We start from the raw sequence: 59,227 nt of genomic DNA on the forward strand, positions 1-59,227 counted from the left end.
TATAAATGAAATCCACTGCAACTAATGACCTTCAGAGGTCACCTTATGTGTAAATGGAGTCCACTTGTGTCTGCTGCTAGGTGAAGCCCTCATAGGGTCTACTAGGGAACTTTGGTGAATAAACACCTTTATAGAGACCTAGAAACACACCAGATAGATCAGCAATGAAGTTGTACAAATGTTTAATGCAGGGTCAGCATATAAAACAGTTTTCAAAGTTGTGTTCAATAATTCATCTAAAATGGACAGAGTATAGTGCAACAAGGGAAACTCCAGAGGAGCTGCAGAAATTCACAGCTCAGGTGGAACAATCTGCTAGTAATGATATTAGTTATGCATTCCACAAATTTGACCTTTATTAAAGAATGGCAAAAAACCCTTATTAGTAAAAGACCAAAGGGAATAATAATGCAAGAAACCCTGAGCACGATATCCAAACTGAAAAACAAGCCATGATGTGCAGATTTTTTTTTTTTCAGAGACAGGTCAAAGATGAACGGAAGACAGATATGGGTAAACAACATGCAATAAAACAAATCTGGTAAATTTAGAGGCACGGAGGACAACATGCAGGACGACAGCTTGAAATATATAGTCAGACATAGAGTGGAATGATTCATATCAGTACTTATTCACATGTTAAAATGGCTCTGTCAAAGTCCAATCTTGAAAGAAGCTTGAAGTTGCAACATAAATAACCATCAAAAATGAGTATCAATAATTTTTCAAGACATTGTGAACAATGACTGACAATAAATTGAGATTAGAGGTTCATGACATGTCCTGTAAATAGTTCAATAATGTCAAAATATTTTTTCTTTCTTTCTATTAAGTTTGTGTACTACTTTGATTGTCTTTTCTGTTATTTCAGCAGTAGCAGCACCACACACCTCCAGCTGCACCTAACTGAGCGTTTAGCAGGTCATAAAGAGTGATAAAAACAAGTGGTGTACTTCAGTTCAATTACTGCAGCAAAGCTTAATTTGCTTTCACCCTTTTTAACCCTTTGTCTAAATTTCAATGCGTCATGGGGTTGTAACACTGCTGTTGCTCTGTGACTTGAACTTGTTTAGGTGGATATAATTTTTATCCTAAAGGTTAACGTTTCATCCTCTTAAACAACCTTCATCAATCAAATTGTTGCTGCCCACAGAACGAAAGAAAAAAAAATGAATGAACAAAACACTAGAGTCAGCCAGAGTTGTCAGAAGTTAATGGAGTTACATTGCTGCACACCTGTCCTTACACAGTTTTACTACTGCACACCAAACTACTGTGACGGCAGTTGGTAGTTGCCATCCAGTAGGGAATTAGGAGTGACTTGCCTCAATCAGTCGCCTTGAAGAATAAATCAGGCTTTTACAGGAGACAAAAGCAGGCTCCCCCTCTGTGAGCTGCTCACTGCAATCAGCAGAAGTTGGCATGTTCTCTGACTCACCGTTCGAGGTCAAGTCCAGTGTGACGCATGCAAAGGTACGTTCACACACACATACACTCACAACTTCCAAAATATATCCACATATCACATGGTACATTTAAGTGTATGTCCTGGCAAAAAACTATACTTAAACAACACACAGCATTGAATCTAATTTTAGAAGTATGGAGTGAATTAACCTGACCGTTGCCTTGTTGTGCAATTGTGCTTGAATAAAATTTGGACATCCAGCACAGTCTGGACTTTCTCCCCTGGACTCGAATTGTGTCTGGTAGATTTTTTACTGGGCCAACCAGTGAACAGAAGGAAGAAGTTGTGAACAATGATGCCAATTTTCTGCGCTGTTTTAGAATTATAGTTTGCCTGTAGTTTTAGCAAAGGCAGCAGAGGAAGTGAACGAAGCCATTCAGTCCGTGTTGACCAAATTTACAAATATTGAATTAACATTAATAGCCTCCTCATTCTGATCGGCACTTCTCTCTTCGCAGTGGAGGATGGTTGTTTACAGCACAGGGTTTTTAGTAGCTTTCATAGCATCATACGTCGACATACGTCATGGCCAAACGATAGCAAATGGGTAAAAATTAAAACCTCAACAAGAATTTGTCACAGTGTATATTAAACTGTTTTCTTTCAAAAGTTCTGTACATTGATTGAGAGGTTCCTCCCCAATGGTTTCACACTTTTATGTTGCAGGTATTAAAATGTTTGTTTTCTGCTTTTTGAAGTGTCAAGATTACATACTAATATTGTAGGTCTATTTGACCGACACTGGACATTTACGTTTACCACATTATGCATTTCTGCACTACTGCTGAAAGAAACCAGGGCACAAGAGTTAACATTAGCTACCATGGTAACTAAAAATGAAATGAGCTGATATTGCTGGGCATAATGACATCAGTTACCAAACTTTTAACAGATATGACTGTGATTTTTCAGACATCATTGTGACAGTAGATCAAGGCTGGATTGACTGTGCCTCCAAATAATGAGCAATTTCATTAAGAACCAGTTATTAAGATGAAGTGCTTTTGCAGCCACCTAAGATTGCAAAAGTATACTGGAGGGCTGGTGTGCATGACTGCAAGTCCTTTTTGAAGAATAGCGCTTGTCCTACATTCCCTTGGAGTACTTTGACTAATGTGCTTGTAGTTGCATGGTTCATAATCTTGCACTGTACAAGGGTAAATTCTTTTCAAAATGTTCTTGTAACTCTTCTGAGATAAGGGGGAGGTCTATTCATTCACTAAATGGTTTTCTTTTTTGTTTTTGGCATTAGGTTTATGCTGACCTGATTACTTCAGTCAAGTGAAGTGCTAATATTTCAGGCTTTTGGATTCTCCCCTAGTCATTGCATTTTATTTGCAGCATATCATCACTATCTGTCCTTCATGTCTTGTGAATATATTAGCGTACATTTTTTAATCAAACTAATGTATAGCCACATATGATGAGGTAGTCAATATATCTTTTGTTATTTGGAATTCTCATCAGGCTTAAGTTTAGCAGCAGAGATTTTCTGACACTATGTTTAATAACTTTCCTAAGCTGTCCACTTCTGAGAAGCTTGGTATTTGTCTGAAATTAATTATAATCTTTTGAATAATCTTTTTCTTTATAAAAAGAGAAGTTACATTTTCAGATTTGTTTTAACACTAGAGTAAAGGTCATCAATGGCCGCACAATAAAATTATTTCCTCTTTGGCATTATGTATTGTCAATATCTAAATAATCCAAATTTAAAACTTGTAGATCTTCTCTTACTTAATAAGCTTGCTTTAGAGAACACGGTGGCTCCTCAGTCTTGCATTTGTAAGTACCTGGACTGAACACTGTAAAATATCTCTTTATTACCGTGCCTGAAAAAATCTCTATGAAATAAATAACTACATACATAAAATCTAATCAAATTACACCTATCCATGATTCTTCTTACTCACTGTGTGTATTTTGAATCATTGTTGAGCCTCAGTTATTATTGCATTAAAATCAGTAAATGACTAAAGCCTTTCCATCTGTTTAATTTAGAGAATTCAGCCAGTTCACATTTTATTGCTGCCAGTTTGATTTACATAAGTTTTTTTTTGTTACTCAGCTCCTTGCAGCTAGCCTCTTGTGGCCATAACAAGAAGTGCATCCAATAATTAAATGAAGTAATTGCAGCATTCAGTTGTTGGAGCTGTTGATTACTTATATAAACCAACGAAAGGTGAAATCCACAAACTGTGAAACGCTGCGTCTCCTTTCACTGTACTGAACGTGTCTCTGGTTTACTCTAATTTGATTTTGCTTTGTTTCTGTCCGTGCTACCACACATCTTAAATCACTAACAACACATGCGGATGCCTTCAGATGAAAACATACTCTGCATATGCATGGAGACAGTGCTGTTGAGTGGAAGCAGACTGCGCAGCAGCAGCTGCACTCTCACTTGTCAGTTTACATAACACTGATTATAACCCTGAGATTTAGCCAACCACCAGCAACAGTTTAGTTTGGCCTGGGCATTAAAATTTTACTGACCATCTGCTCAACTCTTCAGTTACTTTCCTTCAAATACTTCTCATTGATGCTGATTCTGCCAAACGAATCTGCATAGTGCTGCCACTCAAGACACAGGGTAGCAGTTATAGAAAAAAAACAATCTGTTCCAAGGTCATAGTTTTAGTCTCTTCCTAATAAGTGTTGTTATTCTATTTTACTTCTATAAATTACGTGCTTAATGTGATTTAAGCTTATGGGTTTTAGGTTGTGTTTTTATTCCAAAACACTTTATACTATTCAATAAATCCAAATAGTTTTCAAAGCCAGTAATGGGCAACAAAATCATAGGAAGCCTAATGCATTTATTCATTTTGAAAACTGAAAGCTGCAGTCAATCAGCTATAGCTTGTCCTCTCCTTAGAGATTTTATGTTTATTATGATTTTCCACTGCAGAAATAATCATGACCAACAAAACAATTTCCCAAGCTTAAATGTGATGCCAGTGTTCTGTCACAAATCCTCTGTTACATCTCTTAAATTTCCACTGAGGCCTACTGAGAATGTGAGTCTCCAAAGACCTCCAAAGCAATCAACAAAAATAATAATGATAATAAAAAAAGTTGAATAATTTCTATCAAAACCTGACATCATGGCTTATTAAAAGTTCACATCCTGTTATTGACATTTGGCAAATGATTCCAGAGAAAGTCAGAGCAGAAATTATCCTTTGCATTTGACAATAACTAATAAGTTAGAATTTTCTTAAAAGTAGTTTATTGTTATTATTATTATTATTATTATTAAGAAGAAGCTCCCCCTTTTATTGAAACCAAACTAACAATAACATTTTTAAAGGTAGCATAAAACTAACAATCAATTAAACAATGTTTGTTTGTCTGTAAAGTAAAATAAATAAAACCATATATTTTCTCATTTATTATACTATATTTTTTGCTGCTATTAAACCTTGTTTTTTTCCACAAACTTATGATCCCACAAAAATCATTTACCTTTCAATGCCTAGCACAATGGATATATGTAATCATGATTTTGATTCAGTTTGACTTATTAGGTTCTTTTACAATGTAAAGGTAATTTTATTTATATAGCACATTTTCAGCAACAAGGCAATACAAAGTGCAATTTGTAAAAACAAATTGCAAACAATACTATAAAAGATTAAGCTGCCCCTGTATATAGCAAAACACTTCAACTGGTACAAAGTTACAAACTTTCACTTTTTCACATTTTGTTACACTGAATTTTTATTCCAAAACAGAACAGAGTTCAGTTCTCTTGTTTTAAAGCAATGATAGTAAAGAAAAATAAATACATTTTTGCAAGAAAAAATACAATATCAAAATGCAATAAACTTTCCTGGAGGAAAAATTGGTATTAGACTATTTGCTAAAACACAGTGTCTTATAAAAGTGCTTATTGAACTTTACCACATTTTTGTCACTTTACAATTATAAACCTCAAGAGTTGATGTGAAAATAGATGAAGCTAAATACAATATTGCAATAAAAATCTGAGAGGTAGCTAAAGACTTGAGAAGGGGTGGAGGTTGGTTTTACTTTCAGCAGAACAACACTAAATACACAGAATGATTTTTAACAAATCATATTCATGTGTCCACCATAACAAATCCTCCCAAAATATGAGGCTTGTGGTTCTGAATACTTATCAGCCTTACAGATGCTTTTTCTTTTCCTGGTCATCTTTTAGCAAATTTCATTTATTCCTGTTACAGTACTGTTGATTTTTGGTTATCATAAATCTATATGCAAAAAAAGCGATTGGCCATGTTTTTCTCTGCTGTAGACAATGTTTAACTTTTCTGTTACTCCTCTTTGCTACATTTACTTAATCTGTTCATTAACCGATGCATGGTAATGTCTCTGGTCAAAGCCAAAATTCAGACAATATTTAACTTGCATGAATCTTTGGCCAGTCAAAATTCAGAGTTAGAATGATATGAAATTCTAACTCAATCTCTTTATTTGATGCACTTTGCTGCTATTTTGGTGTCCTGCCATTCAATATTTCTGCTCAGTGCAGTTTATAATTTAGAGTGGTGATATTAATGGATGGTGAACTCTCTTCCCTCTCTAGATATGAGTAAAATTATAGTGTGGCACCATTAACTATTGCAATTACATAGAATGGCAGTTCTTCTCAAACATCCCACTGATCCCAGAATAAAGACACACTGAGGGTGACAAGAAAGAAGAAAGAGAGAAACTGCTTGATTGTTAGCACAAGGTAAAGAAACACTGAAGAGGTGACATTATCAACATGTGGGCTAAGAGATTCAGTGAGGCTGCTTCTGCCTCTATTTCTGAAGGTGTAGGTGTATTTGTGTGTGTGTGCATGCATGTGTGTGTTTGTGTGTTTCTGCCTATTGAGAAAGAAACTAAATGAAAACTAAGATGGTGTTGCAGTTTTCAAGTGTGAAAAAGAGAAAGTGACTGAAAAAAAAATCTGTCACAGAGAAAAGGAATGAGGAGAGAGGAGAAAAAGTATTTTCACACATCTTCCAAATCATTACAAGGTATCATTCAGTCATCCAGTAAACCTGTGAATTGTGTCGATGTGTTATTCTGGGGTGTAGCCACAAAAACTTTCTCTTGAGAAATTGACATTGTAAAACCACGGCTGTGAACATTTCTTTTATTACCTTCTTCTTAGGATTAATTGTCAAGGAGTTATTATAAGGATGTCTGAAAATATCAAATGTTAAATCTATCTTAGCAGTGGTGTGTTACTTCCTGTACTAATGTCATCATCAAAAACTGGTAAATATCCCCCATAACAAGAAAAGGCTACAGCTGGCAGTTCAACTTTAAAACGCAACACTGAGACAAAGAGGTGTTGACTCCCAGATGTTCAAAGTCTGCTATTTCAAGAACATTTATAATGGAGAAAAAAAAAGGACAAAGCTTAAGTGTTGTCAACGTTTACCATGTAATTTAAAGGAAAAAAGGGAAACAGTGCAGGTTGTTAGCCTTTTCTTTTCTTCTTGCCTTTAAGGTGCTGCAACATATGAAAATTCGTAATTTGCAAACTTGCTTGTATTATACCATCCACCTGAGTACTTGTCTCTGAGTCAGCACTGAGAACCGAGAAAATTCTGTTGAGTGGGTTGAACATCAACATTATCTAGAGTTTGAACATGGTCATTTCAATACAATACACAGCAGCTTATATACTAGATACAACTTGCACAGAGACTAAAGTTTTAGCAGTATTTCTGTATTATTCTGTCTACTTTGAACCCCTCAGTACTTTAATACTGATAATTAACTATGCTTTATCCAAAATAGAAATTTGTTTCTTAAGATTGTTTTAATCTAATGGTATTATTTCGTTTTGCCAGTACAGCATCAGGGGCAACCTCATCTTTACCTCTGAAAATCAGGCAGAGGAAGATAAGATTGTATCTTAGCAAGGGTCCTCAGTTGAAAGAAACTTGGATAACAGTGCTAATATGCGTATCAAATTTAAACATAGGATCAACAATCACATCCAGATTTTTCACGAATGGACGACAAAAGGAAGACATGGGACCAACAACACTGTCATGTCCAAGCAGGGGATTGCATTGACCAAACACTAAAATCACAGTTTTGTCCTTATTTAGATTCAGAAAATTTGCTCTTAACCATGCCTGTACATCCTGAAGACAATCCTGTAACATGCATACAACAGACTGGCTGTCATTTGTAGTTACATGTAGATTGATTTGAATGTTTGCAAAACAATGAGAAGAGACTTTGTGCTTTTCAAAAATACAACCAAGAGGCAGCAGAAACAAGGCAAAAAGAACAGGCGCTAATATCGACCCCTGGGAAACCCATAGTTCAGAGGAGAAACAGAGAATGAATGCTGTCCTAGATTTACAGAAAAACTCCTGTTTGAAAGATAGGACCAGAACCAGTTTAGTACTCTACCTCGAATTCCAACAAGTGACTCCAAACGGGTCAAAATAATTCTGTGTAGTCAGAGAAGACCGTCTTGTTGGTATAATTTAGAACCATTTATACTTTAAAGTTGTTGTGTTTTTTTCCAAGAGACTTGGAAATCCAAGGGTAATTCCACTCATGCAGAAGAATTTTACCTACTCCAGTTGAAAATAACAGTCTAATAAGATAAAATAACTTATTTCCCAAAGGAGGAACTGGTTAATTTTCGTTGTTAATTGTGAAAAAGAAGAATAACTCCAGGCCTTGTTTTCAATACTGCAGCGAAGCTAAAAATTAGTCATAGCTCTGTTGTGTCATATATTCTTTTAATCTTAATAGTAATGACTTCATGAGTGTCTTTCCAAACACAACAATCCACAATTATTACTATGTATTATCCTTCTTGCTCTTTGTATTTAACAATATATTATCAAATACAAAGCTTTATAAATAGCCTCATCTTGGCAGAGGGTCTCTTCTCCATTGACCTTTTTAAGCTAAAAATATGTTTTTTAAAACATTAAACATGTCCTCCTGCTTTATGGATCTAGTCAATCTGTCTATGACGGACAGTTAAAAAGTAATGCATTTTACCATTGTTGTCATTCAGTCTTCATGTAGAAAATGTGTAGTAGCAATTTATAGATGTACACTAGATAGAACATTTCTGTTGCTTCTTTCTTTAAGGAGAGAAACTGTACAAACTGACATTTTGATAGAAAAGGAATAGACAGTTGTCTATTAGTGACATAACATAAAGAAACCATTGGTGAAAATTATTAAGGGCTTTCTCATGAGTTAAGACAATAGGCTTCTGTCTTTGTCTATATTTTCCCCTATATTTCAGTACTGAATTTGGTACACAAGATTTGAAATTGACCAATGCTTTTCTATGTTTGCTTTTCTTGTGAAACATATTTTCTAAACTTAAAGTTTTACTAATTGCACTTAATTTCATCAGGTAAAAAAAGTGTTCAGAAAGACACAGCTAAGGTAAATAAATTGTCAGCTTCAGCATCAATCACATCAAAATTCATAGACATGTTGGAAAAACCAGACCAGTGAATGTATGATACTGGAGCCCTGAGAGTTGAAAAAACACATAGAATATAGAAATAGTCAAATTTAACATATGAAGGTAAAATGAACTTAAGCATAAGATTTAGAAATTCAGATATAAAATTAATTTTCTTCTGTTTTAAGTTATATCAGGCACTGTCACTGCCACCTTTATTGCTGCCTTGGTGCTTTATTGCTGCTCTTCAGAATACATTAACTGGGACTGAGGCGAAAGAATAGGCATCTTTTGTGTTCCGACAAAACGGCCTTTCGGACTGTGGCTTGTAAACACAGCAGTTGTTACGTTGCTTAAAAGCAAAGTTGTGCATTGCATAAAAAAGCTGCACAGTAAAGATACATGAGAGCTTTTTGCCTAAAATCTTTGATAATGCTTTCATCATTTAGCTGTCATTCACCCGGTGATTTCAACATCCAGTCAGACACCCAACTTTTGGTTTTGACATTCTCCTAAGGTGGAAAATATTATTGTTACTCTCCACTCCCTGATGTGACATTTTGGTTGAGGAATTAGTGCGATCATAGCTGAGAGACTGCTGCTCTGCATATTTTGCATCAAGAAAATAAATTTCACTTGCTTTTTTATGTGTGAATTGAAGCGTAAAAATCTGAGCCAACATTTAAAATAGTAATCTGTGTCTGGTACTTGAGTTGAATGAGTAAATTAAAAAAAGATGGGACATATGAACAGAACAAGCATACTATAATAGCAAGTTATTTTTTGTGGACAGGTAAATGAAAAACATATTTTAAGATTTACTTTTTTACCCTTAACTAGTGGGTGATGTGACAGATTTATCAGTCTTTACTTCTACATTGAAATACATTATCATCCTAACACTTTACAAAATCATTTATGCTCACAAAGGAAGTTGATATGAAATATAAAAGGCTCGTTTCAAGTAAACTGAATCCCACAAATGCAAAAGTATATGGATATATTTATTGTTTACTTATCAATGAAACCTCATGCCTACTCAAAAACAATTTTCAATATTCAAAATGAACAAGTGCTGCTTGGTGGTGTTAATGTTTAAAACCACCAACAACTTTTTTATTGTTATGGTTACGTCCAAGCTCATTCATTTCCCCTGCAGTTTTAGTTATAGAGTAAAATTTTCATCTTACAAACATATTTCTTGAGATTTGAGCCAATACTAACAATATGAAACTGCCTAACCAGAATCCAGATTTGAATTTGAAAGAGAATCTTTGACATTGTAGTTATGTTAATTATGTTTTGGCTAAATTAAATTCTACCAAATGTTTTTCAGACCCACTGAACCTCATCTCACCTTCTGCAGCTAGTTGGCCGTTTCTGATTGACGGTAAGCACCAGACCATGATGTTGCAGGAAATGTGATTATTGGAGCCTAAAGAAATAATAACGTGTTGAGATAACTGTAGTGGATGTATTAATGCCACGTGCAGTAGACTGTAACTTCAACTTAGCTTTAGCATCAATCCTATTTTTAGACAAAACACTCCTGCAAAACAGATACCTAAACATTGTTCAGATCAGTTGACGGCGCTATACTACCTATTCAAAGAACCTGTCATTTTAAGTGCAAGCAAAGTGCTGGCAACAAACATAAAAAGGAAAAATGACAGCACATTTAATGTGTACTTAAATTAAACCTGCAATAATAACCGAGCAGGTAGACTATATCTTTCAATATATAAAATCATTTCCAAAGCATATCTTGCCGATTTATCTTCTTTACATTTATCATTTCAAATTCATATGTTTATGGTATTGCGCAGAATTTATGGCTTCTTTATTTTTTACTCTTGTGTCTCTTTGGTCCTTTTTTCTATTTTCAGTCTCTAAAGTGTTCTTGAGCAATATTTCTTCATGCATTTTGAATCTTGTGGATATTGGATGCTGGATACTGCTGCTTTTGCTTATTTTGACTCCAGTCAATTTATTCCAATAGAATAATTTAATAGATTTTAGAAGCATGTTTTCTTGTATTTTGGCCTACTTAACTATGACTTATGATTGATTCAGCCATTACAAGTTCCTATTTAAAGAGATAATTAGCATTACATCTTTGCAAAACAATTACCTTAAAAACAAATATTTTTAAGGTAAAAAAATTTCAATTACAATTTCAGCTCAAATTGTTCTGGAAAACAAATATGATTTCTCTGCAGTATTATAATTTAGTTTTTTTTATTATTATTTAGGAATTACATATGTCCTCTAGGGAAAAAGCTTTTACATTTTTTAAAGGTCAGGGGAGAAAGAGTGTGATTCTCAAATATTAATAAGTAGGTAAGTAATAGTTTACTTATTTTGTCCCATACACCATAAACGTTGTATGCCCATACACCTTTTATGGGCACATATTCAAATGTGAAGAGAGAGACCAACATCAAATATAAAGTGTCCGCTTTCGAAGGTACCAAGCTTGTATTTGTTCTACATAAAATAAATCTGGGTAAACATCAATGCCTTTACCAAACAACTCATTTATGAGAATCACATACAAAGGATAATGAAACAAAAAGTACATTTCATTTTCTATTTTTTGTTAACTACACAGAGAGCATTTTCTATCTTCCTCTGGGACTGAGTGAAATCCTTCAGTTTCTAATCCCAGAAACAAAATATGAGAACTAAGATGTACAAACACTGACCTCTGGTTTTTAGTTAAATTTCATGTCACATAAAGCTCCATAAAACATCCTTTATTAAAAAATGTGCTGGTTTTTCCACACGGTCATATTTTAGTACCATCACAGTCTCTTCCAGAGTGACTGCATCTGAAAATCTAACACACAGTGGATATTTTTACCACCTGAAGCAGGATTCATTTCCGTTGCCTATTTCAAGCAAAAACAAGCAGAATGCCAAGATGCAATAATCCCTTTGTGATCCATATTTACTGAGATTTTAAACACATTGACATGCAATCAATATAGCTGAGAAGGAAACATAATGAAAGGGTAACCCTTAACAGAATATCTTATAAAAATCAAAACCATTCATAAAAATCAAGAACTGGAACAATAACTGTCTAAAGCGTTTCTGTAAAGACCATTATTAGAGACAGAACTACGATCAAGCTGTACTACAGTGAACAGTGAAAAGAATGAGATGGTTTGGCACAGTTTGTGACTGTTAGCAACAACACTAATGACAGCGTGATAGAAAAACGAAGCAGCCTGAGGAACTTTAGAGAATCTTACTGATTGTCCTGATTCAGCAGAATGCAGCAAAGTTAATTGGATGGCTTTTTGCAAAATACACGGACAATGAAAGGAAAACGTAAATGGGGGAACATTATCAGTAGGAAGGTCATCTAACAATGTGGCCAAGTTGAATGTGATTGTGAAAGATAAAAAGGAATTAAAAACAAAATTTAAGGCAGCTTAGGTTTCTTTACAAAGCATCAAGAAATTAAAAACTTAATAACCCATTGATACTGCTCTTAATCTAATTATTAGGAATCTTACAACAACATTAAAAATATAAGTATTTTTGGTTTATAAAAATATATTACTCATCAAAGCTCTTTAAACATCAACCTCTATGTGTCCAATGGCTGAAATGTAAATATCAACATTAAAAGGATGCAGGAACTTTCCAAAGATATCATTCAACAATGTTCGAGTAGTGCGAACATAAACCTTGCATAATGACTGACACAAAAACAAACTTGGTTTGCATTTAGAATTGGCGTTATCATTCATGTCAGATTATCAGAGCATTTATAAAAAGTAAAATCAATGAGCATATACAAAATGTTGAAGACAGCTTTCTTTACTTCTATTTGCATTTTAATGTAAAACCACTGAACTACAACCTGCTAACCTTTCATGGCTACTATCCAACAGCACAATCACTGCCTGTACTCTTCAGTTTAAAGTCACTAAATACATTATATTAACAATATTTTTACTGATACTGGTTACTATAAAACACCTAACTGTGGGAATCATTTAAAGAAACAATATATTCTGGGTCAAATGTTTTAATAAAGTTCTTGATAAAAATCTTAGTGTAAAAGAAGTTTAAAATAGGTACATCAGAAGTCGGAAACATATTGAGTGAACAAGAGTTATCTGTACTGTGACGTTTATTTTCACTACTTTTAGAGGTGACAGCCTCCACTGTCACCTCTAAAAATTGGTGCAGAAAGATTTGACTGCTGTAAAATGTCCCATGTTAATCTGAGCTCCAAATTTGTACTTTTTCCTCACCTTTCTGTAGCACTTTGTGAGCAATAAAGATGCATAGAGCAGCAGACCATTGCCAGCAAGCAGATGTCTTACTGCTGGAATGTTCAACATGTGAAACAATGCCTGTCTGTCACGTAGGTTTTTGGAGTTGTACAGTATTTACTCAACTTTATATAAAATCTGTTAAACTGTCTAACTAAATTTATCAAGAGTTTTGCAGTAAATAAGTTCACATCTGAGTCAAAAGAGTCTGTGAGGTCTGTTCCAACTAGCGGTTGACTCTGGCTGTCCTTTAGGTTCTGGTCAGTAGATCTTGTGACAGCAGGTTGTCACTGTTTGTGGGTGTTTCCTAACAAAGAGACGAGAGGCTTGATTGATTGAACTAAAGGTGTGAAATTTGTGATTGCTATGCACCAAGGATTTTGTGGAAGTCAGCACAGATGGTCTTATCATTTGCTTTGTGGTAAGAAAAGGGAGTTATCTGATGTTAAAGAGGACAGTTTTATAACACCACAGAGCAATGTTTCTCCATCCTGGTACTCAGAGGCCACCACCCTACATGTTTGTGTTTTCCTTCTGCCACACACCTGGATTGAATAAATGGGTGATTAACACACATGGGTGATTAACTTGATCTGATGCAGGAGCTAATGCTATGATTTGAACCAGGTGTTCTAGAGAGACAGATCTAAAATATCACCAATTCAGTCTAATTGAATGTGAATGATCAAATTCTAGTCAATACCTAATTTAATCAGGCAGTGATGTGTTTGTGTATGTCTGTAAACAACTTTTTTTTAGTAAATGATGTTCAGTTAATCAGCTGAAACGTATTTATGAACTGACTCAAGTAATATTTTTAAGAAGCCATTGTGTGACATCCATTTTTTTTAACCGCCTGCCTAAGTGTCAGGCTTAAAAGATATATGCACACATCAAATATGTCAAGTCAACACTGGCCTTAAGGCTCTCCTTGCAGCAGGTATTAAGCAATGTCAGCATATTGGACCAAGCTGTAAATTGCCTGATACAGAAAGAGCTTAACAAGTCCAGATGTATAGTTCCAGGGGACACAATCTCTCACAAACAGACAAGGAAGGAAAAAATCCTTAGACATGATGAATTGCAAGAGACAATACCTCATAATCACTGTTATATTGCAATAAGATCAACATGAGTCAATACTTTTTGTCAAATATTTCTCTCCTCAATACTTCCTATAAATAAATTCATCTATTTTCCACCGCTGTCATATATCTGCTCAGTTAATCACCGTGTTCAACTGCCTCCATTCTCATTTCAATTCTCTGGCCACTCTTCTTTCATTCAAAACTTTCATCCATAAATTTAACCATTCAGTCATCATCTACCCATTCATCCATTTGTTCACTCACAGACATTCAACCACCCATCCAGCCATTTCCTTATCTTTCTGCCACAGCATACATTATACATTTGCTGCTCATCCCTTATCCTGTACTCCTCATTTTTACTATTGCACGGCTTTCATTCTTCTACCTCCTTCAACTGTTGTGTAAATTCATCTTCTTTCAGTTCATTCTATTCTTGCTCCTTCACCAGCTTAAAATCCAGAGGTTCCTTTGTTTGTCACCAACCTGGTTTCATTACAGGTTTTTCCATCTTATGATCATTTTTTTCTTTACCCCATAAAAGTAAAGATATTCCATGTATGTTTTACTTGGAATATACTCTGATTTCTCTTTACTCTGATTTGATCTGTCCTGACCAATTCCTTCTTATTTTAAAACACCTCTTGTCTCCTTCCCATTTTACCCTAACCTCATTCACTACAACCTTACCTTTGCCCCATCTGATCTCTATTTCCCACACTCCCTTCCCTCATTCCAAGTTAATTACAACTTTTTCTCCTACATCTGCTACTTTTATCTTTCTCCTGTTTTGCTCCCCTTTCCTGTCATCAGCTGTCCTCCACCCTTTGCTCCCTTTGGTCTCATGTAATGGGTTCACCTTTAACTTTTGCGCAGAAGGTTTTAGTTATCTTTCTGCATCACTCAATTTCTGCACCTTTCATTAATCCTTTTCCATGACACTTCCGGCCTTTTTCTTATTTTATTTAAGACTGTATCTCTCCCTAATTCCTATTCCCTACCTCGCCTTTCCTGTTGCTTAATCATACATGCCCCCTAGTGTGCACTGAGTTATTTTGTTCAGATTTTAAGTATTTGCTGATTATATAACCCTTTTAAATTGAAAGGTTTATGAATTGCAAATAAAGACGATAGCTTCAAATTGGGGAAATCTGATGTCCTTAAGTAGCTTATATTCAGTAGCCCGATCAAAATAATTTATTGTAAAATAATTTATTGAAACTGCAGTAGAAAATTATAGACATACTTTAGAAAGTGTTCAGTTTTTGTTTGTACACAAAGCTACAGTTGAAACCAGATATTTGCATATTCTGTATTTAAAGAAACATAACCTCTGTATCTCACAGAGATAGTCTTAGTTTCACCAGAACCTTTCGTGTCAGTTCAGATTGCAAAATTATTTATTTTTGCTTAATGCAAAAGAGATAAGGAAGATAATTTTAGTATTACTTTCTTCAAATTCAAATGAATGCCAAGATTGCTATGCCTGGAAAAACCTAGATGATGATGTTATTCTGTAACTTTGAATATTCTTACTTCAAAAGATCTAAGTTAAATAGACACATGTAAAAGTGTTTTTAGTAACACACTGAACCCCATGTTTGCTTGTGTAACATTATTGAAAAATCCAAAGAAATAAAGTAAGATGTCAGGAAGATGTTTGTGAACAATTTGGGTCCAATCTCCACATGTTGGCCATGTTCATTTGTTTAAATAAAAATATACAAGTATAAACAGCATGGGAATTTCCTTACCATCACACTGTTCAGTCCCAGATATTGCCATGTGTTTGGTTAAAAAACAAAAGTGTATATACTAACTCCACAATAAAAGCAACAGACATTGTGGAGACGGTGGCTGAATCTGGCAGGAGAGTTTTCTTACCCACAGAGAACTCAGTCCTGAAGCTGAAAGGCCTCAAAGAGGAAGAATCTTTTACAGGAAAAGCAAAAATAATAAAAAAGTCAATTCTCAGTAAATGCACTCAGGGACCAAGATGTTAATTTTTGGTGACACTTTCTGTAGTCTGATGAAACTAACTTTGACATGTTTGAACATCACTACATTTGGAGGGAAAATGGAGGGAATCTTACAAGTCTGAGGATACAATGCCAGCAGTTAAGTATCAGCATCATGTTGGGCAGCAGAAGGGACCTGTGTGTTTAATAAAATAAATGGTGTCATGGGGAAATAATATAGACTTAAATATATTTGTAAAATCTCAAGACATCAGCCAAGAAGTAAAAGCTTTGGCCCAACTGCATCTCCAAAGAGTCGATGAATTATTATGATTGGTATGATTTTAACAGAACCTTCACATACATTCAACATAGAAGTTGATGTAAAAATAATGTTTGTTTTAGCCACATAAATGATCACACTCTGCAGCAAACTACATGTCGCCAACTACAGCGTAAAGTAGCTCATTGATATATTAATGCAGGAGCCTTGTAGCCTGATGTAAAAACATTTTGCTAGACAATGTCAAACATTGAGAAGTTTTAATTGTTATCAAACATTATCAAACATGCCGTTTTGAAGCAAAAACAAAACCTTAGAAATATACAGAGTCAATCATGAGAAGCAATTCACACAAAAACTGTAGCATAACTGTTTGCTTGTTGAACTGGACCGTTCAAAGTCGCTATCTAGCTAACTTTCTGTTAGCAGCTTCAGAGATCTTTTTGATAAACATTACATTACCAAGACACATTAAAACATACCTTTATCTCGGCTTTTTTCTATTCTTCCTCTTCCTTTTCTCTCCCCCTGGTGGATAAGTCCTTTTTGCGACATTGTTTTGCTAACTCGTCTTCTAGCAGAGCACATTGCACGGCAGCTCATATCTCTGGCGAAGCGTGCGCGACCTACCGCGGCCACCAGGGGGCCAAGAGCAATTTCTTTTTTTTTCTTTTTGTCCATAAAATAATGACTTCTACATACATCATCATATATTATTGTAAAAACAAATCACCTTGTAATGACATTGTGTGTTTTTGTTATCATAATAACACAGAAATTGTTACTAAAAATAAAAAATCGGCTCCATTGAGAGTACCCCTTAGTGGCCCTCGGGCCCTAAGCGGCTGCTTGGTTTGCTTATGCCTTGCCAGGTCCTGATACCAGTTGATTCATCAATTTTGGAGTGGCAATATCAAAGTTATGATCTCAACTGAATAGAAAATTTTGGGGCTGAGCTGGAAAAATGTTTGTGAGCAAGGCTGCTAGGGTTATTCTTAAATTGTAAATAACATTTGCATTATTTGGTTATCGAAGTCTTTTGAGATATTTCACCAGCTTAATGGCTTCAAGAATTGAACTGATTGTAATGATACCAAAAGTGCACTATAAACATTTGATGACATTCATGGATCTCCAGTTTGACATTTTTAAGATGAAACGATCCAATCATACCTCTTGTTTAAATCAAGTCATCCATCCACTCATCCAGCTCCCACTCGTCCTACCAAGCAGCCAGCCACAGAATGTGTGGCCATCTGGTATTTTCTCAGATTTTTCCTCTGCTCTCTTGCGCTACCTTTTCCATTATTCTCTCTTTCACAGTACCTCTTCTTGGCCTTCTTTCTCTTTTTCAAAGCTCATCTATGTTATGAACACATGGCTCCAGTGAGCCGTGAGGTTTCCCCCATTGTTACCCAGAGACAAGCTTGGCAGAAGACGTTGTGTAAGCAGTTCATTAGGTTCTGGACCCCAGACTCACATGATAATCACAATAGCTGCCATGATGAAAAATAACCAGAAAAGTATCCATTTTATATATAAAATTCAAATAACTCTAGTTATAGATGTTGTGCAACCTATTGTGCAACCTAACCTAAAGGCTGGCAAAAAAAAATAAAATAAAAATTATGATTTAAAGCAGTTCAAGAAAAGCCATGAACTTCTGTTTGATACAATCTGTTTGATACTTTTACAAATTTTGCTCTCTCCATTTAAAATGAAATGCTTGTGAAGACATTTAATCTAAAGTAAAATACACACTTCATCTATCTTAATTCCATCATCAAATAATGGCTGGTGATTTTCTAGCAGAATAAACAAGAGTAAATGTGCAAAAAAATTGAAAGAAAAAAATGCATCTAACTTTATTTACAATAAAATGAACCAACGTCATTAGAAAAAAATAAATAAAAGTATTTTAAAAAGAAATTTTGGAGGACTTTGGGAGGATGTGGGTACGTCCCAAGAAAACCATGTAAAGATACTTAAAGGCAATTCATGGGCACCAACTTACTGCTGGTGGAGGAAGCCACAGCAACCAAACCAAAACCTTGTAAACTCCACACTTAACAACTTATTCTGCTATTTGAAAAGTAACTTTCTTAATTAGCAGTAGCAGTGCTACATGTCTGGTCAGCTACAAAAGTGATCCTAATCAAAAAGTCTGATTGGGAAAAACAACTGTAGTAACAAATGTTCTTTTTCAGTATCTGTTATACAAGAAAGCAGCCTTCTGAGTTAAACTCGGGGCAAACTGCCCTAACACAGGATGTTGCTGCCTGAGTGAACACTCAGATCCTGTATAACAGCAGCTGGTATGAGGTGTAAGAAAACCAACTCAAAGTTAGCTAAGGAACAGATGGACCAGCTGGTCTCTTCTGGTGGGTTACCATGGTAATGAGGACTTGACCTTATTTGTGTGAAATATTTTAGATGCTCTCTCCACCATTCCACAAAAAAAAAAAAATCAGCTAAAAAAAACGTCATTATTGTGCGTGTAATACACACAGTGTGTATTACATGCACACACTCATTAACACATGGAAGTGTGATTAAACTCTTACCCATTTACTAATGATTTGAAATCAAGTATAAAAACATTTTGTAGTGGGATTCAAGAAACCATATATATATATAAATATAATATTCTAAGTGGCCACCTAAAGAGGACAGGAAACGTCCTCACAATCTGAAATGTCTACAGCACTTTTGCTCTAGAAAAGATAAGTTGCCCAGAAATCCAAAGTAAAGATCTTGTTTGGTAAAAGATTCAAACCGAAAAAAAGTCTAAATGCTGGAATTGAATGAGTGCATTCAATTCAATTCAATATAATAATATTATATTATTATATAATATTGGTGAGGGAAAATATTTCCTTTAATTTTGTCAAGGACAAAATGTTTTTAGATCACAAAATGTCTTTTTAACTGAACAGTAGATGTGCCTCATGAATCCAGTTACAAACGCTGCAAAATTACATTTTATTAAATTCTATTCTTCAAGTCATGTGTGACTTGAGGCTAATTTGTTTCCCATGGAACACAAGTGTTGTACAACACCTCTGATTTAATTAATTGGCATTCAAACTCAGTAATCTAAAATATGCATGCTCTTCTTTATAAAATGAAACCAGAGAGTGAATATTAATTCAGAATGTTCCATTCATTTCAGAAGTAACAAAACTCAGGGATCATAAAAATCTGTAAGTGAAAATAGTAGCAGTCTCTGTGTTTGGTCTTTCATACACAAAAAATGCATATTTGTGAGTAACATATTGGAGGAAAGTACAAAACTGATGCAAAACTTGAGATGTAACCTTTCACCTATTAGCGTGGGAGGCCCTGCTGTTGGCACACATAGTTGGTAGTTTTTTCACAAGCTCTAACTGACTCCTTACATATGAAGAAAGTTTGTTGCTATGGTATCCAGATGAATCTTAATGATTTGCTTGGAGAAGCTGCTATATGAAGACTTTATAGAAACCACCTTAATGTTTGCAGTGAGCCATTCACCCCCCCATCTACAGGCATGCAACAGTAATAGGTAATTTGAACTGTTAAAAGGTATTAGAGTGTTCCTTTTTAATGCAAGACTGCAAGTGGTCTATGCTTCCTTTTGTATGGCAGCCAACATCCCACCCATTTATCCCTTTATTGAATTAATAAATCAGCAGAGAATGTGGGTGTGGAGGTAGAGCAATCTCTTACTGCACTTTTCGCCTTCCACAACTTTGTGAACTTAATGACAGCTGGTGAAAACAAGAAAAAATTCTCCATGTTATCTGACCAAACAGAACTTTTTGACATAGGCTGTTTTGTATCATTTTATACAGCACTAAAGACTGAGAATGACCACCTAAAATGTTTAACAGAAGTTTGATTTTTTTTAAAAATGTGTGATTTGTTAGAATTTCAATTTGACTTTTTTCCAGCATAGTATTTTACAGACTTAATTACAAATACTAGGCCTCAGGTCTGCCACTGTATTTTTTTTTTCTCTTTAAAACAATAACTTGTATAGTTTGAAGTGCTGTGAAGTTATTTTCAGTAATAGCTAACTTACCTGTAGTAAACAGATGGCATATGACAGTTTCATGAATACTAAAAAAATCAGTTAGACCAATTTTGTTTGAGTCTAACAAATATAAATGATTAGGATTAAAACATTTTCTGTCAGCATAATACAGATTGTGATAGCAGTAATTATATTTTGTGCAAAATTATATTGTTAACTCCACATGATCAGGTGACTGAGTCCCCAGTTAAAGTCCCATGAGACCCGGGGAAGCTCCAAAGCATACCATCCTCAGCGCAGTTTCACAAATGATGATTGGTGAGATTTTTGTCAGCTACAATATTAACCCAACCAGCTTCCAAAGTTTTTGTTTTCAAATGTCACAAACGTCTCCATCTTCTCGCAGCTCCAGTGTGAATTCAATCAACTATTGGACTAGTCTGGACAACGCCTATTAGCCGCTACAGCTAGTGTTTTGCACCTGCAGGCCCCAATTACTATATATTTAATCATGTCCACATAATAACCATACTGCTCTGATAAAGTATGAGCATGAAATGGCAATAAAACTAGTCATAGCTTCCTTATTTCTTATCTGATTTTTATAAAACATAGTTTAAATTACAACTGAGAAAATTGCTCATGTTGTGAAAATGTTAATTTATGTATTTTCCCTAGATATAATTTTATAAATAATTAGTTTTGTCTGTTCTGCAAAAATGCAGAAAAATGCAGAGTTTGATAAATACTTTATAAAATATTTTACTTAATTTGATGACTGCTATGAATATCGCAACATTCTACAAACAATTGAGTTTTAGTATTTTATCGACGTCTCCAGTACAAAACAACAAAGGCAAAATGTTGCTGAAAAACATTTCAGAACCACTCGTTTTGTCCTCACTACTCTCTCTCTGTCTGCTCTAATCCAGCGCCTCATGCAGCACTGGTGTTGCTCTGCTAAGGGTTACCCCCCGTCCTGTAAAATGCAGAATCGTCCTTTATTTAGAAGTTAAATATTGAATTCTGTATTGACTGGAGGTCTGTTTATCATTAAAGCATGAATAAAGGACAAGATTATTAAAGTCGTCTTGCCTTTCTCGCCTCCATACAGCTCATCGTGCCACCCACTATTTGAGAAGTACTGGCCTAGTGCTTTCACTAAGTAGCTAAGCTCTCCTGTGTCTTTGCCTATATTATTATATTGCCTTGTTTGAACATGCACAAACTATTCAAAAATTCTAATTCAATTTAAAAAAAAAACCTTTATTGATTGAAGTACATTTGAGCAGAAAGGAAGGATTTTGTGGAATAGAAACATCCTTTATTGTCCCACAATGGGAACATTTCTGTGCAACATCAACAAAGTGACAGGCAATCAGAGCAAGAAGACTCACACAAAGATAGAATATATTAAATAAAGAAATAGTGTACTCCAGTCCAAAGGAATGTGCAACTGAGTTGGTTAATCTAAAAACGTACAAAATGTGCATGTGTATTTCAGCATTAAAAAGACAGACCGTTTACAGTTGATGACAACAGAGATGTACAGATAACAGCAGAAATGTTATTCAGAATGAGGGAAGTTGTACAGAAAGTGGTACAGATATGATGCCTTTAAACAGCATGTAAACACTTATTGAGTGTTTACATGCAGGGGTGTGTGTGTGCGTGTGGGTGTGTGTGTGTGGGATGGGGGGGGGGGTGAATGGAGGGTTTCAGTCTTTCAAATGTGGTCAACACCATTTGTAAGGTCAACTTTATTCCTGTTTTTATAAAGCTGTTTCTAATAAAATAAAACTCAGGTGGATCACCACATGTAAATACTGGTAGATATTCGCATCCTGTAAATGTTTTATTTGAACTCAGACCAGTGGCTTGTAAAAATGCATTGACTCCACAATTATTCTCTGAAGAAACATTTAAAGAGGATTCCAATACTAAATATCAATTTGTCTCAACATTGTCACTTTACTTTTATTTTCTTAAATCTACTAATATTCTATTTTCGTTGTAAATATTCATTTTGCTAACTCACAGTGTTTAATTTTTGCATGAATTCTCTGCCTGACTTTAGTCTATAAATAGTGAATTTAGCACTTTATAGTAAAAAAAGACACTTATCTCTGGTGAAGCTAAAAGCAACCAGTTATTTTGAAGCAAGTGACATTTAGATAGTCACTCATGTTATGATCTGTCTTTCAGAATCCATTTAGATTTTCCACACAGCTCACACTCAGCATACAGTAAAATCCCGTAACGATTATTTTTTTTTACATGGGATTAAAGAAAAACAAAGAATAATAGCCATAGTACTGTAATGGAAATGTTCTGTAGAAGTACTTATTTCTCAAATTGCCATAAATTCTACTATTGAAATGTGATATGCAGGGTGGTGATTTCACTCGAGGGACTCCACATCAAATGGCATCTCCTAAACATTGTTTCACACCCTGAACAGCCTCTGACAATGGAATTGGAGATCTATATGCAAGACAATACATTACATCCTCCTGGGAGAAAAACAAGATGGTGCAGAATGTAATAAAATACAGCTGGCATGTGCAAAGAAAGACTGTTTACATTGTTTCTGCTGCTTGGTATTCGAGGAGAGACAGGAAGATGAAAGAGGTCCAGAGTATTACAAAAGTACTCATACCCCTGAATATTTAAGCCCAAATATGTAATTCAATAACAACAAACCTGGTCTTATGGAGTGACAAGATTGTGGTATTGTTAAAAAAATACCAAATGAAATTTCCTGTTTGATGTGCCCCCACACCCAAGCGAGCAAGGGACAAAAGGTCCACAAAACAAAAAGCAAAACACCGGTTTATCTCTGTCATGTCCTCACCAACATCTTGCCTCTGTTCCTTGTCTCTCCCTCTTTCTCACATCCTGTCCCTGATTTTGTCACTCTCATCTCTACTTGGTTGACATTGTGGAAATCGGATGAATCAGACCCACATATCATTCAGGCGTTTGAGTGAAGCTTATGTGAAGCTGATGTAGTTAATATGGTGGCAGCTGACAGCGCTGTGAAAATCCTACACAGTTGAGCATCACAGAGACACTCTCACATATTGGCCTAAGTGTGCTCACTCATATTCCTGCAATTGTAAGTGAGGTAAGCTTGTGCCCACTCAAATGTGGATTTCTACAAAACCACCATCCCCCAAATCAATGTTTATCAGACTACACCACCTTTTGCTGTCCCTACATGATGCATCCTTGAGTTACCAACTTTTCCTTCAAATGTTTACAATACTGTAGCCATGAAAATAACATTTTCTTTTGGGACATTTAGGTGTGAGATGTACAGGTCTCAGTAAAACCTCATGGGGGTGATGATGCACTGGTTTGTTAGTTGTCTCATGAGAAGAGAAGAAGAAAAGGACAGAAAACAAATAGTAATTTCTCACCAGTGCTCTTGTTGTTTCTGGGAGGTAAATTATTCAAATGAGGAAAACAGAAATTCTTCCCACACTGTCTTGCTTAAAATTCTTACCAAAGTAATAGCTAATACAATAACTTTGGGAAGGAGCGGAGAGAATAATAGGTGAAATTTCTGCTATTGTTTTCAGTTTCTTTCAATCCTCAGACAGAATTTTTTTTCATCACAACTTGTTTGATTTTTTTTAGATGAAGCAGATAAATGTTTCTGTCACACTGTTTAAAATACTACAGAAAAGCTGCTGCAATCTTCAAAACCAAAATTAACATGTTCCAAAAAGGAACATAATTGTGGAGCAGAAACACATTGTTTGTATGTGTGAGTCACTTTGAGTTTAAGAAGGAAGTAAATGAGTTTTTTTTTTTCCTTTTCACAGTCATGTTCATTTTAGGTACATTTTTGGTTACTTTGGTGTTTGGCTGAAGTACAAAAAACACTTATTATTAACATATTAAGCAAAAACCTTGCTGACACTTGTACAGTTTTCTATTATTCATATTCTTATAATGGAGAAAGCAAGGAAAGCAAAATATAATTAAAGTGAAAATCTTATTCTTGTTTTTTTAATTATGACCAAACATTAGATGCACTTACCCTTTAAAAAGTTCAAAGTCCAACTGTCATTAAAATTTAGTTTTGTCTAACTTAAAGTATATACCACCCAGTGTAAGTTAAATGTAAACTTCATTTCTTAATATTTTGTTGTCTTTTGTATTTCTAAATGCATATACATTTTTATGAATTTCTGTTGTGGGTTCCTGTAGATAGGTGTGTATTTGTTCCTATGTTTGTATATGCCCACATAAAACCAAACCAAGCTATTGTAAGATGTCAGTCTTTGTGTGCTTGCTGTTCAAACTGTGATTTTCTCTTTGCATGTGTAAAAACATATGGTGAGTCAGTGTGTAGGAGTTGAGCGCCAGTGTGTGTGTGGGTGAGGGAGAGCTAGTGGTTAGGCGGTTATGAATAAAAGAGAGGGTTTGGGTTATGCACCAATAGATGGCACTCTACCCTTTTGTGATTGGGTAAACCATGACCTAGACGAGAATCGTTCTAAATGCACATGTTTCCAAATATAAGCTAAATAGCAAACCTGACTTTTCTTTCAATCTCCAACTTTTCTTTTGTTCTGTTTGGAAATGCAATAAAATAAAGACAGAAAGCAGGCCGCCTTTTACTCCTATGAGTGGATGGAAAGGAAATTGAGATTTGAATCTTTTGAGAAGCTAAACGATAGGATTCCTGGAAACACCTTCCTATTTATATGCACATGCAATGACGCTCAAATGTAAAGCTGTGGTTTGTTGCTGCCTGTTCTAAAAATAGGGCATACTGAAAAGGAGTTACATAAATGTGTGACTCACTGGATAAACTATTTCTTTAGTATTTTTTCATACAGCTCCTATCAAATCAACACCCAGGTCTGTGGGTGTGGTAAAGAAGGAAAGTACAGTAACATTACGTTGTCATATAAGGATCTACAACTTTGTACAGTGTAAGTGAAGAAATATAGCTACAATGTAAATAACAAATGAAAGAAAAGGGAAAAGAAATGGATTTCAGCCATTGTATTCCACTCTTGTTCATGTTCATGCTGACACTGATATCCAAAAATAAATACCTGAAGCTTTCGCACATGCAGTACTGGTGACATATCTACTATCCGTTAATTTGCGTTTCTCTCTCATGTAAGTATAATCTTAATAGAACATTTCTAAAAAAGAGAAAGAGGAAAAACTAGATTTACATAATTTGGCTTTATTGAACATAGTAATATATACAATGCTGTGGGAAAAATGAGTGAAGGTTCATTTTCTATCAGGCTTTGTAGACCTGAAACTGCATATATTGTTGTCTGTTGCATCAAAAATGGCCTTGTTTATGACCATAAATTTGTTCAGGAGAAAAGTACTCAAGATAAATAAATGTAAATGGGAAAATGTAAAACCTGCCACTGCTTATTTAAACAAGTAAATTGGTTAATACAACTGATCATCAAGCAGGGTCATAGAATAGGAATGCAAACTTATATAGATATCTAATTATGCTCACAAAAAATTCACAGAAAATAGAGAATTCATTGTCTTTTAAGCCTTGTCCATAATCTTTAGGCAAATAACTGTAAAAAAAATATGAGACATGGATTAACACTGGCAAAGTCAAAGAATTAACAAAGTACATGCCTGATGACTTAAAAACTTGAAGTAAAACATTAGCTTTGTGGTCAAATTCACCACAATATTTTTCCATTACTGAAGTTCACAACCGTCTACGATCATAGACCACAAGGAAGACATGCAAGTGAAGTTCTTGCAGTGGCGTGGTGGAGCTAAGCAGCTAGGCTTGGGTCAAAGGGCAGATGGTTTGGTCTACTAATAAAAGCAAACATGCTCAGTCATGTGGAAACACTCACTCACACATAAAACATATGTCAACTCTTTCTGCTTTTAATTTCTGTTTGGGTTTCTCACTACTGGTGACTCAGCAACTTGGAGGCTTCATTGGGTCTGAGCCAGCAGTCCAGTCCAGTCCAGTAGAAAGCTAAGTTCATAGTCCATGAGGTTTTCTTATTGTACAACCTGATATATGGGGCATAACAGGGCAAAATGCTCTAATTTCCTCACTTCCTGCCCCAAACACAGAGTGGAGGAGGGTGATAAAATAATAATAAATAAACAGAAGAAACAAAATTCATACAGGCTGACAAAATTGTTTCTTTTTGTGATACATTGATGAAAAAGATCCAAGCAACTGGAGACCTTATTTTATGGAAATCTATGCAAAGCATATATTTATTGTTACACTTACTTTGAGTGTAAAGCTACAGAATACATATTACAGGAATATTTCTTTTTTGCATTTTTAAAGTCAGGGTCATTGAAATTATAACCAGTCACAGTCCCCTTACCTATTGCCAAACATGCCATTTAAGAATTATATTGTATAAAATGTAGAAATCCTAAGAACAATGGAATCCTAAGTCAGAAGGGCAACCCTGGTTTAGCACAATTATTATTGACACAATTCATATTAAAAATGTTCATAAGCGTGGTATACAATGGTATGTTAAAGGATATGCACTTTCTGCAGTTTTACAAGAGAAAATTTTTAAAGTTTGCTTGTTTTCTCAGCCAAAGAATGTTTTTGTTACAGCGTATTGTTTCCTTGGTTGAGACCGCCAGCTGTATCAATCTGCCTGGTCAGCTGAAATTATTTCTAAACAACTAGAGACCTGAAAAAGCGCATGCATGTACCATCTTTGATGCTGCTGGACAAAATAGTGCCTAAAGAAAAATCCACCCATTTTGCTGGACTGAAAAGTCATAAATTTGTATATTAACAGAGACTTTATTTGGGTGAGCAAACAGTGGTGAACTTAACAACTGTCTCTTAGTGATATATAATATTCACTTCTAACAAGTTGAATCCCATACAGTATATTACATTAATTTGTTTTAAATTACTATAATCTACTTAAACAAAAGGTCAGTCTGACTAGATGTAAGTCTTCCACCAGTCTAAGGATTGGTTTACTACAAATTCACAGCAATATGGCATCTTTAGCCAACACTTAAGGAAACTATTATTGATAGAATAATGACGCCATAGAACATTTTCCACAAAAAAATCCAAGCAGGTCTATTTCTTGGACATGTAAAAAAATAATCTTGGTCAGAGCATGTTGGTGCATTTTTTATTCACAATCTTTAATATCTGCTAACTTTCTTCAAATAAGCAAATTTTTATTCTTGCCTTGGTCAAAAAATATTACATAAAACAGTCTGCAATCCTTGGCAGCATATGAATTTTTACATTAAAGAATATGTTGTTTGATGTGTTTTAGATTCTAGTCTTCCAATTGTTAGAAAATCTTTAAATTTGTTAAAATATGGCAGTGTAGAATCTTGCATATTTTTTTGTTTGCTTATGCATTGTTGTTCTGATTGATCGTTGTAGAGAATCAAAGTTGTACCATGCTGGTTTACAAATCAGAAAAAAACATCTCATATAAAATACTTACAAGAAAATATTCATACAAGTAGAAAAATACCAATTTAAACTTGTTTTATAAATAAAAATTGCACTGGATTTTTATTCCAACCAAAACTGAATTAAGCTTTTGTGATGCACATTTTCATGACTGCCATGAAATCCTTTCAAAGTATTATGTTGTTTTTTTTAAAAATGTTTTTCATTTGACGGGTGCCCCTGTTAATAAGAGACATGTTTAATGAGAACATATTTATGGATAATAGATGAAAAGTCAAAGTAAACACAACGTATTTATTTTTAGACACCTCATAGCTTTATCATGTCAGCCTCTGTTTTAAAAGCAAGCTGTGGAAAATTGTATTCATATCCATGCAAGGATTATAAATGAATGTTTTGTATAAATGATGATGATACATTTAACGTTTTATTTTTTGCAGTCTTTTCATTGACAATCCCAAGAAATGGTTGTCATGTGGAGAAATAATTGGAAACCAGTGAAAGAATCCATTAAGTTTAATTAAAATACAACAATAAATCCTAGTGAGGAAAGAGTTGTTGCCAGGCTTCTTAGCATATGAGATGGCAGCTATGAAAATGGTAGTTGAACTTTACTAGATAAACTTTTCTTTTCTTTTCTCTTTTCCCAAAGGCAAAGGCCCGTTTTGGCAGCTTTATAACAATTAGAGTGTTAGGGAATGATTTAATGAGACCTAAGAAAGACTGTAAAGCGCTAGACAAGTGCAGCACATGACACAATCACAGAAAGAAGTGTTAATTAAAGACTGAAGATTAGACTTTTCTCCCAGATCTATAAGATAAAATTCAGATTTTGACTGAAATGTGTTTTTTTAGATTCACAATCCCACCTGTGATTTGTTCAATAAATAATAAAGCTATGACAGAGAAGGAGGATTATAATATTAAAGATAGAAAAAAGGGAGCCTATTCAAGTTCAGCTGTAGAAATTAATACATGCCTGTAAACTATATCTGCACGTAACAAATATGAGACATGATATACAGCACCTTACAAAACTATTCATACCCCTTCCACTTTTTTCAAATGTTGTCCTGCACACATTAACAAATCCATATTTTAATCAAAAACAAAACAAAGCAATGCAAAATTGTGATGTTAGGAGAAAATGACAGTTAGTTTCAAATTATTTTACAAATAAATATCAACAAAGTGTATTTTACTTATGCACTGGGTATGTTTTACAATAACAGATTTAAAGAAAGACTTTAAATGTATTTTTACAGTCACTCCCCAAACAATCTCAGCAAACCTAAACTACCTTTTAAAGAATGACAAATCATTTCACTCACTACATGTGCAAAGCTTGTAAAGTAAACCAAAAGTCTTGCAACAGTAATTTCAGTGAAAGGTGGTTCTGTAAAATATTGATTTAAGAGGATTAATATACACACATGCTACTGTTGCCAGATTCTTACTTGTAAAACTACTGAAAACTACTTTTTTGTTTTCGTCCCACCTCACATTTATGCATTACTGTCAATCACATGACAGTTTGTAGATGAAACGTGACATAATGTGAAAATAGTCAAGTGGTGTGAATGCTGTTACAAGGCACTATAAAGAAAAAGAAAATGTGGAAAAAACCCTACTTTTTTGAATGTTCATATGTTGTAGAAACCCTAATGCTTTTGTAGAATGGAAATGTTTTCCACTTGCATGTGCAAGTTGGACTCGATAATGTGCCATGCCAAAAGTGTTACTAAACAGATCATGTAAACTCTTTGAAGATTTTGCTTTGGATTCTCCTTAGTCTTTGAGCTGAGGGATATTAAATCAACAAACAAAAAACATTGTAAAGGGAGAGAATAAGACTTCACAGAACTGGTAGGAAAAACGTTTTTGCCAGATGCAATGGATTCAGTCAGAAGTACATTCTTACAATCAGTTTCCTTCTAATCATAATGGAAGGGATTTTTATATATATGTATATATATAAAAGAAAGTAAATCACTTGTAAAAAAGTGCATGGATATTTTACATAGAAAAAAAGTAAATGAATACATCCAACAGAGAAACTCTTTGTGTTTTGTTTACGCTTCTTCAGTGTAGTTTATTTAATGTTATTTCTTGTCCCATCAACTTTGGCAAAGCATACAAGACAGGTGTGCACATTAAAATTGTTTTAACATAGAACTTTTTTTTCTTAACATGAGACAAATGAAATAAAAAAAGAAAAGCGTAGAGTAGCTGTTGTATGAAATGGATCCAGTACTTATGGCCCCACATGGCTTTGAGCTCCATGGTCAAGTTGGCAATTGGAATTGGTACATCTGTTCTCAAAAGACTTATGTTCCAAGGGAGTACTTAAAAGGAAATAGAATGCACTGAGGCTGCATAAAAGAGTGCTTGGCAAGCGTCTGTTACCTGTTTTAATGTGTGAAGAAAAAGAACGTTGGTATGTGGGTGTGCATGTGTGTGTGTGTTGATTGTTCAGGTATTTCTATCCTCCAGGAAGACATAATCTTAGACAGTGTCCCTGCAAGACAAAAAGAAGAGGAAGCAAGGTTGAATCAGTGGAAAAAATGTCAATCTGTGTGTATTCAGAGGGTAGATAAATTTCACATTTCATCACATTTAAACATATTGCTTTATGCATAAATACTCCTACACACGCACACCTACTCCATTTTATATCCATCCACATCTGCCTGTACACAGGAACAAATGCACATGGGTATGATGTAACAGCTTTTTCTGGCTCGCTCTTGCGGGCGAAGGCTTGCTCACATTTTAAGTCTGAATTTGAAATCTGATCTTTTTCGGTTTCTAACTTCTTCAGTGTTGTCCACGTAGACTGTCTGAAACTCATGGGGGAACCTCAGCCAGGTATTTCACACCTCCACCTCCTCAACCTGATGTGTTAAAGCTGGAGACACTTTTGACAGCACTGAGAACCATTTTCAGCTAGAGAGCTCACATGGCCAGTGGCAAAAACAGAAATACTGACAGCTTTCTGCATAGCTTTGGTTGCAAAAGAAGGGAGGGGGTTCTGGTGGGGGATTTGAGAAACCATATGTATTGTAATATAGTTAGTGAATAAACAATTTTAATGTAACACTGCTGTGATAATTTACTTTCTAGACCCATTATTAGCACTGTAATACAGGTACAACTTGGCACAAATATGACTGGAGGTGTTCAAACTTTACTTAATAATGCTGGCATGTGAGCGCCCTGCCAACTGATGATGTTTGTATTAGCCAAGCATCCTGAGAGCTTTCAGTAACTCAACTCAAAAAGTTGTCTCTTAATAGATTTTGAACTTCTGCAAGCCAAGTAGGATAACCTCATCTAGATGGGAAATGGATAGCATAATAAATATAAATTTGGTTTGTAAAAAATACATAAAATGGAAATTAGATATATATATATAATTATAGAATATTGGGAGTTGGGGGGTGGAGGGGTGGAGCACTCTGCTTAGGCTATCTTGTTTCATCGAAAAGGGAGGCAGAGCACAGACAGTGCTTTGTGATAGAAAAGAGGTGTGAAGGTGGGGGAGTGACAGGTAGAAAGAGTGTGTTTGGAAGAATAATACTTATAGTATATTAAGTAAGATATAGTGACAGCAATTTAGTGCAAAATGTTTCTGAAACAGACAGCATTTTTAAGTGATTAAAGGAAGATAGAAATACTGTGCCTTAGAAAAATGTCTCTGGCATGATGGACTCATGGGAAAACATGTAAACACAGGTAGGTGAGAGAAAAATCCATGCATGCAAGAAGAGACAAACTAGGTGAAAGCAGTTGTAGCAATTCCCACAAGGCCCAAAAGAGCAACAATATAGATAGAGGGTCACTACTTCTATCATTCTTCTTTGCCCTCCATCTGAGTGGCCTGTAATCGAGTGATTATTACACCAAAGTTATAGCAATGGCCCCGCAGTCAAAAATAGGAATTGAGTTGGAAACAGCATTTAGGGATTTTGATTTATGAGCAACAATAGGGAAGTTGTTTTTCAAGCCTCGCACTATGATGGCCAATAAAGAAGAGTAAGGCTTATCGTCCGCTGTTACCACACTCCAGCCAGCCTGCCAGGCAGCTAGCAAACAGTCAGCCAACCAGCTGGGGCCCCTCATGGAAGGAAGCGTTTTCAGCCAATTTGTTTCCTTCATGTCTCGCCCTGAATGGTGCTATTCATTAAAATAGCCCGCAGTCGGTAGACACTGCTGCTGTAGCACATTTATACACTTCTGTGCCTGTATCCTCCTCAGAAATACTCACAGAAATCCACCTGCACACACACAAAGAGAAAATCTTTTTTTCTGTACCCAGTCATCTATACAGGGGGGGTTGATGGGAGCGCATGCTATTACAAAGGCTAAACATACATAGCTTGACAGGGCTCTGTTGTATGCAGTACCATTTTTTCATTCTTTACTCCAAATGTATACATGCTTTTGAGGACTGAAAATGTTCCTGGAGTTACCAGATGAGATGTGAAACCATATCTTGGTAGCTTTGCAGTTGTACCCGATTTTATTCTTATTCAGATGATGAATTGAACAATGCTCTTAAAGAGAGATCTAGAGATATTCCTTACAGCGTAATCCTCCTTAAAACTCCACAACTTCATCCTTGACCTGCCTGGTGTGTTGCTTGTCCACCATGATGCTCTTTGGTCTCTACAGTTCTTTAAAAAACCTTTGCGGTTTTGCAGTTGTTCACAAAACCAAACTGAAGAGCTTGAAGACATGAGGGAGACAAAACATAGAACCATCTTGATAGAATCAAAATGAACAATGAAACTCAGGAGATTAAATACCAAGGAAGAATGATAGTCACATAAAATCAATTCAACAATCAATCAGGGAAATTCAGAATGGATGCAACAAACACACAAACAGAACGAAACAAGACACAAAATAGGATAAAGTAGCCAAGAATTAAAAATGTATGAAATATGAATCTAGATCTGAATACACAATACACAGGATTCTCTTCCTATATGTTCTTGTGTTTTGTTCTTATGTTCAAGAACTTCTCCATTTATGTACTCTAGTATGTTTTTTTCCTAATTTATGTCTGCTATCAATTTCCACAACAAAAAAAGTAATCACTCTAATCATCCAGTCTGTTTGAAACGTCTCTCAGGATTACAATTCCTATCAATTTTTAGAAATATTTAAGAATCCCTAAGAGTGTTAGCCACACAGAGCTATCCTGATGCCTGCCAACACTGTCATGTCCTCTGACTTGTCTCAGCTCTTGCCTTGAGGGCTTTTCCCTTTTAGAGGAGGAGCAAAGCAGGGAATGAAAGGATTTAAACCCACACAGCTGAAGCATCCCAGAGTCGGGAAAGAGGATGCACAACCAGACATACACATCAGTTCAGATTATGAAGTTGAAGCAAATCAAACAAAATTATGCATGCACACATACACAAACACTCAAGAGTTCATAAACTGAACTTTATCCTTTAACTAGTGTACCGCTCAGCATCTTGTCAAAGTGTCAAACCAAGAAGGATTTCTAGAGATGATGTAAGATAGCAACATCCATCTTTTGTTACCATCAAAACACTTATAAAAACGCATTATTTTTAGAAACAGATGCTAGGAACAGCATCTGTTGGTTATACACAAGGAAACCTATATTTCAAAGAGAAAAAACACTTAAGAACTTTTTTTCTCAGCCTTTATAAGTTGTTTAGATCACCAGCAGGCAATTTTGAGGCTCAGATTACATTATATTTTCCGTGGTAACAATACATCATATTAACTGTGATATCAAATGGTTCAACAGAGCAGTAGCAGAGTTATTGTCCTCTTTTAACTAAAGCAGCTCCACCAAGGCTGCCTTTAATCACTGATCTTGTTTGTGCTGTTCATGGACCCAATCTCAAGGCCTACTAATGAAGAAATGGGTGACTGGTTTGAGAAACTCAGGGCTCATGGTTGCATCTTTGCTTTTTGCACATGGTATGAATCTGTTGGATTCAAGCTGCTGACTCTGAAGGGGATCGAATGAGATCCTACACCTCAAAGTCCAAAAAAGGAAGACTCCATATCTGGGGTCAGTATGTGCCTGAAGCACCGGAGTTGCAGAAATGTGGGCTCTGCTCTGGTGTGTTGTGGTGAAGAGAACTGAACCATGAAAAGAAGCTATTGATTTACCAGTGTGCCTTTGTTCAATCCTACACCACCTATGGTTATAAGTTATGGATCAAGCCTGAAAAAATTAGATCAAAGATAGAAGCAGATAAAATAAGTTTCCTCCATTGGGTATTGAGGCTAACCCTGAGAAATTATTTGAGGAATCCTATCATAACGGGGAAGTTTGGAGTGGATCATCGAAAGGAATTAGCTAAAGTGGTTCAGGCATTTGTTTTTACATGCAAAAACGTTCTCTTTATTGGCCTCATAAACGATTACTGCATCTCTAAGGGTCAGCAGGTTCTGTATCAATCTGGGATCAATCAGTCTTGACTTGGTGTGAAGGGTAACTAATCAGATGTTGGGATCTGTTGGTAAGCCAATGACAGTTTTAATTATTCCATAATTAATTTATTAAATGCTCAAATACTTCTAATTCAACTGATATTTTAATGAATTACTGTCACATATAATCAATTTATGATGTATTAAAATGTGTTTTTATTTCAGTTTGAAATGATTTAACAACATATTTAAGTGTTTATTGGTACTTGTAAATAGCCATATCTTGCACTTATTTGTTTATTATTTTAATTTGTCCTTCAAAGAAACTACTTAGAGGGCAGGTGTCCAACTCCAGTCCTGCAGGGCCGCTGTCCTGCAACTTTTAGATGTGCCTCTGCTGCGCCACACCTGAATAGAATAATTAGGTCATTAAGGCTCCGGAGAACTGATCTACACAAGGAGGAGGTAATTAAGCCATTTCATTCCAGTGTTTTGTACCTGTGGCACATCTAAACACTGCGGGACAGCGGCCTTTGAGGCCTGGAGTTTGACACCCCTGACTTGGAGCATTAAAATCCAATTTAAGCTGATGATCCATTCTATTTAAAGTTGAAAGCCAGCATGTGATGTTATTTTTGATACATAATGCTGCTTATTGTTTTGTTGCTCTGTCTCACTTTGTTCTCCCCCATCACACTCTTTTGCACAGATTTACTCATTCTGAAAAACATTTCTGCTGGCTGCTGCACATATCTGCTGTTATACAGTTTTTATTGTCATTTATATTGTTCTTTATTCTGTTTTTATATATTGGTGTGAACCTACTTGCTTTGATTTTCTGTCACCTTGCTGCTGTTGCACATGAATTTACCCATTGTGGGGCAATAAAGGATATTTCTAATGTGCTCTATTCTTTCTTCTGCTATTCCCATTACCTCAACCACTGAGGCATCCTGGGCTCTTTCTATAATTGACTTGGCTGCATGTTCACTCTAATTAAAAACATTTTACATTGTCTGTCTGCTTGTATTCATTTCAAATTATTACATTTTTCTTTAGCCAACAGATACTTAAATTACTTGTTAACTGATGCAATATAATTAAAAGCAAATGACCAAAATAAACATTTATTTTATAATAACTTGTTTTGTCACCAAAAGAAAAGAAAGTCCTCATGATGTGATTGTCCAAATATGTCTCGTTAATGATTTGGTCAGCAGGACATTTGCAGACAGATGATGGATGGTGGAATGAAAGATTTAATAAAGAAAAACTTAAATACAAGAGAAACACAAAGAGACTGAGAGTCTTTAAGTCTTAAACGTTTTCCACAAATCCTGTAAAAGACAGAATGGATATGTGAAAGAAGGTGGTAAAATGAGACTAAAATATAACTTTTTGGCCCTCATGTGTAACACATTGCATCACCCTAACCACCGACCCATCATTAAAACATGGTGGTGACAGCATGATGGTGTGGGGATTATTCCCTTCAGCAGGGAGAGTGAAGCTCATCTCAGTTGACAAGGAAATTGATGGAGCTTAAAAAATTAAAAATAGAATAAATGTATTTGAAACTACAAACGAATTCAGACTGGGGCAGAGGTTTACCTTCCAAAAGGACTAAACTCTAACCATTCCTCCATAGGTTAGGAATGGTTGGGTCAAAACCCAGAATTATCCTGTCAAAGTCCAAAGTAAATTCAATTAGGAATCTGTAGCAAAACTTGAAAACTGATGTTCATAGATGCCCTAAATGAAATCTCAGTTAATTTGGAAAAGAAGAGGCAGAAATAGCAGAACAAGTCATAAAACAAAGACTTGGCGCTTTGCATTCAGTAAAAGACAGTCAGTTATTTGTCTTGTACAAAACAAAGTGAAATAGATGCATTATTTTCTTTCCACTTCATATGTCTAGAATACTTTGATATTGTTTTATCATATAAAATCTCTGTAAATCACATTGAACTTAGTGGTTGAAATACAACAAAATGTAGTAATTAAAGCGTATACGTACCTTCCTAAGTACTGGAGCCATATTAAGAACTTGATAAGAGCAATCCAATAAAATTAATGCAGAAATTATACCAAAAGAATTCCACCTTCACTCATTTTCTGGTGAAATAATTTCCATCCTGTGCTCCAAGCAAAACAAAGGTATTTGTGACAGCCATGCCATCTACTTACCTTGACATCTCCATGGTGTCCTTGGTGAGATAAACGATCCAGTAGACCAGGTTAAAGGCGCCAAACGAAAGGGGAAAAAGGATGCGTGAGTATTTGTCAATGATGCTGGTGCCTGTCAGAACGTTGTTGGCTGGTACCGCGGAGCCTTGCTGGAGGAAAGCTTGGGCATTGACAGGAGGGTTTGGAAAGGTTTTTGCAGGTCGATCGAAAACTGGTGCAGAGTTCATCCTCTTCTTCAATACACTATTGGCATCCACCTTTAAAAGTAAAAGTAAATAAAAACAGGAAATGTAAAAAGAAAACTACAACAAAGATGCATTGTTATGACGTATTAAAGTTAAATTATCCTGTTTTACTTGAAGATTTACTGTTCAATAAATCAATTAATCTTTATTTATATGCCCTCTTTCTAACAGGCATATCATGATCTTTCACTCAAACAACTCAACAACAAAAATGATTGCATGAATTACACATACTTTTATGTGCTTACACTGTTGATACTGTAGAAAAAAACACTTTTCTAACTTTAACTAAAATTAAAATTCCTCTTATAAGATAATTTCCATGTAATTATGATCTAAAGCCAACAGGAGCATATTGCAAATTAAATAGGGCTGTAAAACTACAGAATCTAAAACATATTTAAAATCATAAAAACACATCCACAGTCTTCTTTTTATTTTTGTGTTATTTTGTCAATTCCCTGTGTGCAGACTGATGTTCAGCAGTTGTGGAAACTAAATGATTTTAAAGAAAAAGACACTCACACATGGTTATCCTGTGGCTTATGAAATTTCAACTAATTATGATCACAGTACACACTCTCTGGCAATATCTGTTGTAAATCAGGTACAATATGAGTACAGAAAATATATCTAGGACAGGGTATGCAAAGCTTCTTGCTGCAAATGAACACAGTCTAAAAAAAAACAACAATTCTGTGTGAAGCACAGAAACGTCACATCATGATGTTTCAGGGCGATTTCAATAAATCAAACAATCCTCTAAATTATTAAGATGATGCATAATAAGCAGTTCTGGGGGTGCAGAGAGAAATGATGTTTTTAAATTATGTAACAAATTCAACTCAGCTTCTCGCTATGCTCAAATTCTGCAAAAGAATTTATGTAAATTCCATCAGTTTTGGAGCTGAAGTGAACTTGCGATATTTTTGCTGGATTTGTCTAAATATTTCATTTTTCTCTTTGAGTTCAGAAACTGCTCAACGGAGTCAGTATTAGAAATACTATTTGCAAGCAGTTCAAACCTAATATAAATTTTACAACTAAACAATGTAAAAAAATGTAATACCTTTTTCTAATATTTAACAAAATAATGAATCCGATATAATCGTAATTATAAACTGATTTTTCTAAGAACCTTTTAGATGTGATTGATGGTGGCCCTGTACACAGTGCAGTATGTGAGGTTAAGTAAATATACATACTGTATATACTGTAATATTACTTATATGTAATAACTATTTTGAAACAACTATGCCCATAAAATTGTAGCACAAATTATTCAATAAAGGATGTTCTTTAAGATCTTTTTGTTGTCATTACTTCAGTTTACATTCTTGACCAAGCCAAAACACAGATAAATGATCATGGCGTTACCATGTGTGTATGTATTAAAAATGACATGATATTAAAACATTTTTTGGCTCTCAGATATTAGATGGAGATCCTAAAATAAGCAGAGAACTCATGAAAATGTGATGTATGTTCGAAGTACATACAAAACTTTTCTTTTCCAGTCCTACCTGTCACAAAAAATTGGGAGGTTGGGACAAAAAAATTATTTGAAAAACTTCACAGTCATACCAGATATTTTACCTCATGACTTTTTCTATTCCTGGGAATTTTTTTTCCTTCTCCGTGTCATGAAGAGTCTTCCCTCCTACATATTTGGTGAAAGCAGTCATTTTCTATGATGCATTCCTCCTACTCTCTTTTTTTCCTATTCTTCCAGTGTAACTCTATAGCACAAATGCACACACCAACACATACCCAGAACCCACTCTAACCCATCTCTCCATCTTGTTTCATAAAAACGGACTGGGCTTGCTTTCCAAGCCCCCACCCATCTTTATTGCAGTGTCTGCCCTCTTTCCTCTGAGCTTGCAGTGATCTGCTGGATTTTCCTTAATCTACAGCTCTTACATAATCGGCAACAGCATCATTTGCCGAGCCACTGGCTGTCCACTCATGTCACTCTCTGTGGTTATCACATAGTTACAGAGACAAATAGGAGACTGGGAGAGAGCGAGAGGGAGAGAGAGGGTGTGTTGAACAAATGAAGTGATGGAGCATACATAGTTTACTGTAGATTGCATAAATTAATGTATATCAGTTTGAGTGTCTTTCAGACATACAGAGTGAAGAACTGCATAAAGTGGAGTTTGTGGTGTTTTTACCAACTGGTAAAGTTGGACAAGATGGAATGCAATGATGAAAACCTGCATGTGTGCACAAGAAATTAAGCTAAATGTGACAAAGGACTTAAAATCGCAGTCATAAAAATACAGAAATAGTAGAATCTCTATTACACTTGTGAGCTTCATTAAAACACAATGAAGAAGAAATGCTGGTGTGCATGTTCTGCATGCACATTTTTACAATATGCACTGCAAACAGAAGACTGATTGCATGGGGTATACTGGAACAAATTGTATACTAGAAATTAACCACGAGGAACACAAACTTAGGGCTATATTTGCTTCTGAAGCATCTCTGGTCTAGAATACATTTATTCCACAAGACACTGGAAACAGCGATCAGGAATCATTGTGATGTGATTGATACTTATTGTTTTTGAACATTTTCATACTTCACATCTACATATATCCTAGATGTCCTTCTAGAGAATGCATTACAATTGTACAATATGTTTCATGACATTACATGGCAACTGTGATAAATATTTGAAAAAAGCATAAAAAGAAATGAATTATAACTGAGTTGTTTTTCAGTCAAATCCAATCCATCCAGCCTGGACTGCAGTAAATTTAAGTTGAAATTGTCTTGTAGAAAAATTAATATAAAAATGAATATGAATATAACCTGCAAAATCAAAACCTGTGTTGGAATAGCCCAGTCAATACCCAGAACAAAATGTAATTAGGAATATGTCCCAAGACTTAACACTTTATGTCCATTGATGTTCCTTGTGTTCAATTTTGAAAAACTTTATTAAAACAAAATTTAGTTTGTAACAAATAAATATACTGATATGCAATGGTATCTTATATATATTATGTAATTTGCATACAATGTGTAAATTATATGTAATTGCAACTGAAAAAAAATAATCATCTATAAAAGCTAAAAAAAAACAACCAAAATGATAAAATCTGATAAAACAAATTATCTACGGAACAACTAATGGCTCCTGCTTTTATTTTAAACACGTGATTATTTGTAACTGTACTTAAATGTCAGCTACAAATGTCTCCATTCAATCATAGATTGACTGGCACCAGCAATCATGATGAGAGCAAAGACACTGTGACCAAATGCCCTTAAAATCTGAACTGCTGCATGAACGTCAGAAATGAATTTGTGTTGTCCTGCTCTCTTGTGACTGGACATTTCAATAATTGGACAAGTAAGCTGGTGTACGAGTGCTCTCTTATAGATGCAAAACTTTCATACACGAACAGGTAAAGGATTTTAAACTCATCACTATAACAATATTTTTCCATGACAATCTGGATGCAAGATGTTATTACCTGGTTGAAGTAAGAGTATCCACGAGTAAACCAGGAAAAGCCAACATAAACCACAAACCAAACTCTACTTTAAACAGCTTCCACTTAACCACTAACTGCCAGATGGCTAAGTGGAGTAGACACACTGTAAGAGCTGACCATTTACCACAAAATGCTGACAGCCAGTTGGCCTTTAAAAGGAACAAACCATCTCATCCATCAAAACATCCACAACAATGCTTTAGAAGTATATAATGGGGAGACGCAAGCACAGGCAAAGCTCAGTAGTCTACTTACTTCTTACTCATGACACTTTGCAATAAAATGTTGTTTTCTTTTTAGATTTTGAGCAATTTAGTACTGTCAAAAGAATCCTCCTGGCATGAATATGTCCCCAACTCAACTGATGAACTAGTGTTATGTTTAAACATCAAAAATAATCTTGTGTATTTTAAAATCGTATATTCAGAATAAGTGTCCACCACACATATTTGCCCCCAGGTAAAAGGGTGAACATGCCATTTGCTAAACAATTCAGCAGTAACTGGGTGCTTTGTAAAGTTTATCATGATTAATATTTACAGCCGTTTTCTCTGTAAATGATTGTCTAACATAAAGCAATGGAATGAGGAATATGTGAAGAATATGGCCACTGCTAAGGATGGGAGATGATCTGCAATGCTATGGAGGCGTTTTTCTTTCAAAGGTCATAGGAACCTTGAGTGCATTTATGCTTTAATTTAGTCTTTTTGGCCAAAAAACAGAAACATGTTTTTTATTATTATTGTTCAGATTTTTAGCTAGTTTGTTGAAGCAGGGACGCATCTGAAACTTGTTGGAGAGAGGCTCTAAAACATGCATTTAAAGATCCCTGCTCTGTGGTAATCTGAAAAGAAAAGAGCATAATAGATCATCCAGGATTCTGGATGAACTTTAGGATTTTTGTGCAAGGACAAAAGCTCCCACTCTAATAGTGATCCAATCATGCAAAATATTAAGAGGAGACATAAAATCCAGTCTCCATGGGAAAAGGGCTTTTTACAAAGAATTACCAGCAGGAGTACCACTGTATGGCAACAGTGACTTTATGAAAAACAGTAGTTTCTTAACATATAACTATTATTCTTGACAGAATAAATGTACTGTGTAATTGTTCCTTTACAAAGGAAGCCACTCCAGTAAAGGGTTTATTTTAAGGGTTTTAACACTTATACTTTGTCAGCAGCATGTTTTAGCTGAAAACATAATTTGTTTCTCTTTATTCATCTTTTTTTCCAGAGTTCCTATCCTGTTTTTCATGTAATCGTTAGTTTTGTTGAAATATTACAGTTAAACCCTTGTTTTTAGCAGTTGACCAACATAGGCAAAGCTTCAAAACTGAAGTCTTACAACATGTACAGTAAGTACAAACACAAGCCATCCTAATTTTTAGGAACTCCCTTCTCATTTACAAGAAGAAAAAACAAAAAAAACAGAAATGTTCACATCGGTGGAGATTAATGATGACAGGTACAGGCATGTAATTAGGCCATGGAAAGTTCTATTTTTCACGAAGAACCATCTGCTCTGATCATCATTTATAACAGCAACTCTACCGTTTAGATGAATGTTCACATGTAACCATATCCCCATACCTTATAAGGACTCATATTCCCATATGAGTCACAATATAAGTGAAAATGCACATAAAATTGCCTATGTTTTCAATAACCACAAAAAAATATTTTGTAGTTATCAACACAAGGCCATGTGACCCATTCTTATCTGGTACAGTTTAAGCATTACATGTCATTGAACATATGCTGACACATGTAAACACCAGTGGGAAACCATTTGCCTGACTTACTGATGCAACGTCTCCCTCTGTCCCCGTGCTCGCTGCTGGAACCACGGCTGCAGCTGCTGTTGCTTCTTGAGCGGCTGCCTTTATGGCTGCTGCCTTTCTCAGCTCTCGGTTGGCTTGGAGTGTTGAAAAGTAGTTGACAGCCGCGAACTCAATGAGGGCAGAGAAGACGAAGGCAAAGCACACAGCAATGAACCAATCCATTGCGGTGGCATATGAAACTTTGGGGAGGGAGTGCCGTGCACTGATGCTTAATGTTGTCATGGTCAGGACAGTGGTTATACCTGAAAACAAAGGTGAGAAGAAGTTCAGAACATGGATCTGCTCAAGGTTTCATATTCATACCTCACATGACATGAAAGGCTGTTGACCAGGTCATCTCAGTTTACCAGTATTTTCAATTAAACATTAAATCTTTTTATTGATATATATCCATCCATTGGTTGTCCTCTGCTTTTTCAAGATCTGGTTGTTGGGGAAATCCAGACATGCCTCTTCCTTGCTTTTCCTGTCACATTCATGCCCACAAGAATAAACACCCACAAATATCCTTGCATATTTCATCTGTTTCTGATTTTGCTCCAGAGCCTCTCCTCAATAATAAGTCCCCAGAAAACTCTTTAAAGAGACGGGTCCATTTGGATGACTGGACAACAATAGCTAAGTCCTTTGAATTAAATGTAGCAGCAGCTCTTGTCTGGATGAAGTAGTTTATTATAAAATTATACATTTATGTCATGTTCCAAAATGAAGTTGTTTTAATTCAACCAGTAATGATGGAAAATATTAAAATGCATTGAGTATTATTTTTCTCAGTGTGGCCATTTTGTTTTGTAAATTCCAGCAGCTGTCCCTTTAAAGATCTCAAATGTCCAAGCTCAGCTGGATTCCATAGTGACATATTTTTGTGGTGGACAGGCAGCTTGGTCACTGCTTAGATTAACATGCCAAACTGACACAATGTATCGACGAAAACAAATGGACTCCAAGAAATTTTGATGTAATGCAACAAATGATAATCCAATTCCTGTAATTTCCTCAGTCTTTGTACATGGATGTCACTTTTAGTCACTGTATTCTATTCCAAAATGTATAAAATGAAATAATCTGTTTTGCTTTTTATAAAATGAATAAGCGAATAAGTAGAAAACATGTTACACTTTGAAGAAGAAAACTATAACATTTAAAGAAAATCTTACACCATGTATCCTTTAAATAGTAGTAAGAAAACTTGACTGCAAATGTCTTGATTAAATTTCCAGCCTCTTGACATTAAGATATTGTTGTAATGACAATCTTCAATTTGACTTGTCACTCTGGCATCCAGAAGTAAGGAATGTCAGTCTTTCTATTTTCACAGTTTGTGAATTACATCACATAGTTTGAGCAGTAAGAAAAATTGCATTGTCTTTTATCTACACTGTCTCATTAAAATAACATCAAACCACAGAAAAAATGTAAAGGTTTTATATATTTTTTCTGTGCTTAGAATGGCATCTTTAGTTGGGAACTAAATATTTAGTTTTAGCTTATGAGCTATATATTAAATTTTTAAGCCAGATATTCAGACAATAAATTAAAGATTTATCTTTTGAAATAAATATGTAGTCAGTAACAATGACATTTATAAATGTATGAATGACATAATAAAAGTATAACTTTCAAAAATAAGAAAAACTTTTTTTTGTCTTTTATGGCAAACTCAAACCAAAAAGTAAATTTGTTTAGTGTGTAACTTTACAACTGCTCCACCATACCTGAACAGCCTGATATAAACTACATGCAGCTGTGCTATTCTGCGAACCGCAAAGGTGCAAAACATGTGGAAAATCCATACCCATATTTTTATTAATATAGCTAGAATTTTGAGAATATAGTCTGTCTTGATAAATTATTTTGAAAATACAAATATTGTGCTCATTTGTTTTTCTTTTGGTGTCATGTGATCTTTGAAGATTGACTCAACATTGCTCTGGCGTCTGGCAAAAATAGAATCGATTCTAATTTTGACAGATGGCACAATGTACCACCATGCGAAGGCAGAGTAAACACTATCTTTGACTGTAATGGGTAAGTATTTACTGTGGAGTCCATTGTGTGGCAGAACGGAGAAGCAGCAGAGAGGTCAGCGTCTTAACATTAGCAGCTGGTTCATACCCACAAGAAAACTTTTATTTCTTTGTCTATTGTCTGAAAACTTAGAAACTTAAATTTAAAAACATTGAAAATACCTTGGAAAACCAAAAAATGTGCACTGTAAAGTGAAATATGCACATTTCATGCACACTTCCCTGGACTAGGGAAGCAACCTTCTCTAGCCCATTACTTTATTCTTTTAAAGATGCTAATAATAAAGGACTTTTTTCAGCCTATTAGCAAAATACATATCTAATTCACTTTCATCAAGCTAAAGCAAACAAGAGAAAAAGGACCATTGAACATTCCTGCCTGCATTTTACCAAATGTGTGCTTTAGTTGCGCACATTTCATTAGCCGCTTTGGGATTCGTGTAGGGGTTTAATGCACCTCATAATGTTTTAAAAGCATTCTCTGCAAGCTTAAACAGTAAAGGCTAACAACTCTCAAATGCAGCCTCCACTGGCAGGCAACCAGTGGTGACTGTCTCTATCACAATGAAGGGGGGACATGGGAAGAAAGGCTGTCAGGGTGGGTGGGAGAGGCAACAGAATGGGAACGAAAAAGTGTGGGAGGGGGAAGAAGTAGAGAGACAGGATACAAATTAAACGCTTGGGGCATTTATGTGCTTTAACAGCGAAAAAGTAAGGTACAATTTAGGCCATACTCAATTAAGTCTGTAAAACCTGGGCTCAGGGGACTCTCAGCACTTGCAATCAGGCCTCTGCTCTACTCCCTTCCCTTCTTTTATCTTCCCTTCAATGGGCCATCATAAATATTAACAAAAGTACCATAGAAATGACTTTCCTTAGGCATTTCAAGCACAAAAGCAATGGATCATCACAAAATTTTAAGAGTGCACAATGGGAAACTTAATGTTTGGATATCCAGATATTGAAAAAATCTATTTATAAATAAACTACAAAAAAAATAATAATAATAATAATAATTGGTTGGGCAAGACTTTGAAGTTTCCCAACCCTCAGGCCCTCGACAAACCCGAGTTAGAGGACCAGCCTTTTCAATTTACTCCCTTTTGTAACCTCTGGCTTGTTAAATAAAGGAAATGGATGACACAAAATATGCTTTCAAATGTGATTTGTGTAAAAATATATATTTGTTTCTATTTTTGTTTCATTGGTGAACCAATGGGAACTGGAGAGTGTATATTGACTATATGTCTCAATCTCATAAGGAAAGTTTGGTCTAGAGCACAAACTGCATTCCTCCTTTGGCAGTCAGCCAGTGGTGTGCCAGGGTCCTGCAGCTTTTAGATGTGTCCCTTGTTCTATACTTTTGACTTAGATGGCAAAACTGTCTCACTAGCTTACAGTCAAGCACTACAGAGTTCTGCTAATGAGCTGATATAGAAGTCAGGTGTGATAAAGCAGAGAGACATCTAAAGACTACAGGACAAAGATCCTTGAGGACAGGAGCTTGAGCCCATGATCTAAGGTGTGGCATTTGTCCGGACAATGGAAATATTGGACATCTTTACTATTGCAGCATTCCTGAGAAGGTTGAGCAGATTTCTCAGTCCACTCAACATGGGGTTTGTGGATCTAGAGAGTTTATGACCATGTCCCTAGAAGTACTGTGCAGTGATGCTTTCAAAGGCTAACCCATACACCCAAATCAAAAGCTGCGTCTGCCTTCACACCACTGCCAGCTGGACTCTGCCAGTGTTGCAACTTTTTACAGATTCTATTCGTGTGGTTCATGGGGAGGATTTCAAGATGTAGTCATGAAGAGGGGGATGTCTGGTTTAGGAAACTAAGGGTCTCATAATTACCTCTTGCAGATGATGTGGCATTTTTTACCATAACCTGAGGCATTTTCCAGCCATTTGTATGAGTCAGCTCTTCTGAATCTGGAGCCATAGTTTTCAAAAAAGGTGGATTTCCTCCCTCCAGTTCATTCTTAGTCTCAAATGGAAAAGTTTAAGTACTATATCTGGATGGGTTGTTCACAAGAGATGAGCAAGAGATACATTAATGGACTTGGATCTCCTTCATGGGGTAAAGTGGGTGCTGTTCCAGTATGTCATAGTAAAGAAAGACATGAGCCAAAACAGCAAAGTTCACTATTTAAAGATCTGTTTACCGACAGTAAACATACCTGGGAAACAGAAATGGGAAGCAGAATATAACTTTCTATTAAAGCTGCAAAATTTTAACCAAGATTGGTTCTGAATTCTCCAGAGTTCTTCACCACAAAGAAAATAATAAATATGTATTCCATGTGTTTTTAACAGTTTCATTCAGTTTGTTATAAATCCAGATGCAGGTTTTCTACATTTACTTAGGGCTCATCTAGAGAATAAACAATTTATCTCATATCCAACAGTAGGAGACTAGAAAACTGCAGGAAGAATGACATCAATGACTTGCCACAGATTGCATTTCTACATGGGGTCTGAACTCCCTTACTGACTCTAATGACTTGGATCTATTTTCTAAAGCAAAGTGCAGGCTTGTTGAAGCATTGGCTCACTTCGGAAGAAGAGGGTAAAGCTGTGAGCTGCAAGAGGTAGCAGAGTAATTCTACTCAGCTGCTGCTTGTTGAATTTCCCAGAAGTGGAAATGCATTTGCAAATGATAGCCCTTCCCATGCACTTTCACACATTTTCTATTCTTCATTGTATCTTTTCATGCCTGTTATTCCTCTCAGTTTATCTCTGTCTTTGTTTAGTGTCTCTCACCCTCTCAGCTCCCGAGGCTGGAGCTCAGTGGCAACTGTAGCGTAATGTAATGCGAGAAAGTGGAACCTGTGAGTGCTCGGAAGAGAGCCAAGTAAACATCCTCCCCCTCTCAGTCCTGGCATGACCAGTTCCAAAACGGATATTTATTCCCAGTTAATTAAGCTGCACCACAGCAGAGGTAGAACTGAGAAATTAGAGTTCCAAATTAGAATCAGAGTGTAGAACAGAATATAAAGATGTTTCTCTTGGGGGAAAAAGTTCTATAAATAAATCTCAAAGAGCATTTTGAATCAAAAAGTCAAAGATGGAAATATGTATACTGTCTTAAAATGCTATGGCTTTAAAATTGCTTGTTTCAATAACAAAGTGTCTATATTTTTTTATTCGTCACTGTAACTAACCAAATGTGCATTTCACTATAAATGATAAAGATTTGGGGAATTTGTAATACCATGTTAATGCCACGCTAATTAAAGTATTTTTTTTAAAAATATTGGTTTGTTTGGTTTTAAATGTTTGCTAAACTGAATTTGCACATGGTTCTCATTCTGAAAAAAGGCAGTTGGACCCATCTACACCCAGCAAATAGTGTTTATTGCATTGACATAATTTATATGGAAGGTATTTGCAGCATTTCACTTTATCCACTTTTTATTATGTTACATCCTTATTCCAAGTTGTATTAAATTAATTTCTTTCTCCAAAATTCTAACAGCAAATACTCCACAATGGCAATGTCCAAAAAAGATTTTTGAGTGCTTTGCAAAGTTATTAATAATTTAAAAAACAAGAAATCAAATTGATGTAAATATTCACAGCCTTTCCTTAATACTTTGCTGATCCACCTTTTGGATCAACATTTTCAAGTCTGTTTGAATCTGAAGCCACAAGCTTAGCACATATTTAGGCAGTTTTATCCATTCTGCTCTGCAGTTCTTTTCCAGCTCCACCAGTTAGGATGGGAGATGTTTGAATGAACACAAACTGACTTTTGACACAAATACAGTTTTATGATGAACATCTAACAATCTACAAGTTCATGAGAATCTGGGCATCTTCTCTGTCTCACTAAGTAACTTTAGTGACCTAACAATGAAAACAACCTCAATTGTTTGAAAGACCATTTGGCTGCAATTTTTGGTAAACAGTATGGGTGTTGTATTTTTCACAAAGCTCAATTCAAAGAGACAAAGAATGCATGATCCTTCATATGTTAGAGTTTGGTGTGAAGCCATGTCTATTTTTAATTTGAAATGAAGCTTAAAAAGAAATTTTGTAAATTATACAAAAAAAGCAAAACGGATTTGAAGACAAATTACCAAAAACAGTCCGAGCTGGAACTGATTCCTTGTTAATCCAGAAGGAAACTTGTGCCAGAATGACAGTCATTATGCAGGGAATGTAGGTCTGAATCAGGAAGAAACCCATTTTCCTTTGAAGATGGAAGTGGACAGTCATTATGACATATTCACCTGCAAGAGTTAAACATAAAATCCAAATCATACAAACAGCTAATTTTTACAGGTTTTTTGTGCAACGTTTCTTAACAACTAAATCTTAATTCCAACATAAAAAATCAGAGTTGTTATAACACCTTCCCATAACTTCAAAATGCTGGATATATATGATTATTTTTACTTCTCAGTTCCAAATTCACAGATCCTTTTGGAAACATTACCAATATCACATTTAGAAAGGCTCTTGTTACACATTGTATGTACAAAAAAAGAGAGATCAGTTAAGCATGGTTTATGCCAAATATGAACAAAAAGCTTTCAGATCTAATTAGTTTAATTACTGAATGAGTTTAGAAGACAAATTTGATGACCTGTGTTGGACTTCAGCCTCTCGCTTGATACAGTCTGGCCAATAAGGTCATACTGCAACAAGCTGGATGATTCCTGTGGGACTTCAACAGAAGATAAAGGTCCTTTCTTCCAGGTGTACACAATCTCACTGATGGGGTATGCATCTATGGAGAAGATATGTGAAACCTTTGTTAAAATTTGGTTCTCAAGAAAAATATGCAAACTGTTCATGTAAAAGTTCTAAGAATACATGTTAATGATTTAAAAAAGATAAGCGGATATAGAACCTTTCACTATAAACACTCCTAATGAAACTTAAAAGCACAGGTACCTTGCTTTGCAAAATGAAATTTTGATTTGGTTTGTATTTTGTGACAAACCAAAGAAGTACATTACTAAATCGGGAGGAAAATTTGATTCAAAGTTTCCAATTTTTACAAACAAAAATCTGAAAAGGGCAAAAAAAAAAAAAGAGTATTCAGTTCTCTTTACTGTGGTGACCTTAAGTAAAATTCAGTAGAACCAGCTGGTTTAAAGTCTCCTTCCAGGTAACGTCTCTATCACAATGAAGGGGGGACATGGGAAGAAAGGCTGTCAGGGTGGGTGGAAACGACAAAAATATCATGGAGACCAACAAACACACAAACTGATGACCAAAAACAATAGGAAGAAAGTTTAAAACAGGGTTTTAAAATATATAACAATGTTTGAACATTTTCAATTTGTTTCATCTGAAAATGAACATAGTGTGGCATAAATATAAGGTGAATTAAATTTCCAAAATAATTCCCTATAAATTTTGCAATTAGCCATGTAAGGGATGTAGCAAAAGTGTTAAAGAACAAGCACTGGTTGAATGAGATCACTGAACCTTTTGTCTTCATGTTGAACGCTACATTTGGTGGAAAAGTTGCATTATGACACATAAAACAAGAACGCTGGAAATGGCAGCATCATGCATTAATAAAGAGAATTACAGGGCAACCTCAGAAAAAATATATATTTTAAAGAACTTGAGACTGGGTCAAATGTCTTTCATCCAGTCGAGCACACCCTACACACAGAGTAAGAGCTACAGTACAATAGTTTGGATCAAAACAATGTGTTAGAAATGTGTCCATGTCTACATATGAATTCAGCTGACCCAGAAACGGCTCTAAATACAGAAAAAGTTGTTCACATAAAATAAATATGCATCCACTACTTTCATATTTTCATTCATAAAAAATTACATGACGAATTACTGAATATTTCTTTTTTGCATTCTAGAAATTCATACTGCTTGGTGTTCTATTCCATGAAATATCTCAAAATTCCATTAAAGTTTGTAGTGATAAAATATGAAAAGTTCAGAGGACATGCAGACACTGCAAACAAAAAGGAAGGAGAAACATATTTGAGCTCCAACTATTGATGTTTCAAACTGCAGCCAGAAGACATCTTGTCAAATGGTCAGTTACAATGTGACAGTGTGATCATTTGAGAGTGACACCATCTGTCAAACCACTGAGACTTAACAGAAAGCAAAACTCACAGCTCCCGAATTTGAGTGGGCAGGCATGGCCATCCATTGGGAAGTTCATGAGGCGCATTGGGCACTCTGCATTTATAGTTAATCTGTTAGAACAAAGAAAGCTGAAATCAATTTTTCATTCAAACCAACACTGGATAATGGCTCCTGCTTTCATCTGGATTTTGCAACATGGTGCAGTTGTGTACATTAGTTAATACACTGAAACAAAGCATACAAGTATTCAAGTTGTGGGAATAAATGAAGAAAAATACCTGCGTCCCTCAATCACATTACATGATAAATTAATAGATTTAATAAACCAAAAATAATAATAGAATAGACGGTCACTAACAAAGGTTGTCTAACAAAGCCCTATTTATGAGAGGAGTATTGATCGCAAGCTCTTATTTTGAATTGTTAGTATTGATAAAGTCTTCATAAGTTAAATTGTGTACCAGGTCTGTGGGTCACAATGACAAATAGGAACATTATTTTAGCACTGAAGGAAAAATATTGTCATTGGCCATAGTTACACCCAACAAGGCTGAACTGCCATTTCATTAGTTTTAGTTGTGAAGACAACAACAAATTCATCCTTAGCTTTCTTATGAATATTGTTAAAATATATCTTTTCAATCTTATGCATTTTCTTATCTCATCAGCTAAATACTAAACAGCAGATTAATATTTCTATTTTACATAAACAGAAACACAATCTAATGATTTCAGTGTTTACGCCAAAGCTTTCTTTCTACCAGCCCTTCAAAAACCAGCACTGTAGCTGACCTGTCATAATTAGCATTTAGAAAAAAACTGAAGCAAGAAAACTTGAAAATACAATAGAAAAACATATTATACATGTTTTATTGCGCCAACTTTCATGCACTAGCTTGTTTGATGAGACATGTTGATGGAATACAGAGAAGCACCAAAATGTTTTTATTTTTCACACAGCAAAATGTTTTCTACCACAATCACTATAAAAATGAATGTACTCTGCCTGCATATAGAAAAAACTGAGCATTTTTTGCTCTATGTTTGTGATGCCTAAAATAATTTAATGTAATAATAATATGCTTGGATTTCACAGGCAACATTTCTCCTCCTGAAAATAAAACCCTTAACAAGTTTAATTATACACATTAAACATAGGGAGAAAGTTTTAAATTTCACTTATAATCATCTTATGATGGGAGGAAATATATCTCATACAAAGTTTCTAATATATTTCATTTTTTAAAAATAAAATAGTTTCAGTTTACCTGGCACACAGCAGAGACTACTTAGAAGCATGTGGTGCTTCTAAGTAGGTCAAAACTTTGAGGAAATATCTTAAGCACAAAGATATAAAAAACAACTTATACCGAATTATTTAAAAATACAAAGGTTACTGGTAAATTATCTGACTAAAAGCAAAGTTTTTCAAAAAATGTATGGAAATACTTATGCCTTGCTGAAACTAAAAAGTAACTGAACTGTCATACTATAAATATTGTTAATGGACTTTCTGACATATAACATTTTCATATGTTTATGTTTCAGTTTGTTTCCAGAAAAAATATCTACCAAGATAACATTTTATATACAGCTTAAAAATTAAATAGGATATTTGAGGAACTATTTTTTCTGAATTACCTAAAAGATGGATTTCTTGTATTTCTCTTTTAATTAGCTATACTACACTGGCCATCTATGTAATCTGTGTTCATATGGCTTTGACGTATGTCTCATGGTTTATTGAATGGATTATTTGAAGCTTAGAAATTGTATCTTAACCTTTATAAGTCAAGTTGGGCCACACAGATAATCTGGTTATCTTTGAAATCTATTTTTTTATACTGTCACTGAGTCTAGTGGAATTTATATGCTGCATATTTACTTTTGGAACAAAGCTTGAAGTCATGTTTGTTTGAATTGCTTTCAAGGACTGTTTTGAGTATCAGATGGCACATTTCACATTTTCTGGCACTCTATGATTCTTTTTAATGTTTGTGCATATTCTTGGATGCCTATTCAATTCAATAGCTCTCCAGATCTGTGCTCTATTCCGGCTTTGGCTGGGTTTTAGCTTTGCAGTCCAGCGCAATTACCTCATGGTGTAGAGGATAGTTCCATTTTGCATGATGCGGAACAGCTTGTTTGGAGTGGTCATGTTGTGAGAGATTGACCTCTTGCCATTCCGGAAAAATGTGTCGGGGGTCCAGATTTTGCTGACCATAAGGTTGTTTAGCCGCAGGATCTCAATTGGGCCTTCGAATTTGAGCCGCTCATCAATCCATGTCTGACGAAAGAACACATCCATGGTGTACTCCTGGAAAAAGGTCAAAGTGTATATTATTGCAGGTTTTACTGATGCTAACACCATGCATATCGCTGATGCTGCTTCCATCATCTACTATCTTGAGTCATTATTATTTGGTACCCCAGAGAGAAGGACAGATGGGTATGTGAGCAATGGTTTTTGAAGAAAGCAGCTTGATACTATGCTACCAGTGCTGTGAGTTATTTTCCCACATGATTATTATTCTTGTTGGGGGAGGGGGATACTAGCTGCTATTGCTGAAGGGTTGGGTTATTTAGGCAGTTCCATTGAAAAGTTATTTCACAGAGTAATTTTATTTACCACCTTATTAGGTGTTTTTGCTAGTACTGAATTTAACCTCCTTTGCCTTCAGGGAAGGCAAAGGAGGTCTTTGCCTTAATTTTTCATGCTGTTCATTTAACACAATGTCTCAATCAATCATCGGAGAGTTTGATAGTTTTGATATGAGTGTGTCAAACAGTTGCTGCATATTTATGATGTGAATTTCCCATTCCATTGTCAGATGTGGTAATTATGGGAGCCGTTTTAGTACTGTAAACTCACTGTCATTTTCAACAAACTAGTTTAAGATGATTTGAACTATGCAACCTGGTCCATTATACTGATGGATGTACAATTCAAAAGATGGATACATTGAAGAGATGGACATTGTCAGTTTAAGCATTGCTCCTTAGTGCTAAGAAATCCCAAGTGTCCAAGAAACGATCCCCCAAACACAAGCAGGCTGGATTCATGCTTTCATGTTATGTGTTCCAACCCAATCGCCTAAATGTCACATCTTAAATCTTGAATCAAAGTTTTATGGGACTGTGAAAATTGTAGCAAACGTTTCCTGTTCTTACCTGACAAGAGGTAAAGGTGGAGAAGTCTGTTGCTGATGAAGCCCATCTGCTTCAATGTTTAACATGAGCTATATTTGGAGCTACTGTTCCCTTTCTATCAACTTGAACCAGCACATTTTCCTATGACTTCTTGTGTCAGCAAAGAATTTTGTCCACCAGATCACTGCTTAAAGGATGGTTTCTCTTTTTATACAATCTTCTGCAAGCATTCTTAACATACTTAGACCAAACTGTTTGGCACCAACATCCACAACACTTTCAAAATCACCTAAATCTCCTTTCTTTCATATTGTGATGCTTGGTTTGAACTTCAGCAAGTTGTCCTCCCCATGCTTAGATGTTTAGTTATTGTCATTCAATTGTCTGATTTGCTAAATCTGATTACAAGCAATTGCAAGCAAATGAACTGTCCAGAAAGGGCTAACATATATGGGAATAAAAATTAAAATAATAACTTTGAAATCAATAATGTATGTTTTATCAAAGTTAAAGTTTCCAAACAGTTTGTTATGACACATTTTCATAGGACTGATCTTGTTCGGCTTTTAAGAGCTGCTCACATGCTTCACAACACAAATGCCTCCAGCATATTACAGGCTATAGATGCAGTCAACTAGTATCTAAAGCTACAGAGTAGAGCACAAAAGACATATATCAGTCAGCCTATCCCATGCCAGGAGAAGCCAGCCTATCGTTTCCCAACATCAGCCACATCACTCTCTCCCTCTCTTTCTCTGGAAGGATGGAGTGGAGGGTGAGGGGGGTGGGGTAGAGGGGATTGCCAACCAGATTAAAATCCTAAGCTGTACTAATGACATCCTGCTCAAATGCCTGAATAATGAAGGATGAGAGAGCTATAAGTTAAGACATATATGCTTTCATTCACTAGGAAAAAGGTATATTTGCATATAGCTGTTTAAATCAATATATCTGCAAATTGAAAATTAGTATTTAATCAGGCTTACGTACCATCTCTACATCTGAAACTGGACCAAAGCTGGTGACAAAGATGTCAGTTTTGACCTCTGTGACGGGACCTACAGCAGAAGTATAAGTTGTTGTTCTGACTTTGGATCAAACTACGTAATGTTCCTCAATATCTAAAAAAAGTTACAATCAAACTTTCATTTTAAAATATATAAATGACAACTTCAAAAATTAGCAGAAATTTCAAACATCAAGCAAAAATACAGTTGAAATCTAGGGATGATGTATCAGCACTAAACAGAAAATTAAGTACATACGCACTGGAGTAAAACTCTATACTCTGAGCAAAAAAGAGAAAAAAGGAAGAAAAAATCCAAACTGTTAACTGCAAGCAATTGACATGCAAGTCAATAATAGAAATGTGTATATACCTCCAAATCCAGGTCGCAGCCTGTTGTCATAGCCATCCAGTAATCTATCCAATATTTGCGTGATATTATCCAAATAAATACTGGTTTCACTGTGTTGCGTCTCACAAACACTACTCGCACTGAAAGTAGATCAACACACACAGATCATTCAATTAGCTGGTAAATCACAGCAAGAGTGTACAGTATCTTTGTGCACAATACGACTGCGTTGCCGTGCGTAAAGAAGTCAGCCAACAATGCAGAGAAAGAGTTGCCACACTTACCAAAACAGGAACAAGCTCGTTAAAACGAAAGCCATGCCTCGCAAAGACCCGATCGACATGTTGCATTATTTTAGAAGCATGATTGTTTGCGGATTTGAGTCCTTCCTTTTATTTGGAAACAGTGCGAGGAGATCGCGCCAGTCCAGCACGACTTGACTTTCCCTCTAGTGCGGTTGCGCCCGCCTCAGCCTGAATTGCTCAGCTGGAAAAGCCTAAAGAGTTTTCAAGAGAGTGAAGAGGAGGGGGAGTAACAGGGTAGCGAGAAAGGGGGGTGGATTTTTGAGTTTTGATTTTGTTATAATTTTTTTATTATTTTTTTTATAAGAGACACACAGGTTTCGAGCGTTAGTGGAACAGAAATCGGTAGTGCGTACAATTGAAGGAAATAATGGTTATTGCCATTTTGATTAAGAAGGTTGGAAAGAACGAAGCGCTGGGAAGAAACCGAGAAAAAGGAGGGAAATGTGAAGGAGATCTTACGGGTCTACTGGAGGAACAATTTCAACCGAAGTCATTCTAAAGACCCTTTGATAAACAGTGTAATTTCTGTACGCACTACTGTTCCCTCTCAGCCTTTATACTGTATGCATGCCCTTTACATGAGAGAGAAGCAAAGAAAAAAAAGACAAGAAAAAAAACATTAAAATTTAGAAAAGTATGATTCATATGGTGGTTCGGTGGTTGAGTGGAGTGGGTGGTAGGTACATTTAGTGCACTATGAAACTCCATAGACCAGGAGCAAGGGGACATAGCATCCAACCAAACTGAGGAATTACCACAAAGTACATTTTTTTGATGTAACCTCAACACAGCTGAATAAATGAGTCCTTTGTTTTATTCCATTGTGTCCTTTGATTCGCTTTCTGCAGAGACCTGCATTGTTGTCTGTTCAGGCACCAGAGCAGTTCTCTAGCTATGTGGGGCCCTAAAGAAAATGTGATTGGGGGCTTTGAAACTGTCCAGTCAGGGGAAGACTCACATGTCATCATGATAAATACTAACAATGATAAGAGGAAATCAATCTGTCCACTTGACAGTTCTTTGAATTTGTTTTCTGCATTATTTTGAAATGTTTCCGGTCTAAATTATTGAATTTGTGCATTGAATGTTGAAATACATGATAGAAGTGAAGTAGTGTAGTGCTGTGCCTGAACTCTAGTTGCGCTGTAACAGACTGAATGAGGAAACAGGAAGTTGGCACATGCCCATTGATGTCTCTCTTTAAATCAGGAGTTTTGTTATGCATGTGCTACACATTCTGGCATTCCCCAGTCTGTCTAATAAGTTTAAGGAATGACTGACATATTTAGTTGTTTTTTTTAGTCGGCCATAAATGCCAAGTGAAAATGTTCAGGGTGAAGTAGAAAGTATTGTGCCACACTGATCGGGGCAATGCTGAGTCCCAACCACACAGTTACCAGTTGCTCTTATGGAAAAAAACAAAAAAAACTATAAACAATCAGAAAAATACAGTCTTATCATACTGTTGAACAGTATGAAACTGATTAATGCGTACTTGAAAGCTTTTTTAAAAAAAATGTTTAAATTGAAGTTATAATATAAAAATACGTTTTTATTTTATTTTTTTATATATATACTGAAGTGGAGTCTGTGCCTCACCATGAAACTCGTCACAGCTTTGGACCTACCTTTACCCACCACAGCCGATGGCAGTTCTTGCACAAATGAAACACAAACACACACACACACACACACACTTCCTCTACCAACATTACTCTAAAAAATTCACTCTCCACCTCTAGGTATTTAATTTAAATAAAAAACAACTAATGTTTGAGGCCATGGAACCACGGTAAGCTCTTGACCTGAGCTTTGCTTTGTGGTCCATTATATTGCTCTGGTTTATAACGAGATAAATATGATCAAAGTCAATATTTAAACAAACTTGTACCAGGGGTCCAATGTGTGGAAAGAAAATATGACCTTAACCACACCACCAGCCAGAACCATCTATGGAAAGCAGGATGGATCCACACATTAATGTTGTTTAAGTCAACTATGAATGTCACAGATGAAAATTAGACTCATCACACCAGGCTATGTTTTTTTCTAATTTATTAGTTTAGTGAGCTGGTCTTAACTGAAGTCTTAGCTTTCTGTTCTGAGCTATCAGCAGTGGCACCCTGTGTGGTTTTATGCCACTGTCGCCCATCTGCTTCAGGGTCTAGTGGCATTGATGTAGCAAGTGATTAAGTTTCTGTAGAACTACCTCATCAGCCAGACAACCAATTCTGTTCTGTCCTCTTACATTGGCACAAACTTTTCACTGGATATTTTCTCTTTTTGAACCATTGTAAAACAGAGAGATGGTTGTGAGTGGAAATCCTTGTAGATCAGCAGTTTCTAAAATAATAAGCCCAGGCTCTCTTGCTGTTCAAACTCACTCAAATCCTTTCTTCTAAATTGTGATGATCTATGTGAACTCCAGATAATTCTCTTTATCATGCAGAAATGTCTGAATGCATTGTCGATTAATTTACTTTATTTCAAGGGAAAATGTACAACTTGAAAATAAAGTCAAGCTTTGATCTGCTATTTCACACTATAGTTTTTAGCAATATTAATATTCATAGTAATTTATTGTGAGTTAACAACCAATTAAGCATCTGTACCTAACTGTTAAATACACAGCACAGTTTAACAGTTTGGTTTAAAAAAAAAATCTAAGGTTAAAAAACCTAAATAAAACTGTGCTGGAGTGACATTTATTGCACCTCCACCAGTAATGAGGAAGAAGATTAATCACAACACCTTCAGTAAGCAAAACTCCAACCTGGAGAAGAAAAGAGCAGATTTCCTGAAACAGAGAAAAAAGGAGCATCAAATGTTCTCTGTACAATGTTAGCAAGCTTCTGTAGCTTTATGTCTTGAGTGATCAATGACCTAGAATACATTCTGTCTTTTAGCCATGCATTACTTTTTCATTATAAGGGATATCATAGTCATAGTATCAATAATTCATATGAGTGAGAAAAAATATAAGAGTTTGCTGTGGCAGGATGAAAATGTGAAGACTGATTGCGCAATAAAATCTCTCAACCCTTGTCTTCTTTTCTCCTTAAACCACAAGTTACATAATGACCTTAAAATATTACTTGAAAGAAATGCAAACAACGGCAGATTAGATTTGCATATGACAGAATTAAGATAAGCATCATGGGTGGATCTGGTTTAATTATTTAAATTGTCTCTTAGGTTTTAAACAATGGGTTTGATACAGTACACAGCATAGACATGTGTTCAAAGGAGTTGTGATGAAATAGGCTTATACGGTGCAACAGTGTAAACAACATTAAACTTGCCAGCAGACATATTAAGCATGAAAACAGTTAAAAACGGAAAATGTTCCCTAAATTTATGTAGAATCCACAATCCAAAAGTTATAGTTATTGTAATATAACAGCAGTTGACATTTTTATTAGAAGTAGATCAGTGTCAATTTTTGAATCTCTTTTGGATGGTTGACTGTGTCCTCTGACCTTGGTGTTTTTATCATCTTGATCCCATTGAATCGTCTGTCCCATCACAGTGTGCTGCCCATGACAGCCTTCTGGCCTCATTTGCTTTTGTGCCACAAAATGGGATTGTGGATGATCCTTGGGCTTGGAGAAAAACTCATTTGGCCTGTTTCTCATGGACTGAACATGCTTCATGTGTTTTTGAAACGGGTTTGATAACTGATGAGTTCACATGAATAAGGGAAACACACATACACACACAGTGTTGCATGATACCAATTGTTGCTGTAATCCCTTAATCCATAGTAGATGGCTTTATGTTGCTATACACACCCACAACAATGGTAATAAAATGCTTGTTTAGATATCAATGTACTTTATTCAGGACTCAAATAAAATTTTCTTTAGAATGAAATACTTTACACACATTACTTAACTGAATAGGTTTGTTAGAAGCAAGAACAGTATGCTTGCTCCCACACATGGTACATATTATATAGCTACTTGAATATCTCACTGTAAATTTGCATGTAGAGGAAAGAAACTGACACATCCACTTGTCAGTTTCTTTCCCACACATGCAAATTTACAGTTTCTTGCAAAGGTGTTCATACACCTTTAAACCTTTCATATTTTCTCACATTGCAACC

The 59,227-nt window shown here is 35.4% G+C and overlaps 1 protein-coding gene across 1 annotated transcript; it reads right to left on the reverse strand.

The window, feature by feature from the left end:
* Nucleotides 1-25,734: 25,734 nt before the first annotated feature.
* Nucleotides 25,735-55,300, reverse strand: gabra6b (gamma-aminobutyric acid type A receptor subunit alpha6b). Its single transcript, XM_028030758.1, has 10 exons — nt 55,099-55,300; nt 54,836-54,954; nt 54,447-54,514; nt 52,403-52,623; nt 50,334-50,416; nt 48,820-48,963; nt 48,311-48,463; nt 42,158-42,438; nt 36,597-36,853; nt 25,735-30,504 (listed from the first exon to the last, which is right to left on the reverse strand). Exons 1-10 carry the CDS (start codon nt 55,155-55,157, stop codon nt 30,492-30,494), a joined length of 1,398 nt encoding a protein of 465 aa, XP_027886559.1. The 5' UTR covers nt 55,158-55,300; the 3' UTR covers nt 25,735-30,491.
* Between the last annotated feature and the right edge of the window lie 3,927 nt (nt 55,301-59,227).

The sequence above is a fragment of the Xiphophorus couchianus genome, chromosome 11 (assembly GCF_001444195.1).
Source record: "Xiphophorus couchianus chromosome 11, X_couchianus-1.0, whole genome shotgun sequence".
NCBI classification, from domain to species: domain Eukaryota; kingdom Metazoa; phylum Chordata; class Actinopteri; order Cyprinodontiformes; family Poeciliidae; genus Xiphophorus; species Xiphophorus couchianus.

Coding starts and splice junctions, on each gene's coding strand:
- gabra6b (XM_028030758.1), bottom strand. CDS start 55,157: ATGTCGATCGGGTCTTTGCGAGGCATGGCTTTCGTTTTAACGAGCTTG. Junction 54,515..54,835: donor GCTGCGACCTGGATTTGGAG/GTATATACACAT, acceptor CTTCTGCTGTAG/GTCCCGTCACAGAGGTCAAA. Junction 48,964..50,333: donor CCCACTCAAATTCGGGAGCT/GTGAGTTTTGCT, acceptor TCTTCTCCATAG/ATGCATACCCCATCAGTGAG.